The sequence below is a fragment of the Cnephaeus nilssonii genome (assembly GCF_951640355.1).
Source record: "Cnephaeus nilssonii genome assembly, chromosome: 6".
In the NCBI taxonomy this organism is placed as follows: Eukaryota; Metazoa; Chordata; class Mammalia; order Chiroptera; family Vespertilionidae; genus Cnephaeus; species Cnephaeus nilssonii.
Genome location: NC_137077.1, coordinates 49,576,925 through 49,646,194, shown reverse-complemented (window position 1 = coordinate 49,646,194; position 69,270 = coordinate 49,576,925). Strand labels below are relative to the sequence as shown.

At 57.5% G+C, this 69,270-nt stretch overlaps 3 protein-coding genes across 6 annotated transcripts; all 3 read right to left on the bottom strand.

Moving 5' to 3' along the window:
* Positions 1-29,976: 29,976 nt before the first annotated feature.
* SMIM41 (small integral membrane protein 41) lies at positions 29,977-30,225 on the bottom strand (the record flags this gene model as incomplete). Its single annotated transcript, XM_079775246.1, has 1 exon — positions 29,977-30,225. One exon carries the CDS (start codon positions 30,223-30,225, stop codon positions 29,977-29,979), a length of 249 nt encoding a protein of 82 aa, XP_079631372.1.
* Positions 30,226-33,094: 2,869 nt separating this feature from the next.
* Positions 33,095-38,656, bottom strand: ATG101 (autophagy related 101). 2 transcript variants are annotated; one of them, XM_079773625.1, is made up of 4 exons: positions 38,550-38,656; positions 38,160-38,263; positions 34,943-35,269; positions 33,095-33,792 (listed from the first exon to the last, which is right to left on the bottom strand). In XM_079773625.1, the coding sequence occupies exons 3-4, from the start codon at positions 35,192-35,194 to the stop codon at positions 33,388-33,390; spliced, it is 657 nt and encodes a 218-aa protein (XP_079629751.1). In that variant the 5' UTR covers positions 35,195-35,269; positions 38,160-38,263; positions 38,550-38,656; the 3' UTR covers positions 33,095-33,387. The 2 variants fall into 2 exon arrangements, with proteins under 2 accessions (XP_079629751.1, XP_079629750.1); XM_079773624.1 differs by having other exon boundaries at positions 33,096-33,792; positions 38,155-38,263; positions 38,550-38,650.
* An 8,760-nt stretch (positions 38,657-47,416) lies between these two features.
* NR4A1 (nuclear receptor subfamily 4 group A member 1) lies at positions 47,417-61,798 on the bottom strand. Of its 3 annotated transcripts, none has more exons than XM_079775630.1 (7): positions 61,625-61,798; positions 51,615-52,492; positions 50,704-50,833; positions 50,268-50,419; positions 49,738-49,940; positions 49,464-49,642; positions 47,417-48,256 (listed from the first exon to the last, which is right to left on the bottom strand). In XM_079775630.1, the coding sequence occupies exons 2-7, from the start codon at positions 52,488-52,490 to the stop codon at positions 48,000-48,002; spliced, it is 1,797 nt and encodes a 598-aa protein (XP_079631756.1). In that variant the 5' UTR covers positions 52,491-52,492; positions 61,625-61,798; the 3' UTR covers positions 47,417-47,999. The 3 variants fall into 3 exon arrangements, with proteins under 3 accessions (XP_079631756.1, XP_079631754.1, XP_079631755.1); XM_079775629.1 differs by lacking the exon at positions 61,625-61,798 and adding an exon at positions 55,162-55,349 and having other exon boundaries at positions 47,419-48,256; XM_079775628.1 differs by lacking the exon at positions 61,625-61,798 and having other exon boundaries at positions 47,418-48,256; positions 51,615-55,155.
* Between the last annotated feature and the right edge of the window lie 7,472 nt (positions 61,799-69,270).

The window sequence follows — 69,270 nt, the reverse complement described above, 5'->3', positions numbered from 1 at the left end:
GGAAATGAAGGAGGACGGCTCAGCCATTCTCACACGTTTGGCCTTGCTTGTTCACACGCAGAAGTTGCTTTGTCAGCTTCTTGGAAAAACCTCTGCAATTACTGCGCTGGGAGTAGGCAGGCCAGGAGCTCCTGCACCAGAACAGGGGGTGGGAGGTGAGAGGGGCCCAGGGCCTGGCTCCTCCATCAGGCCCGGCTCAGTACCTGGCCCCCGCCCTGTCCTCTCCCGGCTGGGCAATCCAGGTGCACTCACCCAAGCAGAACCCAGCACCCCTCGGGCCCAGGCCCCGACAGATGGGGAGGGAGGGGGAAACACTCAGGCTGCCCGTAGGAAATGGGCAGGACTGGGGGTCGGGAGTCCTGGGCTCTAGGCCCAGCTCAGGGCCTGAGTTCCCACGCTCCACAGCCAGGCGCCGGACTAGATCATGAAGGACACTCCTGGCTCCTATATTTCTAGAACCAACTGGGACAAACACCCCCTTCCTTCACTGTGCCCACAGGGCATCCAGGGCACAGCACAGGCTGTCTCCAGGCCCATCTCTGCCCTACCAGGCTGCCAACCCTCTCTGTTCAGCTCACTCGCCAACGTGTCCTGGTAGAAGGGCTGTGGCAAGGGTCACATGAGATGATGTTTGAAAAACACTTTGAGATGTAGTCAGTGCTTTTATCTCAGGTTGAAATTCCAAGAGGGTGCCTCTGGCACACTCAGAATGACGGCACAGGACAACACACGGCGTGCCCCGGCTGAGGAGCATGGCCAGGGGAAGGCCAGCTTCTCAAGGGAGCACCAGTTGGAAAGGGAAGTGGAGGTGTTCCAGGCAGGGAGACAGGACTGAGGGGGGACCCCCCCCCCCCATTTCTCAGCAGTAGGCAAACTGAGCCAGGCTGCCCCACCTGGAAGGCTGACCAGGAGAACTGGCCTGGAACCCGAGCGGCCTTGGATCAGGGAGGGTGGGCCCTTGCCTAGAGAGCCGGTGAGGCAGGGAGGGAAGCTGCTGGGTTGGAGAAGGGGGCAGGGCTGTGCCTGGGTCTGGCTGCTGTGGCCTGGGCCTGTGAAGTGTCTGGGACACTCGCTGGGGCCTAGGACCCTCAGGTGAGATCACAGCCCCCAGCCCACCCACCCCCTCATTGCACAGAAGAGGAAACTGAGGCTCCGACAGGAGTGCTCACTTAGCCACGAGCACACAGCCACCAGGCTGCCTCTCCAAGCCCTTGCTGCCTCTTCTCCCAGGTGGGGAGAGCCAGGCTCCCCCGTGCCAGGTGCCCCCCGGGGTCTCCACGGGTGAGGATGAGTGAGGCGGGGTGCTGGGCTGGAGGCCAGGCTGGGGTAGCACAGAAGCCACTGTTCTGCCTGGGCGGGGCGGGGCGGGGCGGGGCGGGCGGGCGGCCTGGAGGCAGGGAGGTAGCCTATCCTCTCCGCCTGGCAGAGGCATTTCTTACCTTATAAGGTGCTTTCTCCTCTCCCTCAAACAGCTTCTGACCAAGAACCGGGTGGAGTTGTGGGTGGAGGGGCCAGGCCAGCTCTCAGCCGCACCCAACTCACCCCCCACCTGCGCGAGAGTAACCCTCTCTGGGACGGAGGGTCGAAGCAGCTCTGGTCTATTGGAGACTACAGCCCCCAGGTGGCTTTTGAAGACTCAAGCCCGGCCTGGGAGCCAGGACCCGGGTTCTCCATCCTTGCCCTGTGGGAGGGGCTGTCCACTTCCCTCAGTGTACCCACAAGGGGTCCGGGCAGAGCATGGGCTACCTTCAGGCCTGCCTCTGCCCTACCACGCTGTTCAGCCTCTCCGTTCAACTCACTGCCCGTGTCCGGGTAAAGGACCCAAAGGCCTTCAACCTGCACTGCTTTCACCTGACCCGCTTACAGCAATGCGGCTCCCCTGCACCTCCACACTCTTGTACCACACACACACCCTCACACACACACTCATATACACCCTCACACACACACTCATGTACCACACACACACCCTCACACACACACTCATACACACACTCATGTACCACACACACACTCACACACACACTCATACACACACGCATGTACCACCACACACACTCACACACACACTCACACACACACTCACACACACACTCACACACACACTCATGTACCACCACACACACACCCTCACACACACCCTCACACACACACTCATGTACCACCACACACCCTCACACACACACTCATACACACACGCATGTACCACCACACACACTCACACACACTCATACACACACGCATGTACCACCACACATACTCACACACACCCTCACACACACACTCATGTACCACCACACACCCTCACACACACTCATACACACACGCATGTACCACCACACACACTCACACACACACTCATGTACCACCACACACCCTCACACACCCTCACACACACACTCATGTACACACTCATGTACCACCACACACACACACTCATCTACACACTCATGTACCACCACACACACCCTCACACACACACTCATATACACACTCATGTACCACCACACACCCTCACACACACACTCATGTACCACCACACACCCTCACACACACTCATACACACACGCATGTACCACCACACACACTCACACACACACTCATGTACCACCGCACACCCTCACACACCCTCACACACACACTCATGTACCACCACACACACACTCATACACACACTCATGTACCACCACACACCCTCACACACACACTCATACACACACGCATGTACCACCACACACACTCACACACACACTCATGTACCACTGCACACCCTCACACACCCTCACACACACACTCATGTACCACCACACACACACTCATACACACACTCATGTACCACACACACACACTCATATACACACTCATGTACCACCACACACACACACTCATACACACATTTATGCACCACACACACACACTCACACACACACTCATACACACACTCATCTACCACCACACACCCTCACACACACTCACACACACACTCATGCACCACACACTCACACACACACTCATACACTCACATTCATACACACACTCATGCACCACACACACCCTCACACACACACTCATACACACACACACACATTCATACACACACACACTTACAGATGACATACACACAGCCGCCTGTGTGGAGGGCCTGGTGGTCCTGTGGAAACCCACTTTCTGTCTCCCGGGGGCAGTGAGGCCAGCTGGGCCATCTGTCTCCATCCTCGGGTGTGCGGAAGGGTCTAGTCCCCAGGCCCAGGGACTGAGAGGGGCACAGGGCTGTTCATTTGCCCCGACCCGGTGGGCCCCTGCCTGACTCAGAGAGGGTGGTGTCGAGTGGGTCCGCATGATGGCTGGACTGAAGCAGGGCAGGGGCCAGGCCACTGTCACAACGTTCCCACACCTGGCACAGGCAGGCCAGAGTGAATGCCCAATAAGGAGGGTAAGGCTGGCTGGTCACTACTTAGCTGGTGACTTTGGGCAACTATTAGCTCCCTGAGCCACAGGTCTCTCGTCTGTAAAGTGGGGGGTGATAGTTTGCTCCCCTCAGAGTTGTTTCACGGTCCCCTGGGTTGGCGATTTGGAGGGTGGCACACAGTGGCCTGAAAGTGTCCTTCATTGGGCAGCGGGGGAGGGCCAGTGTGCCCCTCAGGGTCTCTGACTGCATCTCAGGTGCCACCCCAGCAGGAGGGAGCCCCGGGGACACAGGGTCTAGCAGGGCTCAGAGCACCTGGAAAGAGGCACGCTGCTGGTTGTCGGCCTAAGGGAGGGGCTGTCTCTGCTCCACCACCGAGGGGGTCCGACCCGCCCGGGAGGCATAGGGGCACCTGGCTAGGTGTGTCTGCCAGTGACTCAAGCTGGATGCCAAGGCCCTGAGCTGGTGGCTTTGTTCTCCCTCTGGCCGGGCAGGGGACATGCCGCAGCCCTGAGTCACCAGGGTGTGGCCCAGCCAGCCTGGCGGCTCCTCAGACACACACACAACCACATGCGCAGACAGCCACGCATGGGGTTAGCACATGGCGGCCTGGGGGCCGAGGAGCCTGCCTGGTGTGGGTCCTGCCCTCGCTGCCTTTTCCCAGGTGGCTGAGAAACAGGCAGGAGGGCAGGCAGCAAGGGTGGGGGGACTGGACTGAATTCACTGGCAAGGAGGAGCCCCAGGCCCCAGGCTCAGTCCAGTGTGAAACGGGGCCCCTGTTTCGGCTGACATCTAGGCTCAGAGGGTGGAGGAGAGCCTGTCACCACCAGGGGCCAGAGGACCCAGTCTCCCACCAAGGCTGCAAATCTGGGTGCTTCCCTGTGCCCACGCCCTACCCCATCCCAAACCCCAGCTCTGGCCTGCTACTACCCTCAGACCAGACTTTTGCCCAAAATTGCAATGTCAGCCCTACTCCTGCCCCAAACCTACAACATCCCTCCAACCCCACCCTATTCCTAATCCCTAGTCCATGTCCCAGTGGCACCCTACACCCTGCCTCTACCCTCACCACCAAACCGACCCTTAGTGCCCCAAGCTCCCCACAAACCCACTTCTCTCCCACCAGTTGTCCACCATCGGACAATCAGAGATCTCTCCTGGACCAGGCCGTGCTGGGAGCTCCGGCTGGGCGGGACCCAGCACAGTGGGGCAGGTCCCACATCCCCAGACTGGGACTGAAGGTCGAAGGGCAGGGGCTGGGGTCAGGACAGGCCCCCAGGAGAGAACGGCAGGTTCTCAGCCTGCACCACCTGCCCTGCAGCCAAGGCTCCTGGGGACCCCGTGCCAGGACTCATATGAGGGCGCATCTGAGGGGTCATTCAGACTCTGGGCCAGCCCCAGCCTGCCTGTCCTCCCAGCAGGTGGGAGGGCAGCTCAGGGCAGTCCAGGTGCCCACCATGTCTACCAGGTCAGGACCCCACTCCTCTACCCCAAACCCTGGGGCACCTGCGCTTCAGGGAGGGAGGGAACCAAACCCAGGCCCTAGAACTTATGCCAACATTCCCAGGGGAACCCAGCACACCCTCTCAGCACCCCGACCCCCTTCCCTGGACTATAGGCCCAGCAGGAGAAGAGGGAGCAGGGCTGGCTGGTGTTGTCCCCCACTCCCCCCCACCCCGCCCGGCCCGGGCTGCATTCCCAACGAGCCAGGACCTGCCTCCCGGTAAACAAGCACAGCGCCCTCCTCCTCCACCCTCCCAGCTCCAAGGTGCCCACTGCAGCCAGCGCGGCCGATCCTCCCCCACCTCGAGCCTGAGGCCTTCCTGCCGCAGTTTCTGTCACAGGGTCCCCCAGAAATCTCTCAGGCAGGCCCTAGCGCCCCCAACTCCTCAGGCCTGCGTAGCCTCTCTCACCCCCTCTGCCCTCCGCCCGAGCGCCTGCCCCCGCAGTGGCAGGACGACCTGAATGGGTCCTTTCTTTAGCCAGCTGCCACTTTCTTGTGAGAAGGCGGGGACCATGGAGTGGGACAGTCAGAACTGCGGCTGCCCGCCCCACCACCGTGGGCAAGGGCGGCCCAGAGAGGGCACAGCACCGCACATACCACCAGTAGGGTTGGGCACAGACTGCCTTGCCCCACCTCAGGCCTTGGCCAGTCCAGGGCTCCCCCCGAAGCCTGGAAAAGAGTATGGGGCATCTGGAGGCAGTGGGAGCTGAGGAGAGGCAGGGACTCAGGGACAGGTAAGGCAGGGCCAGGCCCCTGGGCCAGGGCTTCCCCAGGCCTGGGCCAGGAAGTTCTTCCCACCATCTATCCTGAGTCCTTACAACACAGGAATCTCCTGGCTCTGCCCTGCTCCTCCGCGCCAGCCCCCACGCTGAGCAGAGGGACCCAGCCCTCCGTGCTCCAGTGGCCAGTCCTCCCCAAGCTCAGCTCTATCCAGGCACACCCCCGCCCCGCATCCCGCCCCCCGACACTGCTCCAAGTCGCCTGCTGCCTATGGATTCACTGCAGGCCTCATCACTAGTAGTCAAGGACCCCCACAATGTGCCAACCCACCCACCCTACCCCCGGCAACCAGACCCCGCTGTCTCCACCCACACCGACCCCCTGACGCTCTCAGAGAGGCTGTGCGGTTTCGGGTTCGGCCTCCTGGTTTGCGGGGCTGCCCAGGCCTGGAGCGCCCTCCCCTCCACTTCCAGGCGGGAAGGAATTCCCACCTGTTCTTCAAGCACCAGCCCAACTGTGGCCCCACCTCCTCCAGAGGTCTTTGTGCCCCCTCCTCCATCAGAGGGGATTTCCCTTCTCTGAAGCCCAGACCGCTGTGCTCTGTCTGTGACGGCCTTTCCCCTCCCTGTCCTGGAGCTCTGTCTTTGCCCCCCAACTCCGGGACCCCCACGTTCTGAGCGTACAGACTATCCGGTGCAGCAGGCAGGAGATGGACTATGATTTCATAGTGGTCTTGTCTGATACCTCCATCCCTCCCCACCGGCTTCAGGCCCCTGGAGGCCGCCAGGGGCTGGGCGCTTCCCACAGGCAGCTCTGGTTCTCACGACAGTCTCCTGGCATTGGTGTGCTTGTCCCCATTTTCCTGACAAGGACACTGAGGCTGACAGGGGAAGTGATTGCCCAAGTGGAGAAGTGGGAATTAGACCTCAGAGCCCACCCTCCAAAACTGAGGGCCCACCCTAATTGGGGATGGAGGTGGGGTTCCCTGGAGAAGGGCCAACGCCCGGACTGTCACCTAAGTCCTTGTGATCCTACTGCAGGGTCCCCAAGCCTGGGGGGTGGGGTCAACCGGGACCCCAGGGCACCTCCACCAAAACCCATAAGGCAGGGGACCAATGCCCACCCAGTCCAGAGCCCCAGCCACACACACCCTCCAAGCCTGTGTGCAAACCCAGCACCCACAGCCTAACACACTACCCACGCACCGCACCCCCTCCCTGCCCCCATGGGCCTCTCACTCCACATCCGGACCAACCGGCCAGACCGGCTGGGACGGCGCAGGCCCAGAGAGGCTCCAGAGGCTCCCGCCCCCACTGGCAGCGCGTGCAGGATTCCATGGGGCAGGAGCGCCCCCAGCCGACCAATGTGGGACAGGCAGGGCATGGGAACCCAATCCAGGCCCCAGGCCAGAAAGAGGGGTCCGGTGTGCCCCAGGACCCCTGCCCGCCTCACCATTTCTTGATCTTCTTGAGCACCCGGGGCAAGTTAGAGAGGTGAACTAGGACCAGGGGAGAGGAAAAGGCAGGCCTGGGACCACAGGAGCACAAATGTGGAGGGAGGAACACAGAGCCGAAGGATTTGACCTTGGACTTGGTGGTGGATTAGGCCAGGGCTGGAAAAGAAAGCATGAAATGGGCTCCCAGAGTTCTGGTCCCGGGCGGATGCCGAGAGCAAGGCTGGAGCCACAGGTGAGACACGTCTGGGAAGGTGGCTGAAGGACTCGTCTTGGACACAGTGGCCTTGAGGGACATGAGCAACATCTGGCGGAGACTCACCCCTAAACGTCTAGAGAGTCTGTGGACAAGGCAGGGAAGCAAGGACATCCATTATAGCGCTGTTCTCCTCTCTGGCCTCTGACCCATCCTTAGACAAGTCCCTTCTCCAAACGGGCTTCATGTGGATAAGTGGCTTCTAAGGGCTCGTCCTGTGCTGTAGTGTCATTACCCTCCCACCCTCTCTCCCCTGGGCCCCAGTCCCCTGGAGAGCCCTCCTGGGAACACACTAAAGACACAGATAATGTTAACTTCCATGTGTTGAGCATATACTAAGTGCGAGGCACTGTGCTAAGGTGGCCTTGCCAGCCTGTGGGTGAAGCCTCTTTGACTTCAGTGCCCAAATCAGAGGGGCTCCTGAGACCCACCTGTGTGTGGCAGGGCCTCATGCTGACCCCTGAGAGTCCCCCAGTTACTTCCAGGGGCCTCCGAGGATGCTGCCTTGCACACGGGCGGGAGCCTGTGACGGCACCATGCCTCAGTGGCCCATTCCTCCGTGAGAACTCTGCTCCGAGGAGCACGCCTGTCCTCATCCATGGCCAGCCGAGTCCTCAGACCTCGGCCTTCCGTGGTCTGACGCAGGGTGCTGAGGAAGAGGCATGGAGGGCGGTGGTTTCCTCTCTAGGCACCCTATTCCCCAGCTCCTGAGACCACACTTTAGGAACAGAATCTTAGAGCCTCCTCCACCTCCTGGTGCCAACCCCCTGAAACTCTCTCTGAAGGGCGCCACGGCAGCCCTCCAGGCTGGTAGGACTGGCATTGAGTCTGCTCCATCTACTACCTTCCTTCCCCATCCCTCCCCAGAAACCTCCTGCACAGACCCCCATCCTCCTACCAAGCCAGACACCAAATATACCCTATCCTATTATTACTCTACCCTATACTCTACACTACATACTATACGCTGTATTATTCCTATGATAAGGAAAACTGAAGAGGAGACTGAGGGTCAGAGAAGTTAACTGACCTGCCCAGATAGGCTGGATCAGAGGCCCTTCCAACCCCAACCACCCGGGGTAATGCCTGGCACAGTATAAGACCCTTTGTGAGCAGGCTCCTCCCAGTCGCCCACCAAGCAGCAGCAGGGCCAGGGCCACACTCTCTTACCCGTAGGCTTGAGCTTGTTTCCATGGGCTGCCCAGGTCCCCCACTGGTCCCCTCCACCCCGCCCACCTTTCCAGATCTGCCTCCAAGGTGCCGCCTCGTGAAGCTTTCCCGGCCACCCCAGCTGGGCGAGGAGCTCCTCTGTGCTGGCCCCCAGTGTGGGGCCTATTCAGTCAGGTAGTAGACACTTACTGAGCCTACTGCGTCCTAAACACTGTGGATACCTCTTAGGCAAGACTCCCCTCTTGCATTCCGTTTGGGGGAGAAGGACAGTAAATAAATACCTATAACCTTGTCAGCACCTCTTCATGGGTGTGAAAGCCATGTAGTCGCCCAGGGCCCCGGACTCAGAAGGTCCCCATACCAGGTTCATTGTTCTATTGTCACTGTCTTAGAATCTATATAATAAAAGCCTAAGCAACTGTTATGGCAGAACAACCAGAACAACTGGTTGCTATGATGCACACTGACCACCAGGGGGCAGATGCTCAATGCAGAAGCTGCACCCTGGTGGTCAGTGCGCTCCCACAGGGGGAGCCGGGCTCACAGCTGGTGAGTGCAGTGGTGGTCCTGCCTCCGCACAGCAAGCTGAGTGGTAAGGAGCAGCGAGCAGGCAGGCAGTAAGGAGCGAGGGGTCCCGGACTGTGAGAGGGATGTCTGACTGCCGGCTTAGGCCTGATCCCCGCACAGAGTGGGCCTAAGCTGGCAGGCAGACATCCCCTGAGGGGGTCCCAGACTTCAAGAGGGCACAGGCCAGGCTGAGGGACACCCCCCATTCGTGCACTGGGCCTCTAGTGTGTAATAATGTTTTAAAAAGGTGTCCACATGTTCATTTGCATTGAGCAAGCAAATTATGTAGTCAGTCCTAAACATAGTATGTTAGATGGTCATTGCTGTGAAGAAAAAGAAAACAGGAAACAGGGATGGGAATGACAAGAAGGAGGGATAATGAATGTAAATAGGGCCCTAGCCAGTGTGTTAAGTGGTTAGAGCATCAGCCTGCACACCAAAGTTTGTGGGTTTGATTTCTGGTCAAGGGCACGTACCTGGGTTGCAGGTTCGATCCCAGGCCCCGCCGGGGTGTGTGTGGGAGGCAACCAATCAATGTGTCTCTCTCACATCCAGGTTTCTCTCTCTCTCTCTCTCTCTCTCTCTCTCTCTCTCTCTCTCCCTTCCTCCCTCCTTTTCACGCTCTCTTACAAAAGAAGAAATATAAATAGGGAGGTCAGGGAAGTTTTCATTAGAAGGTGATGTTTAGTGAAGACCAACCAGGACACAGAGCAGCAGGTGGAGGAGGGCGAGCGCAGAGGCCTGAGGTGGGAGCATGGCCGGTGTGTGCAAAGAAAGGCCGGAGGCCAGTGTGGCCAAGGGAGCCATGGAAAGAGGGCGGGAGGAGGTGAGGCTGGGGGGCCCGAGGGCCCCACAGGCTATGTCAGGACTTGGCTTTACTGCGAAAAAGACAAGAAGATACTGAAGACTCGTGACCAGGAAGCTGATGTGCTCTGACGAGGATTTACCAGGAGCCCTCCTGTTGCCGAATGGAAAAGCGCCTACAGGGGTGGGGGCAGAAGCCGCGGACAGGTTCGAACACTTCGTTGGAATCCCTGTGACATCTCTGTCTTCCTGAGAGACCTGGTGGACTGGGGAGGGGGGTGGGGAGTAGAGGCATCCGGACGACGCCCAGGTGTCCAGTTTGGGTAACCAGGTGGGCGGAGGAGCCATCCACACAAGACAGGGACCACTAGCAGAGGGCAGTGTGGACAGGGCGGTGGGAGATGAGGGGTCCACGGGCTGACCACAGGCCTGGCTTCTGCTCCCCCTTTCTGAGGACAGCCTATCACCCCCGCCCGGCTGCTGGGAAACCCACAGGGCAGTGGGACCATCCCTCGTGCCTGCCAGTTCTGTTTTCCTCCCAATTAAGGGGCCCTAGTCTTCCATTTCATCGTTAAGGATAGCTGCTTCTTTCTTGAAAGAATGTGGGAGGCAAATGTATCAAAGATTAACAGTAAGACCAACACCGAACTAAAATGCTAGGCCCCCAGCCTGGTCAGCATGGCTCAGCGTTGAGCATCAATCACTGTGAACCAGAAGGTCACAGTTCAATTCCCGGTCAAGGCACAGGCCCAGGTTTCAGGCTCCACCCCCAGTAAGGGATGTGTAGGAGACAACCGATCAATGATTCTCTCTCGTCATTCGTGTTTCTATCTCTCTCTCCCTCTCCCTTCCTCTCTGAAATCAATAAAAATATATTTTTAAAAAATAAAAATAAAATGCCAGGCCCACAGAGAGCAGAGATTGTAAAGGCTGACCGCGTGGCAGCAGATGCTGTGATTAAGCCTCAAGGCAGCCGGCGGAAGAGGAAATCTGATCTGTCAGTATCTGCAGGAAGCAGATTATTTTCTCTGTGGGAACAAAGGTCTCCTCTGATGATAAACTCTAATGACAATTGCTCACGTGGGCCTTTATATAAGGAACAAAAGGAACGTGTACCTCATGTGACTGTGACCACCACCACCAAGGGCACCACACCAAGGGAAGGAGGGCCTCCAGGAGAGAGGCAGCGTGGTCCAAGGACAGACTCCCCGGGGCAGGACAGTCCCATCAGGGACAGCTCGGTCCCCAAGGCCACGCCCTCAGCTCGCTCCACCAGCTCTGGATTGTGAGGACTGAGCGCAGGGTCCGGTCCTGTGTCTGTGGCCGGCTCCTGGCTCAGGGCCCTCAACAGCGAGCTGGTTGGAAAAGTGGGCAGGGGGGTGGTTGAAGCCAGTCCCAAGTCCCTTTGCCAGGTGTGGCAGACACGTCCTTCCTCCCCTAATCTCTGCCCTCCCTGCCTGTAGAAGTAATGGAGCCTGAATTTGTAGTTGGCCACAGGCTGTGATTGGAGGTCACGAGTTCAGCCTCGCGTTGGGCACACCCTCTCCCTGCCTGTTCCCTCCGCCGGCTGGAACCCAGACGTGGTGGCAGCAAGTCAGTTGAGATCACACTGGCCCATTAGCCTGTGCAGCAACAAGACAGAAACGCCTGAGACGAGATTCTGCGGAGCTGCTATCCCAGCCCTGGGGTGCTCTGTCCTGATGGGCGTGGGAGAAAACCGAGGCTCCATCTTCTGTAAGCCACCATTACTTTGCGTCTCTGATGCAGTAGGTGAATCGATAGTCCAACTAATATCCCAGTGGACCCAGGAAGTGCGCTGAAACGCCATTGCCTGTCATCCTGGTCCTGGGTTCAACCCCGTGTCTCCCCCTGAGGCTGTTCCATTACCAACAGCTCCAAGCAGAAGGATGGCTCTTTCCACGGGGCCAGTCACTGAGGCTTTTCCCACAGAAATCCTCACAGCAACCCTGCCGGGGTCTTCACACTCTCCTGTTTACAGGTGGGGAAACTGAGGCTCAGAGACAGGACCAAAGCTGCTGAAACACTCAGAGGCAGTATTAGTGGAGCCAGCCTCAAAATTCAGGTCTGCTGCTCAGAGTCTCTGCTTCCCCGACAGAAATGAGAATTGTTGACTCACTCATCCAAATCCAGACCAATTATTCTCATAGCGGGAGAGGCCCGTGTTTGGGGAAATGCCTTAGAAAGCCTCCCAGGGTTGAGTTCAGATCCCCAAGATCTGGGTGACGGGCTGTGACAGGATGTGTGTCAGGAACGGAGCCTGGAGCCTCAGTTGGGAAGACTCCAGTGGCCAGGGGTGACTCGAACCTCTGGGGCTAGAATCGTCACTCACAAATCTGGACCAGGTGATTCAAAAGCTGGCCTTTCCCAGCCACTGTGGCTCAGCGGTTGAGCATTGACCCAGGAACCAATTGGTCACCGGTTCAGTTCCTGGTCAGGGCACATGCCCGGGTTGCAGGGATGCATGCAGGAGGCAGCCAATCAATGATGCTTTTCTCATTGATGTTTCTATCTCTCTATCCCTCTCTCTTCCTCTCTCTCTAACAATCAATAAAAACATATTTAAAAAAAAAAAAAGAATTTTAAAAAGCTGGCCTCAACTGGAGGACCTACAAGGGCCTCTTCATGTGGCTTCTCACAGCATGACAGCTGGGTCCCGAGAGGAAGCACTGGGAGAGGGACATTAGAAGAGCAGAATTCCCAGAGACCAAAGCCAACGCAGGTTTTTTGTGACCTAACCTTAGAAGGAACATGGCTTTGTGTCCACTGTATTCTATTGGTAGAGCAGTAGAATACAGCGGACACAGCCCGCCCACTCTCAGAGGAGGGGACATAGATCCCTTTTCCATGGAAGGACTGTCAAGGACTTTGGACCCATACTTAAAATTGCCATATCCCATAACACCACAAGTGACACCCACTGTGGGTGTCTCCTCAGTCGGCTCACCTTTATGATTTTAGGTGTTCCCATGTCAAAAAATAACTCCTCTTTCCACACCTAATGCTTGAAATTCCCAGGGAGAGCTTTCGCATTTGATCTAGAAAGGATTTTTATTCTAAAACAGGTCTCCCACCTGGAGAGTAAAATGCTAAGTGAAATAAGTCAGTCAGAGAAAAATAAGTATCACATGATCACACTCATATGTGGAATCTATGTAACAAAATAAACTGATGAACAGAGACATAGAAGCATGGAACAGAGTGTGGAACCTCAGAGGGAAGGAGGGTGTAATCAACCAAGGACCTTATATGCATACTAGAGGCACAGGGGGGCGGGGGGAGTCGGCGTTTCTCAGCCCAGCCTGCACCCTCTCCAATCTGGGACCCCTTGAGGGATGTCCCACTGGGATCAGGCCTAAACGGGCAGTTGGACATCCCTCTCACAATCCAGGACTGCTGGCTCCCAACCGCTCACCTGCCTCTGCCTGATTGCCCCTAACCACTTCTGCCTGCCAGCCTGATCAACCCCTAACCACTTCCCTGCCAGCCCAATTGCCCCTAACTGCCCTCCCCTGCTGGCCTGGTCACGCCTAACTGCCCTCCCCTGCCAGTCTGGTCGCGCCTAACTGTCCTCCCCTTCAGGCCTGGTTGCCCCCAACTGCCCTCCCCTGCTGGCCCAGTCACCGCTAACTGCCCTCCCCTGCTGGCCTGGTCACCCCTAACTACCCTCCCTTGCCAGCCTGGTCACCTCTAACTGCCCACCCCTGCAGGCCTGGTCCCCCCCAACTGCCCACCCCTGCAGGCCTCGGTACCCCCCAACTGCCCTCCCCTGCAGGCCTGGTCCCGCCCCCAACTGACCTCCCCTGCAGGCCTGGGTCCCCCGCAACTGCCCTTCCTTGCTGGCCTGGTCTCCCCCAACTGCCCACAACTGCCCTCCCCTGCAGGCAATCTTGTGGTGGCCATCTTGTGTCCACATGGGGGCAACCATCTTTGACCACATGGGGATGGCCATCTTGTATCTTGGAGTGATGGTTAATTTGCTTATTACTCTTTTATTAGATAGGATATGCATGGCCCGTGGACACAGACAATGGGACAGTGAGGGCCTGGGGCAGAGGTTGGGGGTGGGTTGGAGGGGATCAATGGGGGAAAGGGGGACATATCTAATACTTTCAACAATAAATAATTATTAAAAATAAATAAATATAAAACAGGTTCCCCAACCTCAACTGCTCTTGGGATGTGCTATAGGCCTCATTGGGCTCACCAGATTTTTATAAAGAGCATCCATGGATAAGGAAGGAGAAGGGAGCACCTGGGCCATTGTGTTTCACCAAAGGTCCATCCTGATTGGGTGCCTGGGAAAGGGGGGAGGAGGGAAGGGGTGGTATAAGGTCCTGGGGTAAAGGTGAGTGTTGCCTTTAAGTCAGAGGTTGGTCCTCCTTCAATCCTTTGCTTCACCCCATCTGCACTCTCCCTGCCCATATCCCACTGGCTTCTGGAAATCAGGACCCCCATCCAGCCCTGTACCTCTGAGGATTCCTTCCCACTTCCCATCCCCAATCTGGTGTGGTCCTATTTTTTACAGCCAAGGACCCCAAAGATTTGTTTTAGGAGCAGATGCAACATTCTGTTTTCATCCATTTAAACCAGCCTTCTCTGTGTGCCTACTGCACCAGCAGGGCATGAAACAAACCATTTTAGGTTTAAAAAATGGATTCAATACAGGGAATTAGGCACTTATAAAATCACTAGTGACCTGGTGCATGAAATTCATGCACATTAAAAGGGAATTAATTAGAGGAAATATTTTAATATTGCTATTTGCTCTTTCTCTATAATAGAAGTGTCAGAGATGAAAGAAAATTAGTAAAATGTTTATGAAAATCTCCCTCCTGTCAGAGTCTGGGGTGTGCCATGGGAACCAGAGTCAAGTCCCCACCCACCCACATGCACCTCAAAATCACGCGAGACCCACACCCGGCCAGCCCCTCCCACATTGGGCTAGATCCAGACCTGGCCGGCCCCACCCCCGTCAGCCCCACTGGGTGGGGGGCATGGCCTGAGGTCCCCCGGCCTGGCAGCAGGGCAGGGGGCACCACTTGAGGTCCCCTGTCAAGCCCCACCAGGCCAGGGGCGCAGCCTCAGGTCCCCTGCCCCGGCCCAGCGCCATGCAGCCTCAGGTCTCTGATGATTGCTCTTTAAGGCTTGTTATGGGAACTCAGCCTCCGCTGTGGGTACAGCCATCTTGTGTTACGGAATCCCTGCCTCCGCTGTGGGTGCAGCCATCTTGTTATGGCATGACGGTTGGTTTGCATATTCCCTCTTTATTAGATAGGATGGTTGGAAGTGGCAGGTGGCAGCAGCCTGAGAGGCAGGAGGCAGGAAGCTTCCAATGGAACTGTTGAGGTCAAGGACACACCAACATACCACCATATCACCATCCACAGATCAACTCTCTGTTGTTGATGCTCTGATCACCACAATTACTATCCGTCACCCAGGATGATCATGACCAGACACTGGGACACAGAGGACAGACATCACAACCACCTTCCACAACCTTGCTGGTCAGCAGAAGCAGTAGCAGGAAGATGACCCCCTTCACCTTCAAAGTCCTACACAAGAGCCTCTCTTTGAGGGCACCTAATGCACTCTAGCTGCAAGGGAGTCTGAGCAGTGTGGTATATGGCATTCTGGCCTTCATAAAACAGAAGGCACATCAAAGGAGAAGGGAATGGATGACAAGGCAGGAGTTCACTGCCCCCTTCTCTCGGGGGTGGGAGCAGCAGAACTTCCTATTCTCTGGGTAAATCAGAAATTGGGTCTCCTATCTCCCCCAAGTGTCCTATGGTTTATTTTTTCTACCATTGTTTTGCCACCTCTAGAGCCATTGATCACCCCATGGACCTCATGGCCCCAGTAGGCTGACATCCTTTCTGCTGGAAAGTGAGAGATAAGGTGATACTAGTTCCCTTTGACACCATGTCCCTTAAATCTCCCCAAAGACAATTTTACTCCGTATGCAAATTTATTTACTAAAGCATTTGCATAAAGGGAATTACCTTTTCTGAGAGGAAACAGCTAAAGCCCCAAATTATTTGGACTTTCCCTTATGTTTCATGAAGGACTGTACCTAAAGATTTGGGTCTTTCCAGGGAAGGGACTCTCCCGCACAGAGCTTCCCCACTCCCAGCTGCTCTCCTGCCTTCTGGCTGTAACCATACCCCCAGAGCCCTTTCCCCTCCCTCAGACATCTGCTCCTTTCTCAGGAAAATATCTTGCTCCCAGAATCATTTCCCCTTCACCTTCCTTCATAACAGACTAAGGTCTGAGCCTTGCAGCCCTAAATACCATCCCTTCAGTGAGGGGACCCGGGAGGAGGGGGTGAACAGACAATGCCTTACCACCTACCTTTACAAGTGCTGAGGGAGGGGGCTGGCAGGAAGTGGGGTGCAGCCCCACAGTGACAATGACCGGAATCCTCCCATTCGATTCCATTTCAGATTCCCCCTAGAGACAGCTAGAGACCCACCAGTGTCTTCTTGGGTGACTCCAGCCCAGATGAACCCCGAGAGCATCTCCCAGGACAAGAAGTTCAGACAAATGAGATTTCAGGGAAAGCATTTCTGCATTTGCAAGGTGCCTGTCCTGCTCCAGAACTCATCAGTCCCCGTTCCTTCAGTGCTTCCCGGTCCCCCAGGGCTTTGAGCAATCAGGAGAAAAGGACTCTGGACTGGAAAGTGGGGGATATGGTGACACTGGGTCCCTTTGACTCTGAGTGTCCCTATGAAGAAGTGAGGGGTCTTTAAACTCCCCTAGCACACTTTCAGGGTGCCTTGGGAGCTCCTTGGAGGAAGTTAAAGCTGAGACAGGTGGCCCTCCCTCACTCCCACCCGTTGCATAAGTAAGAGTGTGCAGGTGGGGGGACAGCATGTAAGGGAGGGAGGGGGGCTCTGATCAGCTCCCCCGGCATGACCTCCCCAGACTTCTGCATTAAGTAGCTGTGGACGGATGCTGCCCCTCCCTGAGGCTGGGGAGGGTACGAATGGGGTGCCTCTCCCATTTTACCCCTCCTGCTGCCCTCTGTGGTAGAGTTGGTGTACTCAGGTGGTTCTCAGATGCCTCCCTGGCAACCATTCCCCCTGTTCTTATAAACATGCCCACTTTCATTTTATGTCTGCTCATCTCCTCCAAGCAACCCATGTGCTCTGTGTGGAACTGGCTCCTCCACGGGTTTTAGGCTACAAGACCATGCCCATGCCCTGCCAGTTACACAGTCAGGGTGGGAATATGACCACCTGGGCCAAGGAGAGTTTCACTGTGGGCTCCTTGGGAAGTCGCTTCCTCACCCTCCTAGGAGAGCTGCCCAAAGCCGCCCTCCCTCCCAGGACTTGGACCAGGAAGCCACAGCCCTGGACTGAGCTGCTGTACCCCTTGGGGCCACACGGGGGTGCCTGTCTCGGGCAGATGGCGCACCATGCCTGCTTGGGAGAGGCCAGACTCCCCAGGCCTTTACCTGCTGAGCCTAAGTCAAACCAGCCCGGGTGCCCATCCTTCCTCTGCACTGGCCAGCTGGTTGAGCTGATAAAACCCCTTTACTGCTTCACCCAGTCTGAGTGACAAGTGTCCTTGCAAATGAAAGCCTCCTGCCAACTCCGGGTGCTTCTCAAGATTGTGTTCCCCAGTCTCTCCCCACCCACCCCCACCTCCACCCCCATCTCCAACCGCCCCCCCCCCCCACCTCTGGAGCAACCTGCTGGGCTAGGTCTGGGCTATGCAGATGGGCAGGAAGCACAGCAGGACCTCACAGAGAGAGACAGACAAACGATCAACAGAGGGTTAAGCACCACAGTGAGACAGCGCCCACGGTGATGTGCAATGTGCATGTGATGCAGGCAGGTGTGTGGGCCCGGGGTGGGGCGCTACAAAGCCCCACACAAGAGCAGTGTTTGAATTGAGCCTGGGGTTATGCAGGTGAACAACGGGCTCCAGGCTGCAGGACCAGGGGCGCCCAGGCATGAAGACAGGAGAGAATCTGTGGGGAACTGGGATGGCTGGAACGGAGGGTGCGTGTGGGGGCCAGGTGGGAGGTGCAACTGGACAGGTGCATCCAGGTGGGGTGGGGGGTAAAACAGGTTAGGGAGTCTGGCCACATCCAGAGGGAAATGAACAACCAGGGAGGTCTTAGACATTAACATATCACAGAGCAACCCTGCACAGTAGAATCTTCTGCAGTAATGGAAATGCTCTGCATCGGCACGGGCCAATAGAGAAGCCATAGCCCCCTGTGGCTGAGTACTTCAACTGTGGCTACTAAGACTGAAGAACTGAATTTCTACATTTTATATAACTTTAATTAATTTAAACAGCCACAGGTGGTTAGTGGCTAAAGGAGGGACCGGAAGGGAAAAGATTTGGAGGCAGGAACACGAGTTAGGAGGCTGTGGGAAGTGTCCAGGTAAGAGAGGCGAAGGGTCTGAAGACCGTGGCAAGGAAATGGGGAGGAGGGCATGGATGCTAGAGATTGTTAACAACCGGAACTAGGACATATGTCACGGAGATGGCCTGAAGGGAGAGGGAAGGAAGGAGAGCCCCACAGGACTCCCAGGTGTGGGGCTGGGGACTGGGTGCTTGCCATCTCATCGCTGAGGACAGGAACCCAGGAAGAACAGGCTTGGAGGAGATGTCAAGTTCAGTTTTAGACATCTAGACCCTGGGATGCTCTGGGACATCCAGGTGGAAGCATCTGGTAGGCCGTTCTGTATGTGGTCCTGGTGCTCAGGGGAGAATTAAAGCTGGAGATACAGATTTTTCAAGTATCAGTCGTCAAACTGGCAACCCATGGGTTACTTCTTCCAAAAGGGTTACTTTTTTTATTATATTTTTTATTGATTTCAGCGAATAAGGGAGAGAGAGAGAGAGAGAGAGAGAGAGAGAGAGAGAGAGAGAGACATCAGCATCAGCGATGAGAGAGAATCATTGATCAGCTGCCTCCTGCACACACCCCCACTGGGGATGGAGCCTACAACCCGGGCATGTGCTCTGACCGGGAATCGAACCTTGACCTCCTGGTTCATAGGTGGACACTCAACCACTGAGTTACACCGGCCAGGAGGGTTACTTGTTCTTTAATAAGAAAGTAGTTCTGTTAAGAATCTCTTCATTTCCATTATTTTAATCCAGCAACAGAGTCCACGTGACAGCCTCCAGCCATAACCACAGTGGCCTCAGAAATTAAAGTTCAGAATATATAGCAAACAGACCAAGGTGAACTCAGATGAATCTAGTACAACATTGCCAACCTCTTGGCTGTACAGCCAGTTTCCCTGCAGAGCCAGAGTGTCAGGTCTTCGGGCTGCCTTGGCTTGGCCCCCAGCCCCCGCGCCCCAGCCAACAGCCCATGCCACTGACCCCAGTTCATTTTAGGCAATAAATGTGCTGGGCTGTTATAGGGATTGGTCAAACAGGGCAAACGAAATAGCTCTTCGAGGAATGGGCTTTCTCTGTGGCAATCACGCTAAAGGAGACCCAGCCAAGAGCGATTGCGTCACCAGAACCACAGACTACAGTGAACTTTGGGTAAAATAGTTGTGGCAGAATTGAAATTCTGAGATCACATTTGCATCCTGCATAAAATTCATGGACATATTTGGCCATTGGTCCCTGTAGAGGTTTATTTCACATAAGGAGTCATGCCGGAATGTGTTTTTTAAAACACTCTTTGGGGAGTGGAGGATGAATTTAAATTTAGTAATGTGGCATTACAGTCCTTGGAAATAAAATTAATGTTATACTGTTGTTCTGACAAAGTAAGGAAAATGCACTATGATCTAATTTTTCCCAAAATTTTTTCCAAAATGTTTCTTCTCTTCCAAAGGGAAGATTTTAAATGATATTTCCCAAAGTATATTTATTGGAATGTTGGTCTCATGAGATGCTCCTTAAAAAAAAAAAAGTGGGGCCCAGCCAGTGTGGCTCAGTGGTTGAGCGTCGACCTATGAACCAGGAGGTCACAAATTGATTCCCGGTCAGGGCACATGCCCGGGTTGCAGGCTCGATCCCCAGTGTGGGGTGTGCAGGAGGCAGCTGGTCAATGATTCCCTCTCATCAATGATGTTTCTATCTCTCTCCTTCACCCTTCCTCTCTAAAATCAATAAAAATATTTCTTAAGTGGGGAGGGAGAGGAGGAAGAGAAAAAAGAATTCTTAGGTCAAATCTGCTTGGAAATCCTCTATGCCTCTCCTAGATTCATCATAACATTGACATAGCAATGCCTCTTAAAAGAACTGGAATAAAGAACCCCCAAATTTGCCGAAACCGGTTTGGCTCAGTGGATAGAGCGTCGGCCTGCGGACTCAAAGGTCCCGGGTTCGATTCCGGTCAAAGGGCATGTACCTTGGTTGCGGGCACATCCCCGGTGGGGGGTGTGCAGGAGGCAGCTGATGGGTGTTTCTCTCTCATCGATGTTTCTGACTCTCTCTCCCTCTCTCTTCCTCTCTGTAAAAACTCAATGAAATATATTTTAAAAAAAAAAGAATCCCCAAATTTATTAGGCCACAGAGTCTTTTTCCTTAAAATTCCTTGAGTCTGGAGGAGCATGGAACCCACTTTAAGAAACACTGCCTCAGCCGCGGGGGGGAGGGGGGGGCGGGACATCTCACTGCTTCCTGCCAATTGACCTTGAAATGTTCACCTTTTCACCCAAATGACAAAGGACAAAAAATATTATTTCTACTTGTAATCCATCTTGCCTACAGTTCCTGGAACATTTGGTACCTGACGGACATTTTACATAAAAACGTATCTTCAAAATCGGGAGCCAACAGGCAGCTGCCCCGTTCGCTGGCCCCCTGAGGGTTTGAAGCAGCTAGTGCTGAGCGCACCGTGTCCGTCCCCCCGGAACACCTTCCCAAGTGGGAGTGTGCTGTTCCCACCTTCAGCCCGTCACACAGCTCCGCCCTCCCCCAGCTCCCACATGGGGGGGGGGGGGGGGTGCTGGCCTTTTTTCTGCAAACCCATGAAGAGTGATGTCTGACGAACCGACAGTACTGGAAGCATTTGGGGGTTTTCAAAAGGTGAGCATGACAATGTCTGGAAATCTTCCAGCCTTCCCCTTAAAGGCTGCTGCCATTTCTCTAACGCGTCCATTGACGCCAGTAGCAGAGCCTCCGATCCACCCTGACGCGCCTCGGTTAGGTTCCAGCACATTCTGGGGAATCGGCGCATGTTTCACTCAAGAAAGGGAAGTGGTTATAATTCACTCAGTTTTCCCCCTCCCCACCCTGTGATCAGAAAAGTTTAAGGGACCATGTTATTCATTCGCACACATATTTCCTGACAGCCCTCTATGCGCAGGGAACAAAGCAACAGAAACCCCCATCTCAGCGGAGCTGACATTTGAGCAGACAGACGGCTCGGGCAGAAAAGCTGCCCGCGACTACGGTGGCTGTGATCGTGAACACGTCTAACCTTCAGCTGAGTTGCTTTTGTGCAAGGAAGGGGCTCAAAGTCACAAAAAGAGAGGGGTCCACGGGGACTGTCCGCCCGAGGGGAGAGCAGCTGCCCTGGGGCGGAGGCATCTAGACTGAGAGGTGAGGACGGTGGCCAGGGAGATGGAGCACAGCCCCGAGAGGTAGCCTGGACCAAATGTGGCGACGGACTGGCTGGGCAGGGGACGGGAAAGGGGAGCCGAGGACAGCTGTGCGGGAGGAGGAGGCACCTCGTGCTGAGCCAGAAGATGGCAGGAGCGACGATCACGCGCTTGGAACGAGGCGCCCTCACCAGGAGCTCCCGTGCTCTGGCCCAGCCGCCCTCCCTGTCGCCCACTGAACTCCTGCCTCACTAGCCTCCTTCCCCTCCCTCAGAGGCGCCAACCTTATGGCCAGGGCAGGACCTTTTCACCCACCGTCCCCCTGGCAGGAACCTGTGCTCCCTGGCTGGATCCTCCCCGTGGGTCAGCAATGGCCTTACCTGCCACCTCCTGGGAGAGGTTATCCCTGCCCACCTCCCCCTAAGTCTCCCCACGGGTCTCCCTCCATCGCGCTGTTGTATTTTCTTCACTGCACAACCCCCGTGTGCCATTACCTCCTGTGGTTGTTCCCACGTCCATCAATGCCCCCTCCCTCAGAACATGGGGTCTGTGGGCGGGATCCTGTCTCTCCGTGCTCTCCAGCGCCTAGATTATGTCGCTGTGGAGGGAGAGGCATCAACGGGCGCCCGGGAGCCAGGTTAGGCTGCGGCTGCCGAGCTCGGAGCTGGGGCATTCGGATGGCGATTTCAGTCCCTGGAGAGGGGGCAGCACCCGGGCGAGAAGGCAAGGTGAGAGAAAGGCCTACACAGGGTCCCGAGGCACTCCCCACGCAGCGCTGAGAGAAGAGAGAGGGGTGCTGGCCGGGGCCCTCGGAGAGGGGTGGGCCTGCGAGGCAGAGCAAGGCCTCCCCAGGGATCGCAGCACGAGGAAGGCCAGGATTCAGCCCAGGCAGGCATCCAGAGCCCCGGCTCCGCACACCGAAGTCCACATCGCCTCGGGGGGATTCCCAAAGTGGCTATTCCTTCCCCCGTTTTGTCAATGAGGGAAGGATCTCCGTGCCCCGGTAAGTGCCGGTCCCAGGGTGTGGACCCCGGGCTGTTCCAGAACCCATGGTCTCAGCCTCTACTCTCCAAGTCTCCGAGCTTCTCTGGGAGCTGCCACAGGAGCCACGGGGAAGCTGCCACAGGAGCCACGGGGAAGCTGCCACAGGAGCCACGGGGAAGCTGCCCAGGAGCCACGGGGAAGCTGCCCAGGAGCCACGGGGAATCTGCCCAGGAACCACGGGGAAGCTGCCCAGGAGCCACAGGGAAGACACAGGGAAGTCACAGAAGCCACGGGAGAGCTGCCACAGGAGCCACAGGAGAGCTGTGGGAAGGAGGAGGAGCTTGGCAGCAGTGTGAGTGTCCAGGAGGGCAGCTAAGTGCTGAAAAGCGGCTTCAAAGCAACTACCCAGGGGCTGATGACCTTGACCCGCCAGTGTAGACAGAAGCCAAGCAGGAGGTGAGCACGTGGGGTGCAAGTGCGGGTAACTCTTTGGAGATGTTTGGCTGCGAAGACGAGACAGGGTAGTAAGTGGAGAAGCACTGGGTGAGAGGAAGGCTATTTTAAGGTGGAAGAAACCTGAGTGTTCGGACGTTGAAGCCAGCAGGGAAGGAGCTGGTAAGGAAGCATTAAGGAAACTGGGGTGAAGAAGGACAATCAGCACCCAGGAAGGTGGGGTGCGGAGGCGACGCGCATCCTTCCTGCGGGAAGATGCTCCAGAGGAGGCGTGCTTGCAGGTCTGGGGCAGAGAGGAGGGAGAAGTGGGAGGTGAGGTACCTGTGCAGAGTCCAGGGGAGAGGGGAGGCAGGGGTTGAGAGTGGGGCTGATTCGCAGTAACTCAGCATTGGCAGAGAGCGCTGGCTGGAGGGGTGGGGGCAGGCAGGGTCCAGCAGGGCCTGGTCTTGGCGCCATCAGTCGGCCCAGGGCTGGGCTGTTCTTTGGGGGCACTCAGCGCCCAGTGCAGGTTCAAAGAAGAGGGTCACCGCCCTCCAGAGCTGAGGGCCTCCCGGGAGTCTCCTGGGGAGTGAAGTCAGGAAAGGGGCAGGAGTGGGGCTGAGCAAGGCCCCAGGATCCAGGCTGGAGGGTCAGGAGGCGGGGCGGCGGGGCAGCGGGGCAGAGGGCCAGGGAGGAGAGGAAATGGGGACGTGGGCGAGGGGCCATCCTGAGAATGTGTGAGGGAGCAGGCTGATAGAATAGAAGGTCAGCCCATAAAGCCCAGCGCCTGAGACAGGGGCTGAGACAGAGGAGACGGAAACCGCGGCGTGGGGAAGGTGGCCGCAGTCTCAGGCCTCCAACAGGAAGCAACACCCACGAGAGTCTGCTGCTTCGGGAAGGGAGCACAGTAGCCTTGGAGAAGGACAAGCTTCCTTTGTGTGTGTGTTTGGGTTTTTTATTGTTTTACTTTGCCTAGGTGAGACATGTGTGTGGCACAGCATTCATACACCCAAAGGCATCTCTATATATAAAAGCCTATTATGCAAAGTGTCCCCTCAGGAGTTTGACCAACAGGGAGTTCAATCACTTGTTATGACGTGCGCTGACCACCAGGGGGCGGCGTGGAACGAAGGAAGGCCCCAGCCAGCAGCCTGCAGCCACTAGGGATCCTACCCGTGCACGAATTTCGTGCACTGGGCCTCTAGTCTATAATAATAAAAGCGTAATATGCTCATTAGACGGGACATCCTTCTGGATGTCCTTCCGGACGAAGCCGAGGCTGTGAGAGAAGCCCGGGTCCCGGGTGCCAGAGGGAAGCTGGTGCCAGCAGCCAGGGGAAGGAAGGCCTACTCTTGCACGAATTTCGTGCATCGGGCCTCTAGTGTACTATAACAAATAACCCCTTTTCTCATTACAGTGAGTTCGCTGGCCCAGAGGGAGCCATGTTCCTCCTCCCTTCTGTACAGGGCTCCTTTATCCTGAGGCTGGGGGCAGTGGCAGAGGCATCCCAGGTGGGCTGTGGGGTCCACGGAACGGCCTTCCCCACCTACCCCTCCGTCCCAGGTCTCAGGTGTCAGGTCCCCTCTTGGCACACCAGCTGCTGAGGGCACGGACACTCCTGGCCACACCCTCAGTTCCAGAATCCTTCGGTGCCTGCCTCCTGCCTCCCTCACTCCCTAGCGCACCTCCTCCACCTCTTTGCCAGCTCCTCCTCTGCTCAGTCTCCTCCCTTCTTGCCCCAACGACCCCACCGTTTCCACAGCTTCGTTGTCCATCTCTGGCAGATCACGGCCCAGAACTCTCTCCGCTGAGCTGCAGCCCCACATGCTAAATGTCCACCTGGCAGCTCCCCCTGAATGTCCCTGACACACCTCAAACTCAACACAGCCGCCCCGGCCCCCCACCCACAGCAGCCACCCTGCATCTGTTCACCCCAGGACTGACCCAGGCCTCGGTTGGGTGAGGAGACACCCCCCTCCTCTGGGCCCTGAGTAGAGCAGTGACCTAGGCCTAGAACATTCTGTACTTGCAGCTCAGTTCTGTGGGTTAGCACAGAGTGAAAGAGGCCCAGTCACAGCCGAGCCTGGGGTCTGGCCTGAGTGAACTTGGACATGAACCCCCCTGGCCTGATAGATTTGAACTTGAGAGGCCATGAAGCCACCATCTTGCCTCACGCGGGACTAACAGCGAGCACACTCCGCACGCGTGAACCACATGTCATCCCAACCAGAAACACACGAGCGAGGCCCACTTTTCCCCACCCGGAGGGGGGCGAGTGGAGCCCACTTTTCCCCACCCTGGAGGGGAGCACCAGCTCGGGCTGCAGGGCTGGTGAACGTGGTGCCAGCACTCAGGTCCAGCAGTGATTCCAAGCCCTCTCTCCGACCGCAGCACCCCCGGCAGGGAGCGAGGCCCCGCCCTCATCACGGCAGGCCTGAGGCCAACCCTAGGCTTTTCAGCTACAGGGGCCAATAAATCCCCTTCTGCTCGAGCCCCATATCATGTTTGGCGGGTTTCCTATAAAATCGGACCAAAAAGTCCTAACTGATAACACATCGCGTCGGTGGGTGGCAGGCATCACCACCCCCTCCGTTATTCAGGCCACGAGCCGGGACCCTGTCCTCCCTCCTCCTTCCTCCCTCTCCCTCATCCCTCACATCCAACTGCTGACCAAAGCCTGAATCACAAATATTGCTTGGATCTGTCCCCTTCCTTTCCACCCTCGCCCAGGCCACCTTCACGTTTGCCAGTTTTTGACCACTGCCTCCGTGCTGGCTCTGCCTGCAGCCTGCTCCCACCCACACACGGAACCCTAATTCCCTACGATTCAGATCTTACCAGGTCCCACCGTGAGACCTCGCTGCTCCCCACCCCTCCCCAGGCTGCCACCCTGCTGCTCTCACCTCCCTTCACACCCACTCTAACTACCCTGCTTCTAGGGCACCCCGGCCACGCCCCTCTGCCCAGAAAGTCCTTCCTCCCCTTCTTCGCCCCATGAATGCCCATCCGGTACACCGCCTCCTCTACAAGCCAGGCCCTCTGTGCTCCGGATTGTCGACACCGGCGCTTATCATCAGCGTTCGCTTTAGTTTGAGCCCCTCGAGGGCGGACGCTCTGAGCCCCCGGAGGTGTGCCTGGCACGGAGCCCTCACTCAGTGAGTCCTCATGGAAAAGGGAATCAGTGAAGTGGTCCTAAAACACAGTGGGTGACTCTGTCTTCTCTGAGGATGGTTGGGTTTGGGGGGAGGGGGAGGGGCGAAACGGTAACCTTACATGATAATTTCGGAACAGAAAGCCTTTATCTCCAGACAAGCACATTGCCCATTTGATCCTCACAAGGACATTTGCTGCCTTCGTTTTATACGGGAAGAGACTGAGGCTCAGGAAGTTTACTCCCTAGAATTCCCTGAGCATGGTCACAAAACCCACCCTCGTTTGGAGGCACCAGCTGCGGCTGGACTGGGATCAGACGCCAATACACAGGTAGAAAGAATGGGCGTTCTTGCCCACACTGGCCACAGGGGGGCAGCGGAGTGCTGGGTGAGAGTCGCTGTCGCCTCGCCTCCTCCACCTAGAAAGATCTGGACCTGAGACTGGAAAAGCCACCCCTGGGGAGGCCTGGGAGAGGGCCTGGCTGGGGCTGCTATTTCCGATCTGCCAGAAACAGCTCAGACCAGAACCGGGGCAGCGGGACCACTGATGCCAAGAGTCAGGAGCTGGAAACATGGACTGTATACCCCAAACTTGTATGACCAGCATGTTTCGTAACAAGCCAAGGAACTGAGGGGGCATTGCTGGGGCACCCAAGACTTCCAAAGGGGTGACACTGGCCCACAGCTCTCAGCAAGGACAGATTATGGCCACCGCACAGAGACAGGACATGCCCATGTCCTCAGAGGCCAGCAGGCAGGGGCGCACCAGCACCTGCTGCTGAGCATCCAGGGTGTGGCCACTTCAGTGCCCGGGCCCACAGCCGTCGCCGGGGCTCTCCTCCCGACGCGCTGGCCTCGCAGCCCACGCCGCGAGTCCAGGAGGCTGAGTGGAGCCAATCAGAGGCAGCAGCGGAGTGCGCGTGTCTTCGGTGGAGGTCTCACCACAGCCGTGGATGCACAGTCGAGTTCCAGCAGGCGGGGAGCGCTCTCTGGAGAACAGACCATACAAGGCTCAGGAATCTGTAAGAGACAGCTGCCCCATCTTTTTTTCTTTGTTTTAAATATATTTTTATTGATTTCAGAGAGGAAGGGAGAGGGAGAGAGAGATCGAAATATCAATGATGGGAATCATTGATCAGCTGCCTCCTGCACGGCCCACACTGGGGATCAAGCCACAACCGGGCTTGTGCCCTCATCGGGAATTGAACTATGACCTCCTGGTTCATAGGTTGAAGCTCAACCACTGAGCCACACCGGCCAGGCACAGCCCCCATCTTTGCTGGAAAGGGAGATGTGCTCTGTGGAAGCCAAGGAATGAACTGAATAACCCCAACAGCCTGTTCCTGCTCAGGGTGAAACTCAGGGGCTGCAGGAAAGTTAGGGGAAGATCTCCACCCACCTGTTGCCAGTCTTCCCCCTAAGGACAGTGCAGGCTGAGCGAGCTTGCCAGGGACCCAGGTGCCAGCCTCACTCCGTGGCACTCAGACCTGCACCCACTCCCGCCCTCACCCCTAGCTGTAAACTGAGAGACGGGGTGACAGCAGCACCCATTTCCCAATTTTCTAAATTCTTTCCCTTCCCTCAGTCTGGCAGCCTTGACCAGGGTCAGCGCTCCATAGCAAACATCTCAGTATCTCCCCCCAGGAACACAGAGGCCCCAGCTCATGACACCCTGGCTCTCCAAGCCCGGAGCCGAAGGGACAGCAGAGCAGAAGGCTGGATGAAGAAAGCCTTTGCCTACCCCTCTCCTCCTCCCCTCAGCCCTGTGCGTGTCAGCAGACAGGATGCTGCTGGGGCACAGCCCTGCCCTCTACCCATCTATGCCCCTAAAACCACCTAGACGGGAACCCAGAGGCCAGTCCCAAGGCATCACCCTTACTTCTGATCCCTCTGCGCTGACCACTGGGGTTTTTCATGGATGCAAATTCCAGCTGACCCGCTGGGCCCACCCCTCCCTCAGATCACACTGGGGAAGCTGAGCCCAGCTGGCTGGGAGCCGCTGGCTGGCTGGCAACTGCTGCAGCGTCTTGCTGTCCTGGCAGCCAGAAGGCATCTAACAAGGCCCATGGGGAAGTACAACAGGAGTGAGGCAGCAACGGCCGGCTGGGTGGGGGGGGGGGGGGGGCAGGGTTTGAGGGGAGGTTTGGGGGGTTGGTTTCTGGTTTCTTTGAAAATGGGGGAGGGGTCATATTTTGCATCAGCATCCCAAAAAGTAATAGGAAATGGGGGAGGCAGGGACAGAGCAAGAGGGGTGACCCAAGGGGGGACCACTCACTAGGATGCGGCCATCCCTGAGATCAGAATCAGGAGCCCCCGTGTCCCCATCCACCTCTGTCAGTCACTTGGGCACATCGCTTCTTCTCTCTGCGCCTCCCCATTTGTGAAATGAAGGGTTCCCAGTGGACATGGAGACCCCCCGCCCCCCCAGCTGGGGAAGCGGAGCACAGGGAGAGAGCACGGAGAAGCAGCGAAGGGATCGGCTCCATCCAGGACAGATGAACCTGGGCGCAGTAACGAGAGGGGGCTCCCCCGCCAGGACACAGCACAGGGAGAGGGGTGTGTCCCAGGGTCCAGCTGCTTCCCCTGTGCCAGGAGCAAACACGCACCCCTCAGTGCCCCGGGGGGCCCTCTCCAAGGGGCGAGGGTGGCACCTGAGGTGAGACGCCCACAGCTCAGCAAGGCCAGAGGCTCGGCGGCTGGGATTAGCATCAGATCCCAGGCTGCTCTGTGTGCGGATCCCACTGGGCCGCTCCACAGCTGCTGAGCAGCACCCCGCCCACACTGCCCCTGGCCCCGCACCAGCCCCTGCCCACATGCACTTCTGAGAGGGAAGCTGGGACCCTGCCTCTGCAAGCAGGGGAGGGGCTCTCCTGAGGAGCAGCGAGCGGCAGAGCACCCCCAAGGGGCAGCGCCACCACCCACACCTGCCAGGAGCCCCTAGGTGCCAGGCCGAAGGAGAGGGACAGTGAGGGCTTCTCGGCCCAGCCCCCATGGCTCCGCCCCACGTGCCCTTGGCCTGGAATTACCGGCTTTAGGCCACCCAGGCCTTTCCCTCCAGATGGTTCCAGTCCTTGGAGACAGGAGGCAGCGAGCCAGATGGAGCCCGCACAGCTGGGAAGCGTCAGCCCCGGCTTCCTGGAGAAAGTGCTCCTGAGGCCCCCCAGCTGTGAGCTACCCTGCCACCCACCACCCCACAACACACCACAAAGCTCCTAGCTCTGGGACACCCCGGCCACCCCAACTGAGCAAGGGCTGGGAGCCCCTTCCCCCTCCACACCTCCCCACCCTCGGGGGTCATCCCGGCCTCAGGAGGGAGGTCACAGTGAGGAATCTTACTCAGTTTACGCTTCTAGGAGGGGAGGATGAAGTCAAAGGCCTAGGTTGTCTGGGTTTCTGTCCCAGTCTCTCCACCTCCAGTGGAATGGGCGATGCTGGGGCACCTCGGAGCTGGGCTGGCGCAAAGTGGGCGCAGGGAGGAAAGTCTCCCAAGTACACTGTGGTCCTCCCAGACTCCCTCCTCTTCCATCCGCCGACCTCCCCCCTCCCAGGTACAGTAAAAAACTTGTTCTAGAAAAAAAATACCTGGGCAGGGGCACCACTGCAGGAGAGATGATGGGGAAGAGGAGGGGCAGCCCCGTCCCTCAGATCCCAGAACTCGGGGTGGGGTGAGGCAGCTTCAGGCCCGCCCTGGGATTTCCTGAGGCGGAACCAGAGACCTGGAGAGCTGATGTGACTGCCCCCTCGGCCCAGTCTCTCACCTGTGCACCCGCGGCCTCGGTGAAGGAGGAACCGGAGCCACCGGCTCTGCAGCAGTCCTCAGCGCACTCCTGACCGGCACCGGCTCCCTCCCTCGCAGTCATGCGCCCAGCTCAACCGTGCCCAGCTCTAGGGCTGCCTGGACAAGGCAACCCCAAGCGCAGCTGGGTGCCTAGGAGCTGGGGTGCCTAGGAGCTGGGGTGCCTAGGAGCTGGGGTGCCTAGGAGTCTTCGCTGCCGGGCTCAGCCTCTGGGGACGCGTGCTGCCCTTGGGCCAACAGAGCCCTCAGGCCCTGAGCGCGCAGGAGGAGGCTGCCGCCCAGGAAGAGGACCCCGCCGAGCACCAGCAGTGACAGCACGCCCAGCACCGCCGCCTGCACGGGGCGCGGCCCTTCGGGGAGCCCCAGCGGCACCCCCGACTGGTTGCAGCAGCTCAGCCAGGCAGCTCTGGCCGCCTGCGAGGCGTTCATGCTTCCCCTCAGCTGGTCAGCTGTGCCCAGATGTGCGCAGGACCCTCAGTCGTGTGGGAGCCCTGGCGGCAGGCGGAGGACTGCATCTGGGAGGGACCTAAGGGGCGGATCCCAGTCGTCCTACACCCCCACCCCTTGCGCAAAGCACTCAGGCCCTTCCCAGACGAAGGGCTCCCCAGCGTGGACTATGGCCCAGACTTCCAGGCCAGGGGTTACATCTTCTTGCCTCAAAGCCCCCTCACCTACGCATGCGAATCTGGTCTATGCTCCCAACAAGCAAAACCCAGGAACCCTGTCCCCAAGGCCCCCCCCTCCCCTTCGTCAAAGGAAGTTGAGCTAGCACCTTTCTCAGAACCCTGGGAAAGATCTTCCAGACCCCATCCCAGGTGCTGCCTGGGGTGCGGGCAGCTGAGCAGGAGCAAGGGCCATCCCCATTTCTGGGCTGTCTGCTCAGTGCCGCTCGCTGGCCCAGGTGCCCCTGGAACAGGAGATGCTAGTAAATGACAGCCTCTAAGACCTGAGTGATGCCTATCCTTCCTCCCCTTTGGGAGCCGCCAGGGGCTGGACAAGCAGGCCAGTGCCTCCTTGGTCCCACACAGGGAGAGAGGGAGGCTAGGGGGACTTTAAGGCCTACCCCTGTTCCTTTGTGCAGGCCCCAGAGGGCAAGAAGAGATACAGACCAATGGGAAAGCAGATTTGAGTCACCAAAGCTTGGGTTCTGACCTTGAGAAAACCAGCCCCTACCTCTGGGAAATCACAATGCCAAAGGATGGAGGTGTTATTGTCCTGTCCACCTAGGGAGTTTGCTGCCAGCTGGACAGCCCACAGCCAAGCCAGCGTGGGAGAGTGGAGCAGCCTGGCTGCAGGAGTCTGGGGAAGCTGGAATGGAGGGAAGACCCTCCAGCCCAGGCCTCCTGAGAAACCCTGTAGCAACCTTGAGCTCTTTAAAACAAAGTCACTGCTGCCTTAGCCAGTGCTCTCAGTGGTTAGAGCGTTGGTCCACACACCGAAGGGTCAGGGGTTTGATTCCCAGTCAAGGGCATGTACCTGGGCTGCAGGTTCATTCCCTGGCCCCCGTCAGGACACATGTGGGAGGCAACCAATTGATGTGTCTTTCTCACATCAATGTTTCTCTCTCCTCTCTCTCCCCCTCCCTCCCTTCCACTCTCTAAAAATCAATGGAAAAAAGTATCATTAACAAAAAGAATACAATAAAGTCACTGCTAGCAAACACATGTGTCATCCAATTCAGAAGAGATCAGCTGATGGCCAGCTAAGAGATAAAGGTCCCCCAGACTACAGGCCAAGTAGGGCTCACACACCATTAAGGACTTGCTGGGGATGGGCCTTCCCCATCTCCAAACCCCTGGGTTCTCCGATTCCCCAGAGATCAAGGGCAGGACATCACAAAACCTGTCATGAACTATCACATGGCCAAAGCGGCTCAGAATGAGAAAACCGTGCAAACACTTCCTGGCAATCCTGGCTTCCTACCTACCTGCTCCAGGACCATCGGCAAGACCCCTCCTCCACCCAACCATTTCTCCCTTAGCACCCCTCCCTACACACAGTTTATTTAGTCTGATACAACTGGCCCAGATGTAACCAAAAAGCATTGCAAAATATGGAATAAATCAATAAAAAGCACACAGTGGAAGTCACTGATTTTGAGTATGCCTGTGCTGAAACAAGTGTGAGCTACGGCAGTAATGTTCTAACCAGCCAGGCCAGCCCAGTCTGGAAGAAGTGTCACCAGACACCAGTCTCAAGCTGGCCCATCTCTCTCCAGAGAGAAACCCCAAATCAAATCTTTCGGTGCACGCTGGGCCTGTGTGCACTATGAAGACAAAGAAGCCCAGATGGCATGGCTCAGTGGCTGAGCATCGACCTATGAACCAGGAAGTCACAGTTTGATTTCTGGTCAGGGCACATGCCCAGGTTGCAGGCTTGATCCCTGGTGTGGGGCGTGCAGGAGGCAAGCTGATCAAGGACTCTCTCATCATTGATGTTTCTGCCATCATAAAGCAAGACCACCTAATATACAGGCCAGGGATGGTACAGCTTCCTTAGGGAGGAGAAACAGCACTGTCATATCTAAAAGCAACAGAGCCTCCTGGCCAGGTAGCTCAGTTGGTTAGAGCGTCATCCCCATACAAGGTTGAGAGTTCGATCCCTGGTCAGGACACATACAACAATCAACCAATGAATGCATAAGTAAGTGGAACAAATCAATGTTTCTCTCTCTCCCCCTCTGAAATCAATCAATCAACCATCTATATGTATAAAAGCCTAAGTGACCAGCCGACCAATCGACCGGTAGCTATGATGCGCACTGACCACCAGGGGGCAGACGCGCAACGCACAGGCATGGAAACATGCAACAGAATGATGAATCTCAGAGGGAAGAGAAGAGGGGGAGGAGGGAGGGCAGGAAGAGATTAACCAAAGATCTTACATGCATACTAGAGGCCCGGTGCACAGATTCATGCACTGGTAGGGTCCCCTGGCCTGGCCTTCAGGGATCCGGCCGAAACCGGCAGTCCGACATCCCCCAAGGGGTCCCGGATTGCGAGGGCGCAGGCCAGGCCAAGGGACCCCACCAGGCCTCTAGTTTTAAAATAAATAAATAAATAAAAGCAATAGGTCTTGATCTGTGTCTTCATTCAAGGTACTGATCGTGGTCACACCCTGGTGGGTAACATTTTGTGAATGGCCAACAAAGTAGAAAATCAGTCAGCTTTAATCTACCTGTAATCCTATCCACCCATTCCCCTCATCTTGGATTAATGCCCTCAACACTCCTGTGTCCTCACAAGTCTGCCAGAAAGTGTTAATGTTTCAGGACAGAACACAAGGCAAGGGAGACATGGCTTAACCCAAACTCACATTCTCAACTTTATTCACCATCAGTGATGGCCCTTCTATACAGTAGAGAAGGGGGATCCACCAGAGGTGGGACAGTATTGGCCTGACCTGACCGTCAGTGAAGGTTACGAGGCTGACCAGAGACTGGCAACCACAAATCAAGGAAGTCAGGGGATGGCCCTCCCAAGTCTTATCAGGACCCGGAGCAGGTTCCAGAGCCCCAAGGGCCTAACAGTACAATCCCCAGAAGCCAAGGTCTGCAAGCCATCAAGGAGCACCCAAGGCACCCAGCACGGCCTAGAGAGCAAGGGTGTCTTTGATGAGCCTGCGCATGGTGGTGGTGACTGAGGTGCCCAGGGCATCGGTGATTTGGAAGGAGATCTTGTAGAGGTAGGGCTGCACGTCCCGCAAGCCTGTGTCAAACACGTTGTCCACCTCCGACTGCGTGGGCATCTTGGGCAGGTACTCGTGCCGGTTCATCACCTCCACGATGTTGATGACCTTCTCACAGAGCTTCTCACCCACCTTCTCCCGGCAGATCTGCCGCTCCTGCTCCGTGGCCAGGGCCACCACGTGCACCTTGACCGTCCATACTTCCCAGGGGATGCACTCGTCTGAGAAAGGCCAGCGAGACTTCTTCTTCTGGTAGAACTCCAAGGACATCTGCCCTAGCCCATCGCCACCTGAGTTGCGCAGTGCATCCTGGGGAAGAAAGGGTAGCAGATAGCAGGCTAGGACAGGAGTTCTCATCCTGTGAGCACCTGCTTCCTACGCCCCAGGGAATTATGCTCTCCTAGCTCTATTAGTCCTTTAGGGAGGGCAGGGAATGAGAAACAGAGAAGATAAAAGATTTGGGACACAGCAAACTGCCCGCCTAAAATTGAGTGGTTCAGGCAAAACAACAAAACCTGTCTCCTCGCCCAACTCCTCCAGCTTTGTTCAGAATTGATATTTTTTAAGCACTTATTCTGGGCCAGGCACTTTATATACACAATCCCACTCACTCCCCTCAACAACTCTGGGAGGCAGGAATATTGAGGCAAAATGAGGCTCAGATTGAAGTTATTTTGCCAAAAGTCACAGGCCAGTGAATGGCTGCACCGGGGTTTGAATCCAGATTGTCTGATTTCAAAATCCTTGCTTTTCACCTTTACACAAAGGGCCTTCTTATTCCTTCTACAACCACACTCCTTTAGCCCCAAAATGTACTCCAACATCTACTCCCCAGGTAAATCCTATATGCATTCTCCACTATTAATTAAGGACAATCCTTCCACTTCCTTCGCTCAATGACAACCTAAACTCACAATCTTTAAAGAAAAGGAGGGAGGAATATAAAGCCCAGTGATCCTTGATTAGAAAGAAGGAAGCCAAGGAGCCTGGCTGGTGTGGCTCAGTGGTTGAGCATCGCCCTATGAACCAGCAGGTCATGGTTCGATTCCTGGTCAGGGCACATGCCTGGGTTGCAGGCTCAATCCACAATGGGGGGCATGCAGGAGGCAGCCAATCAATTATTCTCTCATCATTAATGTTTTTCTCTCTTTTCCTCTCCCTTCCTCTCTGACATCAATAGAAGTATTTTTTAAATAATAATAACAATAAAATAAAATAAAAAAAGGAAGCCAAGGAACAGAAGAGGGAAGTGAGGCAAAGAACAAATCAGACCTTGCTGCTTCTCCCTCTTCTCATCTGAGCAGCAAATGGGATCATCTGGTCCAATAATTCTGCCCATGCTCCCCCCACTCCCGTCCTCCTAGGGTAGCCAGGACCCTTTCCAACTCAATTATGTAGAACCAACCCAGAGGGTAAGGGTGCCTCCCTCGAGTCCTGACGGGACTGTGCCACACCCTACCTTGAATTCCCCAACAACCTTGCGCAGGGCACGGTCCAGCTCGTCCGAGGAGACTCGCACGTAGGTGAAATCGATGAAGTCACAGTCGACATCCTGGGTGCCCACGGTGCCGATGGAGTAGGTGCCCTCCTTCTTGTAGTGGAACTTGCCTGTGCTGCGATGCAGGAGCACCGTGTGCAGCACAGCCAGCATGGCCTCCTCCACCTGCCGCCCCTCCACCGACACCTCCAGCACCTCCGAGCGACAGTTCATCCTGCAGCCAGTGGCCCACCACAGGGTGGGGGACAGGAGTAGAGACAGGGAGCTCCACCCCACACAGGGGCCGCCCTGCAAGAAGAGCCAGGTCAGAATACTGAAACCTTCTGAACGATCTGCACGTTACCTGTTCACTTCCTTCCAGACCCAGCCCAGCTCCTGCCTCCACAGCCTTCCTCTGCATTCCGGCAGCACCTACTATCAGAGAGCCTTAGGTGCTGGGATCAGAAAGGGGGAGAGCTTCAAAGTTCCCAGGCCACACAACTGGCCAAGGCTTGAATTCCACTAGGGCAGTGGTCGGCAAACCGCGGCTCACGAGCCACATGCAACCGACACCCCCACTTCTTCTAAAGCCACTTCTTCAAAATAGACTCACCCAGGCCAAAAACCGACTTCTGCGCATGGGCCACGAAGTTTCAATCGCACCTTACGTGCGCGCCCGCACGTGGTATTTTGTGGAAGAGCCACACTCAAGGGGCCAAAGCGTTGCATGTGACTCTCGAGTCGCAGTTTGCTGACCACGGCACTAGGGTATTCAGTGCAGGTTACAATACATGCTCACTGTGTAACACCTGTCAGGCACTGACCATTAAAGGCAAACACCTGCCCTTGAGAAGCTGCCAGGGTGGAGGAGAGACAGGCAGGCAAATGTTCCCATACTGGCGAGACTCCCAGGTGGGAGAAGGAAAGTCTGATTTCCTGGGACCTTGAATGACCAGGTTAAGGGTTTGAACTCTGTCCTAAGGGCAGTGGAGAGTCAGTGATCACTGTGCCGAGATCAAATCTGTGCATCAGAAAGTTAGCTCAGCCTCTTCACTATCTGGGTCACAAAATGCTCTGAGACGTCAACAAAAGCTAAGGAGACTCGGCTTTAAAACCTGACTGACCCATGCACATACACACCAAATCTCACTTACTTCCAGGGCCATCCAGACTCCAGAGTGAGAGCTTGCCAATTTACAGCAGAAAGGCTGGCAAGGAGTCCAGTTAGAGGCCCTACAGTAGTGGCAGTTACAGAGGCAGCAAAATGGATGTGGGGGGAATGAAGTGCAGAGTGTGGGGGTTCCATGTCCAGCAGTCCTGGGTTGGAATCCCAGCTCTCCCATATCTTGCAGGGACCTTAGGCAAATCTCGCAACTTCTCCGGGCCTGCTTTCTTATCCGAAAATTTGGATTATTGTGAAGGTTAAATAAAACAACACATGGAAAACACAGAATAGTGGTTGAGAACAACGACTCTAAAGCCAGACAGCCGGGGTTGGAACCCCAGCTCTGCCAGTTGCTCACTGTGTGCTCTTAGGCAAGCTGCTTGGCTCCCATGTGCCTTAGTTTTTCCAATCTATAAAAAGGGGATTTTAACCATCGCTACCTTAAAAGGGTTTTCTGGGGGATTAGATGAGCTGGCATCTCTAAAGCACTTAAAGCAGTACCTGGCAATTAGTAATCACAGCAGGTGTGAGCTGCTATAGTTATTAGGTTGTAATTGCTGCAAGATGATGGCTGCACTGGTGGAGGGAGAGGGAAGAAAACAACAGACTTGAGGACCAGAACTTAGTAGGTAACTGAAGATGCGCCCAGAGGGAGAGGGGACAGTCACGTTTCTTCGCTGAGAGTGTTCAGCTTACAAACCTCCCGACAGGGAATTCAGTGCCTCTCACAGCAGATCATCCCTTCTTTATTTTTTTAAAATATATTTTATTGATTTTTTACAGAGAGGAAGGGAGAAGGATAGAGTCAAAAAAATCGATGAGAGAGAAACACCAATCAGCTGCCTCCTGCACACCTCCCACTGGGGATGTGCCCGCAACCAAGGTACATACCCTTGACCAGAATCGAACCCGGGACCTTTCAGTCCGAAGGCCGACGCTCTATCCACTGAACCAAACCGGCTAGGGCAGATCATCCCATCTTTAGACAGCTCTCCTGAAGGAATCCCTCTTAGTGCTTCAAGCCACTAGTCTTACGTTTTGATATCAGAAGCCACACAGAATACACCTCATCGTTTTCCACAAAGAAGCCTTTCAGCTATTTAAAGGCAACTCTTCCATCACCCCCTCACCCCTTCTACAGGTTAAAGATCTCCATCTCCCAGAAACATGCCGACATCACATCTTATCTACTCGGGGTCCTGACAACTCTTTTCTAAGTTTGTTTTCAGTTTGTCTCTATCCTGCTCAAGCAGTGCTGCTCGCCACTGAACACACAGGGCAGCGGTCAGAAATCAACTGGCTCTGCCTCTTGCTTGGCAATCAGCCCGACCCACCTGTCCCAGCAGTCACCTTTTCACACGTGTTATCCTGTCTTGTCTCTCCCGGGAGGTAGACAGTTCCTCAAGGGCAGGGACTGTCCTATCCATCACCAGAAACTCGGTACCTGGAACCTGGTACAAAGTTACTGCTGGATTCATCCGGACCAGGAATTCCAGGTCCTTCCAAGGGCTGCTGGACTGGTTTCTTCTACGCCCTTAGAGCAAGGATGAGGGGGCTCTCCTGTCCCTTTCTGCCCTCTATCTAGTTTAACTCCATCCAGCAGCTTCCCATCTAGAGACTCCCAGCTCCAGTCCAGCTCCCCTTTCTTCCACAACTTCCCCCTCGGATGGCCCCCACAAACCTTCAAACAGGCCATACAACGCTTCCCTTTTGTCCCAAGCCCAGGCTCGTCCCTCATTCTCGACGCTATTCTAAGGCTCCACGTCTCCAGGAAATCAGTCCTGACCAACTCCAGCCTCCTTCCCAGAGCAGCCACCTCTGGTCTGTGATGAGCTTGTCTGTCCCCTCAACCTCACCCCTGCCTCCCGTGAGCCAGGAGTTCTCCAAAGCTGGGCCTGGGAAGTCTCATCACTCTGGTCCCCCCTCCCCGCCCCCCCCCCCCCCGACGGCACAGGTCTGCAGATCACAGGGGCAGACTGACCGATGCGTTCTCAGGGTCAGGCTGGAGCCCAGGACACCCCATAACCACCTTACGCGCACAGGCCGAAGCGGGGTCACTCAGGCTCGGATCATCCCCTTCCACCTCCTCTTCACACCCGGTAAGATCTCCGCAGGTCCGATCCAGCGCAAGAGAAGGACTAAAAGCAAAACAGACAGCGTTCAGCTACGCATCAAGAACTCGGGCGGGACTCGGGGCGAACTTCCGGCCTGGGTCCCGTTTTCCCACCGTCCCGCCCCCAGAACCTCCACAATTCGGTACCAGGGGTGGAGCGGACTCCGGAGAGGTGGTCTCGGGGGCGGCACTCCACGCCCACCTGGCCGGGCTTGGGAGTTCGGGGCGCGCCTTCCCTCCTGCCGGCTCAGGGAACGCCCACGCCCGCGCCCGCCCAGGAGAAGGGGCAGGGGGTTAGAATGGTGCCCTACCTCCCCGAATCCGCGGCCCGGACCCGCAGCCACGCCACCGTGCTCGCCGCAGCGCCGGACCACCGCCGCGGGAGACGCCGTGCCGGCCCGGAAACCCCCGCCCCGCCCCTTCAAACTGGACGGCTCCACCCGCCTCCGCGGCCACGGGGGGCGCGAGCACGCTGGCCGAGCCTCGACACAAGTGCAGCTGCCCAGACAGTTTTCACACTCACGCGAGAAAGTAGTTATACCCATAGGCTGCTATGTAATTTGCACGTTTCCTTGTTCTTGATTATCTTTCTGATTTTTAAGATTTGATGGTGAGAAGTATCCCTCTCATTTGGACGATACCATTCACTCCCACCACCGAGAATGTTGTTGTGTTTCGGCTGGAACGACTCACTTCCGCCATAGAGACGAGAGGGAAGGAGAGGCCGACGCGCTCTGTGCTGCCTCCCCAGGCGGGGCGGAGTCATCCGCGGCGAGCCAGCCTCTCAGGTGGAGTTGCGGTCCCTAACTCGGGTGCCCTGGAGATGAGCCAGTTTGCTGCATGACGCTGAGTGGATAGCAAAACTTGAGCTTTTCCAGTGCATAATAGTCAGGATCCCTGGCCCCACGTAGAGACTGGAGAAACCTTCCTCTGTGTTATCATCATACAGAAGTGCCACTTGGTGCTTGACTTCACCAATCTGGTGGCAGTCCTTGTAAGGCTGGTAATTCTGCCGCTGCCGCTGTGTGTGCCTCTTGACGTCACTCATCCTTTCTGATTTGCTCCTTTAAACAGGGAGCTGTTGTGAGGCTTACAAGAGATAATCCATACGAAAAACCTTGGTGCGCTGTCAAGTGTTGCATGAATATGAGTGCGTTTTTAGTGCTGTGTAACTTCCTGGGAGCGTGTTTGGTCCTCCAGGCAGATTGTACGCCCAGGGCAGACAGGGGTTTCTCCGTAGCTCTGTGAATGCCCACAGAACCTGGGGATTAAGATGCTCATTTTCCTAACACGCACTTTCTCTTCCAAAGGAATAATACATAACATTTATGGAATGGAATGGAAAGGGCATGATTCTAAGTGGTTTTTATATGTTAATTTAATCGTACGAGACAAATTGACGCTGGGAGAGGTCAAGTAACTTGCCCAAGGTCAAGTCCTGGGGTTCAAATGCAGGACTTCTTACCACTACAGAAGTTCTATTTCTGGTTCCTCCACACCCTGACCCTCCCGTGCACTACCACACTCCAATATGCCACCCCCAACACCTGCTCTCTGATGGAGAAATGCCTTGATTAGTAGCATTTGCCAATTCTCTACTACGGCCAATTTGAAGCTCTAGGGCCATCACTGAATGTGAAGTTCAGAATGAAAGGATTACATGTTGGTCATCAGAGTTACAGTTGGCTCTGAGTACCAGCCAGCTCCAGCATTCCACTGCCCCCTACCTGCCCTTCAGGCTCCCCCTCTCCCACCGTTCTTCCAACCCCCCTACTCAATCCCCTGTTCCGGCTGACCTCCCCACCCACCTATTCCCTACCCACTTCCTGCCTCCTCATAGTTCTGCCCTGTGCAGCCTTGGTCTCTGGTTGTCTCTGTCCCAATTGCAGACACCTCTCCCCAGGCAGCCTAGGAATACCCCCAAAGCCGGGGGAAGGGGGAAGCTGCCTGCCTTACAGACCAGCGACCTTTCCTGGAGCCTGCACTTAACCTCGGAGCGGGGTCTGTGAGGAGCCAAAGGCAGGTTAGAACCCCAGGGGAGGAACCAGGGGCTAACTCCCAGATACAGCAGTGAGTGAGGGGGGTGACTGACCTCTCTCTACCTCTGACACAGTCCGTCTGCCTCCGGGCTCTGTGCGGCCACTACCCAACATCATCATCACCCTACTACCAGCCATGGAGCCTTACTAGGCACCACAGCAACACTTCACATGCACGATTGTGTGGGTTTCTCCAACCACTTTGGAAGGGAAATATCATTTCCCCCCAATTTACACAGAAGGAAGCTAGGGCTTAGGGGTATGTAGTGACTTGCTTCAATGGCTAATTGTATGTGTCAACTTGCCTGGGCCACAGAATGCTCAGATATTTGGTCAAACTTTACTCTGGGTGTGTGTACGGGTGCCTCTGGGTGAGATTAACATTTGAACCCCTAGGCTGAGTAAAGCAGACCACCTTCCCGAACGCGGGTGGGCCTCAGGCAGTCATCCTGAATAGAACAAAAGGCCTGACCCGCACACATGAGGGGAACTCCTCCTGCCCAACAGCTTCCCAGTTGGGCCGTTGGATTGTTCCTGCCTCCCACTTGAACTGAAATATCTGCTCTCCCTCATCTTGAGGCTCCCGGCATCTGGAACTACACCATCAGCTCTCCTGGGTCTCCCGCTCGCTGACTGCAGACCGTGGGACTTGTCAGCCTCCATACTCACGTGAGCCAATTCCTCCTAATAAATGTATAGATCCTATTTGGTTCCGTTTCTCTGGAGAACCCTGAGAAACACTTGCCAAGGCCACACAGCTACTCTTTCCTCATTCCGCCAGTTCTTTTACCCGTTCTTGTCCCTACTCCGAAACTCACCCTGTCCATGGGGCCTTTCTTGCCTGAGGGTGAAGCCGAACCCTCTCATCTGTCTTATCTCAGGCCCAGATGCTAGCCAAGACTTGCCTCCTCTTACCTCCCTGAATCCTTATTGGATGGTTCTCATTGTACCTCAGTTCCTGGTTCCTACACCCTCAAGGGTGGTCCTAACAGCAAAGGAACGTCTTGGTCAAAATAGAGAGACTACATGGAATGAATTCTCCCATCACACTGCCACTACCCTGATGATCAAGATGCAATAATTCATTCATTCATTCATTCATGCAACACACATATAATTTGTCCATATGCTAGACCCTTGTCATACCAAAGTGGACAAGTCACAGCCCTGCCCTCTGGGAGCTCAGAGCCTTGAGCAGAGAAGGACCAGGAGATACTCCCGGGCAAGAGAGCACACGTGGCATGAAAGAATGGCCGCAGGTTTTGCAGGGCCAGATGGGGCCAGCATGGAGGCTACTGCTGTCATTCAAGAGACGCCTGTGGCCTGGATAGAAAGGGACACATTCAGAGTGAGGACGAGTCCCAAGCCATGCTCTCAGCAAGCTGGGAGGTGACCGGGCACCAGAAGAAGCCAGAAGAGCTGCAGAGAACACAGGCTAGCAGCCTGTGGAGGCGGCGGGAAGGGCATTCTGGAAGTCGATTCCAGAAAGAAGTGGGGCTACAGGGAATTATTCTGGGGAGGCTTCCTGGGAAAGAGGAAAGAAAGGGTTGGGGGGAGAGGTCTCACTGAGGACTGAGCATGGAAACTGAGGGTTCGGAGGCAGGAGAGGCAAGGACTTCTCAGCCACAGCCCAGAGCCATGGCCAGGCAGGCACAGGGGCCAGTGCTGAGGCCCTGGGAGCCGGGCCTGCCGCAAAGGTCTGTGGAGGGAGCGTCAAGGCCAACGTGAGACCTTGGGAGTAGGCAGCTGGCTTCGCAGGGAGCGTGTGGCCTCGGCTGGCCCCACCCATCCTGGTGCACGTCCCCGGGGAGAGCTGATCCCTGACGCCGGCCCTGCAGGCCACCCCCAGCCATTCCAGAGCTGACCCCTGTGGCGTCATAGGAACGACTCGAGCCTCAGCAACAACCATCAGTGGGACTGACGTCAGGCTGGGGGCTCCTGACGGTGACCAGCCTGGCTGGGTAGCCAGCACCCTGCCTGCCGCCCCTCTAGTCGGGCTGGGCCTCAAGGGTGAATGGGCCTTCTGACATCTGCCCCCCCCCCCCGCCCCCGGGATCCTGGGCAGGGGCTCCTCTACCTCCCACCCTTTCTGGGATGTCACTCCCAGCCACGCCTCCTCCGAGGCAGAGGAAATGGCTGGGCGGAGGAGAGTGACAGAGAGCGTGAGAAAGAGGCACCTCCCAGCCCCAGCATCATCGGGCAGCCTCTGGACCCGGCTGGGGCCAGGAGGGGGCGTGTCCGCTGCCAGCTCTCCTGGGGGCGTGGGGTGTGTGCTTCCACGGGGGAAGGCCTGTGGGTTTGCTTCTCTGGCCACGCTGGGGTGGGGGTGCGGCTTTATTTTTGTGTTCGTCCCACGGGGGTAAGGAGTCCTGCTACGTCTGCATCTGTTCCTTGGGGAGGCGTGTGTGTCTGTTGTTCTCTGGGTCACACAGCCTGGGTTCCGTGTGACTGTCTGTGCAACAGGAAAGGGCCCTTTACCCACCCTCGTCAGAGAGTCTATCTCCCCTGGCTTCTTGTCGAGCTGGGGACGTCTCCGTCTTACCTTCCGGGTGTCCCAGGGTGGGGGCCCTGCTCTCTGATGTGCCGAGCTCGGAGGGCGGTGGCACTCAGTACCCCATCTGCCTGGCGTGCAGCTGGGCGCTGCTCCCTGCTCACACAGCAGTAGCTGGACAGCCACCCAGCACTCTGCTCCTTGGCCCAGCTGCCACCCCCAGTCCCATGCCTGGGTAGTGGCTGGGCAGTGCCAGCTCCTGAGTCAGACCTCAAGTCAGACCTCAAGGGGCAGGGGCAGGGCCAGCAGGACGCAAAGGGGAGCCAGGGTTGTGGGGAGGATGCCTGGAGCCTGGGCCCAGGGGTGAGAAGCGGGGGCAGGAGGCAGAAGCCAAGGCCAGAGCTCCAGGGCCCCAGGGCCCTCAGGCCAGCTCTGAGTCCCGCCGGGGGCCCTGGGATGTGCCTCCTGCCCTCAGAATGTCCCTGGCTGTGTGGGGGAGGAGACACTGGCGTGGGGGTGAGGGGCTGTTCAGCTCTGCATTACTTCCTGTCCTCACCACCGGGAGCTGGAGGTTTCAAAGTCCCATTAGCCAGCCTGGGCCTTACCCAGACAGCCAAGGCTGAGCCTGCAGGAGCTGAGCCTGGAGCTGGAGACAGAGGTGTGGGGCCAGGCCTGGCTGCTCCCGGTGGGTCCGAGCAGCTGCAGGATGAGCGGTGGGGCTGCAAGGCCAGGCCTGGACAGGGCTGGGAGGCGGATGGACAGTCTCACCCCTTCAGCCTCGCCTTCTGAGAAAGCCCAGTGGCCGGGGTCTCTGCTACAGTCAGGCACTTGGCGGGCCCTAGGCCTTGTCCAGATTTAACCTAAAACTTTCTGGGAATCCCCAGGCCCAGCGTCAAGTGACGAGGACAAACACTGCCCTCAACACACAGCTGCCTCATGACCACGAACAAACATCACTAGCAACCTGCTGACGGTCCGCTCACCACACCCACACCTCCTGCCTCCGACGGCTCTCTCACAGGCTCCCCTCTGGAGCCGGCTGCCACCGCCACGCGCACTGAACACGCATGGCCGACCGCGTGGCACCGGGCAGCTCAAGTGCAGCGTTGAGGCCGGGTTGCCCATGACGTTCGGAAGCTTCTCAACCCCCACCATCTCCCTCCACAACCGGGTGCCGGTAGCGGGAGCCCAGGTGGAGGGCAATGTCCTGCATTCCAGGCACCGCTCCCTGGGGTGCAGAGTGCCCACTCCGACCCTGGACTCAAAGCCACCCCCTCCCTAGTCACAGTGGCACCTTAGGGCGTGGGTGGGCTGGGGGGAGGCAGGGAGGCGGGCTTCCTGGGTCCCCGTGGAGGACAAACAGCAGGCTTTGAGGCCTTGGAAAATCCCGCCTGGGATTCCAGGCTCTGCCAGCGTCACTGCCTTTTGACTATTGTCCCCGTCGGAAATGGGCCCAGCCCCCGGCCGGCCGGGACAGAGCGGCCATTGTGAGGCCCCACCAGGCTCAATGCCCCCTTGTTTGCCCTCTCAGCCCCTAGCAAGACGTGGAGGCCAGTTCTTCCAGTTGCTCAGTGGGAAGAAAGGGCCACCCTCCGGGCCAGCCCTGGGGCGGGGCGGGGCGGGTCTGGAGGAGTCGGCCCAGAGCCCTGGACCCCAGCAGCCAGAGTTCTGAAAAGCAGCCCCACCCCTGGGACTCCTCTCATTTCCGAGGCCCTGGGCAGGGAGGCCCAGTGGTTAGGTAGTGAGACACCAGCTCAGCCACTTTGCAAGCCAGGTGACCTTGGAAAAGTCATTTCCTTTTTTCAGACCTGAGTTCTCTGTTGTGAAAACAATGGCTACTATTATGGGGTGTTTGCTATGTGCTGGGCCCTGTCTGAACCACTTTGCAGGCATTCGTGCCTGTCATCACCATGGCAAGTTGATGAAACAGGCACAGTGATTTTCTTCCTCTGCCGACGAGGATGCTGAGGCACAGAAAAGGCGAAGTCGCTTGCTCCAAATTCCACAACCCGTAAGAGCTGTAGCCGAGACCTGAACCCCGGCAGCCTGGCCCCAGAGTCCTTGTTCTTCACCAGGCTGCTGTGTTGCCCGCCCGTGAGGCGAGGAGAACCACACCTTCCTCAGAGGGTGAGAGTGAGGGCTTGAGATCACAAACATGCAGAGCCTCGTGGGCAGTGGAACGTTACACTGTAAGTGGAACAACAGATGGATGTTTCTCTCTCTCTCTCTCTCTCTCTCTCTCTCTCTCTCTCTCTCTCCCCCTTACTCTCTGTAAAAAAAAAAAAAAAGACTCGGATTGGTGAGTCTGAACCTTTACCAAACACCCACGTGCTTGTGATGCAGGTGGCCTGGGGGCCACTCTTTTGAGAAACATGAATTTAGGTCGACCCCGACCTGAGGCCCCAGGTCGCGGGCCATCGGTTTCCTTCCAAGGAGCTGAAGGCAGGCCGGCACACCTGTTCCTTTCAGCCCACGGTTTCCCGGGGCCAGGACCCACCTCCTGGGCGAGACGCCACCTCCCCGGGGCCACTGGCTCGGCTCAGGAATAGGACAGAGTCAAAGGCCTTCCCCGGTGCTCCAGCCGGTCTGTAGGTCCCCAGGGAGCCCCAACCACAGGCCCTCACGGGGTTCTGGGAAGACAGTCCCGCCCCAGGCCTCCTGAACGTCCACCTGTGGGGAGTGGGGCGCCGGGTGATCTGTGCACGGTGACGGCCGGCAGTGTGGGCCTCCAAGCACGGGGCCCTGGCACCCCCTGCCAGAGCCCTGAGCGCGCTTCTGTCGCAGCACCCGCACCTGGCGAGGCAGGCGGGGCCTGGGGGTGTCAGGGACTCTGTTCTGTCCTCAGCCCTGCCGTCAGCTCCATGCTGCTCTCGAGGAGCCCCTCTTTCTCACCCGGCCTCAGTGTCCCCGTCTGTTCAGTGGGGAGGTAAGTCTGGTGGCAGTGCTCTGATTAGGGGCAGAGGTCCCTGGGGAATCCCCCACCAGCTGGGGCTGGACTGAGTCCCTCCGCCTTTGCGTCTTTCTCCTCCATCTCCTGCCCTTCTCCTGCACAGACAGACGTGGAGCGCAGGACTGCCCAGCATTTCCCGTCTGTTCAGTGGGGAGGCAAAAGAACCACCTGGGTGCTTGAGGAGGGGCCAAGGGGCGGGGGCGGGGCAATGGAGACCTTGGTCCCTACAGATCTCGAAGCCCCCTAGTGATGAGAACAGCTGCCCGTACTATTTATGCTTTCATTGGTTGATTCCTGTAGGTGCCCTGACTGGAACCAACCTGCAACTTCGGGGTATCACGACAAGGCTCTAACCCAGTGGTCAGCAAACTGCGGCTCGCGAGCCACATGCGGCTCTTTGGCCCCTTGAGTGTGGCTCTTCCACAAAATACCACGGCCTGGGTGAGTCTATTTTGAAGAAGTTTAAGTTTAAAAAACTTGGCTCTCAAAAGAAATTTCAGTCGTTGTACTGTTGATATTTGGCTCTGTTGACTAATGAGTTTGCCGACCACTGCTCTCACCCAGTGACCTACCCAGCCAGGGCTGCCCGTCTGAATCTGTGAGGTCGTCTCGAAATCTGCATTTCATTTTTATTTTTTATTTCACTTTTTGTTAATCCTCACCTGAGGATATCGTCCCCATTGCTTTTCAGAGAGAGTGAAAGGGAGGGAGGGAGAGACAGAGAAACATCGATGTGAGAGAGACACATCCCAACTGGGGGTAGGGAGCGAACGCGAAACCCAGGTACATGCTCTTGAGGAATCGAACCTGAGACCCCTCAGTGCCGCGGTTCAACGCTCTAACCACTGAACCCACCGGCCAGGGCTAGGAAAGCTGCCTTTTAATCCAGCTTATGAAGCAGCTGATGAGCTTGGGGGAAGGAACACCTACACAGGGACACTTGGGCACAGGTAGGGACCTCAGAACACTCTTCTTGCCAAGAAGTCAAGGCCTGCCAGCGACCTGGGTCCTGACGCTGGGCTGTGAGGCATGTGGGGAAGAATGCCGAAGAAGAGGATGGAAAAAACGTGTACTAAAAACAGCTGTCACCATCATTCCGGGCTGCCCTGGCCCAGCCCCACACCCACACTCCGGGATTCCAGCAGCAACACGAGGTAGGCTCCGCCCCTCTGTTTTACCGACGCGGAAGCCAAATCAGAGATCATTGCCCCAGGGCAGGACTTGGATGTTATTTCCCTGCCAGCCGGCCTCCACTGCGGCCCCAGATTACCGGAGGCTTTCTAGTTCAGGCTCTGGTCTCAGTGCTTCTGGAGAACAGCCCCAGGAAGCCGATGCCATTATTATCCACCTTGTACAAAAGAGTAAACTGAGGCCTGGTAGGTCAGGCTGGTGATATCCAAGGTTTACCCAGTCACTTGTCTCTTTTTTTTATATATAGATTTTTTTAAATGTTTTATTGATTTTTTTTTTACAGAGAGGAAAGGAGAGGGATAGAGAGTTAGAAACATCGATGAGAGAGAAACATCGATCAGCTGCCTCCTGCACACCCCCTACTGGGATGTGCCCGCAACCAAGGTACATGCCCTTGACGTGAATTGAATCTGGGACCCTTCAGTCCGCAGGCCGACGCTCTATCCACTGAGCCAAACCAGTTAGGGCTCACCTGTCTCTTATGTAATTGGGGGGGGGGGCGCGGGTGTCAGAGATAGACAGAACCCCAGTTTCCTCTACATGTCTATTTTTTATTCAATATATTAAATATATTAATCAGAAAAGTCACATACTATAAATCCAGGAAAATACACAAATATAAATGTCAGAATCTGTCATTTGTCTTCCTCCTCGAGTCAGTTTATGTACATGTGGAAGGAGGTGGCCAGAGAGAGTCAGTAGGAAGAGACTGGGAAAGGCTTGCCCAGGCTGGTGGGTCCCATCCCTCCCTCTCACCCTCCCCCCAACCTCAACCTCTTCCTTCCTGTATTTACAGCAGCATCTGGCTTATTTACAGCACAGCAGTGTGTGTTAAAAACGGTTTATCTTACAAAAACATGAAGGCCAGGGCTGGGATGGGAGGGTAAGACAAATAGTAGGGGTCTCCCCCATGGATGCATCCCCCTCTTCCAGGGGGTGACCTCCCAGAGTATGTGAGGAGGCCAGTCAGTCTGCAGCTCCAGCCCCGGCGGGGGGGCGGTACTCCGGGGGATCCAAGGGCCATGGGCTCAAGGCACGTGGGGCGGCGTCGGAGGTGCACGCGCGGTGCACACGTGTCCCCAGGCTGGGGTCAGAAGGGCAGCGTCTCCATAAAGATCTTGTCGACGATGGGCGGAGGGGGCACCAAGTCCTCCAGCTTGAGGTAGAAGATGCGCTGCAGGCCTTGGGTGCACAGGGTCCGCAGCTCGGGCAGCTTGCCCAGCAGGCGGGACAGGCAGCTGGCCGGCTGGGGCTCGCCCGCCACCGCCGCGATGTGCTCCTTCAGGCAGCCGGCGATGCGGTTCTGCAGCTCCTCCACCCGCCGAGGCTCCTGCAGCCCGTGCCGGTCTGCGAGGAGGGCACAGGATTAACCACCCTGGACTGGACCCCTCCAAGACCTGGCCTCACCCAGGCCCCCAAAACCACTGCCACTAACCGTCCCTCATACTCCTCCAGCACTTTGCACAAGCACGTCCACACACACACAAAGCCACTTTGGAGCCTCATCAGAAGTCTAGGAAGGCGGTAACACTCATTATCCTCATCTTCCCGGGGGAGAAACTGAGGCCCAGAGAGGGTCGATGCCTTGCCCAAGGTCACGAAAAAGAAAGGAAATCCTAGCCAGGTTTTCTGACGAGGCCAGTGTTGTTCCCCAAACTGTTCCAAGAAGCCCTGGAGCTGAGCAGGGGTGCCCTAGAGGCCCGCTCCAGGGACAGCTGGCCTCACACCCACAGAGGCCTCAGATCCTGCGGGGTCCCCTGTGAAATTTAAGTAAAAATGGGATGGGGCAGATTCTGGTGCTTTAAAAAAAATAAAGCATAACCTTGGCTGGTGTTGCTCAGTGGTTACAGTGCTGGCCCACTCAGTGAAGGGTCACGGGTTCAATTCCTGGTCAAGGGCATGTACCTGGGCTGCAGGTTGGATCCCCAGCCCTGGTGGGGGCACATGTGGGAGACAACCAATGGAAGTGTGTCTCTCTCACATGGATGTTTCTCTCTCCCCCCCTCCCTCCCTCCCTTTTACTTTCTCTAAAAATCAATGGAAAAAATATCCTTGGGTGAGGATTGACGAAAATAAATAAATAATAAAAGAGGGAGATCTGAAAACCCCTGCATTGAACACCCAGAGCCCATCCTGCACAATTCTATTTACAGAAAGCACACAAGAGCCACAGGGAACCTGTACTGTCAGAGGTCAGGATGGGGTTACCCCTGGGGGTCGGGGGCACAAGGAGGGCTTTTGGGGGACTGGTCATGCCTGTGTCGTGACCCAGGTGCTGGTTACACGGGTGTGCTTCGTTTGTGAAAATGTATCATCTGTGCAGTTATGCAACGTCATCCAGGTAAGACTTTAAAAATAAAGCACAGCCCTAGGCCACACACAACACCTACACAGTCTGGCTCTTGGGTCGCTTGGGATCCTTCACAGACTGGCCTGGGCTTTGCAGTCACGTGCAGCTGGGACCAAGCCCCGGCTCTGCCTCCTGCCCACAGTGTCAGATGCCAGCCCACCAGGGCCCTCAGGCCCTCCCCAGCCCCCAGGACTGGCCACTCACCTGTGATGAGGACAAGCGCGGAGAGGCACGCAAAGGCAGGGACGTCCACAACCAGGCCGTGCAGGGACCGAGAGAAGGCCAGGATGCTGTCAATCCAGTCGCCGAAGCCCCGGGCGCACTGCAGCCGGTGGAGCACCAGGCCGGAGCAGAAGATGAGCTTCCCCTCGGCTGGCTTAGACCTGGAGGGCGGGGAGGCAGGTGGTGGTCAGGGGGGCTCCCGGGCAGGCAGGGCAGCCGGGGCGGGGCAAGGCCGGGCAGACGGCAGGCAGCTCACCGGTAGGCCAGGCGGAGGATGAAGAGCTCCAGGAAGGCCGACTCCAGCAGCAGGTCCTGGTCGCCGGTGCACAGCTCCGCAAAGCCCGGGATCTTCTCGGCCCACTTGCGGATGACCTCCAGGGACCCCGAGAGCAGGTCGTAGAACTGCTGCACATCCCGGGCGTCCTCCTTCCCAAAGTGGGGCAGCACCAGCTCCTGGAACTAGGGGGCGGTCCAGAGGGGTCAGCATGCCACGTAGGGCCCTGGGCCAGGGCCACCATGCACAGCCACCTCGTGCCTCAGAGGCCGGACCTCGGCGGTGAGAGAGGAACTGAGATCCCGCCCACCGCGCGCCTCCCAATTCTGACATATTCACCCAGGGCAGAGGCTGCTGGGAGGAGCACATGTTTCTAACTGGCCACCCACCCAAGGGGGCACATTTTCCCATCTGGCCAGCCACAGGGGCTGCTCCTCCTTCAACGTGTCCAACAGCTGAAGAGGGGCCTTGGTAACCTGCACGGAGGCACTGGGTGTGGGCTGGGGGCTCACCTTGGAGTAGTCCAGTTTGGCTGTGCTGGGCCCGGAGTCCAGGTGCGCCCGGACCAGGGAAGTGAGGAGATTGGCAGGGGAGGCATCTGGGGGCTGCCTGGGCTTGGAAGGGAGCCGCCCCCGCCGCCCCTTCAGGCTGTCTGTCCGGACCACTGCAGAGAAATGGCAGGGGTGAGGAAGGGAGGGAGAGACCCCCCCGGAAGGGCCTCTCAGCCCAGGACGTGCACAATGCTGGGAAGACCAAGGACCTAGAGCCCCTGAGACCCAGGGGACCCAACGGGGACCGCCCCGGTAAGCAAGGCAGGGGGACCAGAGGTGGGGCAGACACAGGGTCCGGGCGCGCCCTCCCCCGCGGCCCACCGGGACGGACGCCGGGGCCTCCGCCCGCCACACCCGTCAGGCCCAGCGCTGTCCCGTGGCATGTCCCACCACCCACCTTCCTTCACCATGCCCACAGCCAGGCACTTCTGGAAGCGGCAGAACTGGCAGCGGTTTCGCCGCCTCTTGTCCACAGGGCAGTCCTTGTTAGCCAGGCAGATGTACTTGGCATTTTTCTGCACTGTGCGCTGGAGGGGGGGCAACACGGAACAGGCTGTCAGAGCGTGTGGGGAGGGGGAGCCGGGGGGGGGCCTGTCCAGATCCTGCTGCCATCCTAGACAAAAGCACTCTCTGTTCACAGCTATTTTTCTAACATTTGGGTGGCAGGGGAGGGAGAGGTGGAGGGTGGGGGGAGAAGGAAAGTCTTGGGGACACTGGGGGAGGCTTCCACATCAGGAGGAAGACCCCTAGGACCCCAGACTGGGGGCGAGGGGCTCCCTGGCAGCCCAGACACCTGCACTGCTCCTGTGCCTGCATCCGCCTGTCCCTTCCTTGAGGCAGACAAGAGAGGGCCGTGGAGGGGGGGAGGGGGGTGGTGACGGGAAGCTAAGCAGGCACCCAGTGCTGGGACAAACACACAGCCTGTTCCCAAGTCCACCCCCAGCCCTCGAGCACCAAGCCCTCTTCCCAGATCCTTTCATCTCCTGCCAGGAACACGAGCGAGGGAGAGCGAGCGAGCGCCTGGGGCCCCTTCCCACCAGGGCCTTGATTCGCGGAGGATGGGCAGAGGGAAACCAGAGGCTGGCCATTAGCACGTACCCTCTGGAGGACGCCTGCAGCCCACACCCTCTGCCCCTATCTCACCCTCTCTCCATCACACTGCAGTCCCCCTGGCCACTTCCTGGGGACCTTTCCTGAAAAGCAGGACTCGCTGGGAGAACCCACAGGAGGCTCCCACAGACCCACGGGGGTGAGAGGCCAGCCTGTCCCCCCTCCTCATGAAAAGCCACCCCCAGGGCAGCCCAGTACCTTGAAGAAGCCCTTGCAGCCCTCACAGGTGCGGACTCCGTAATGCTGGCACGAAGCATTGTCCCCGCACACGGCACAGCGGCCCTCGCTTCCAGCCGGGGCCCCGCTCCGGGACTTGGCTGAGGTCACGGGCACGCTCAGCATCCCCTGGCCCTCGAGGTGTGGAGAAGCGGGCGCCAGGCCTGGGAAAGCCGTTGGCATGGAGTAGCTCTCTCCCTCCACCAGCTGGTGGGTGGCCTGCGAGGGGAACATCTTCAGGGGGCTCTGGGCCAGGCTGGGGCCGGGGCAAGTGGGGGGGCTGAAGGAAAAGAAGGCCGGCGGCTGGGGGGGCCCCGGAGCCTTGGGCAGCTGCTCTGTCCATGCCCGCAGGCCTTCGTAAGTCTGGTTGGGTGAGAAGGGGCCAAAGGAGCCGTCCCAGGGAGAGAGCTGGGGTGGCTGAAGGCCCGGCGTGGGTGGTGACGGGGCTGAGCAGGGGCTGCCATAGTAGTCGGAGCCGCTGGAGGACAGGGTCTCATCCAGCGGGCCGCTCAGGGTGCCGGGGTAGCAGCCGTACACCTGGAAGTCCTCGAACTTGAAGGAAGCAGAGGCCGGGGAGGTGGCTGAGGACGAGGATGTGGAGGAGGCCGAGGAGGAGGCCGAGGAGGACGGCTGGGCTGTTCCCGGCAGCTGGTAGAGGAAGGTGTCAAACTCCCCCGTGTAGCCGTCCATGAAGGTGCTGAAGCTGGGCAGGGCCGTGGGCGCAGTGGGAGCCGCCTCGGGGCTGGCCAGGTCCATGGTGGGCTTGCTGAGCTCGGGGGTCAAGGGGTCAACTGCCAGGTGGTCACGGGGTCCTGGGCTTGGTGCTGGTGTCCCATATTGGGCTTGGATACAGGGCATCTCTGGAGAGGGAAGACACCGCGGAGGGGCGTCAGTGAGAGAAGCCTGAAGCCTGACTCTAAAGACAGACCCCTGAGCAGCCAGGTGGCAGGAAGGCCAGCCAGACATGAGACCCTGAGGTGTCAGAGCCACTAAGTCAACCCCAGAACCCAGGAGAGTCCTGGCCCCCGGCCACAGCACCATCCCCACTCCTTGTCACAGAAAGCCGCTGAGCAGAGGCCCAGCGAGAGTGGTCTCGGTCGGAAGGCCTGCCACACCCAGTCAGCCTGGGAGCCCTGGGGAAGGCACCCAGCCAGAATCTCTCCGTCAGAACAGGGGGAAGCTGTGTTCCTCCAGCGCCCTGCCCTCCCTCGCCGGGGAAGGCATGGGTGGGGGCTGGGAGAAGGGTGGGTGGGAGAAGCAGCCAGGCTCGGCCTCAGCTCAGTCCCCAGGAACAGATATGCTGTTTCTCCAATCGGGCACTTCTGGGAGTATTCCCAGGCACCGCCTAACCTCTGCAAAACTCCCCCTCTTCCCGGCCCGCCGCCCGGCCCCCCGCCCCGCCCCCCCACCCCATACCTGGGAAGGACACCCTGCACACGGGAGAGGAGCTGGGGGTGAAGGCCCCAGGGCCTCAGAAAGAGGCCTAAGCAGCAATGGGCCTGTCTCGTGTCCCTGCCCCCACACTGCACACGGAGCAAAGGCTGCGGATCCCACACGCACACCGGTCCTGCCATCTGGGGACGGGCACCCTCCCTGCACTTGCCTGGGATGCTCCCAGAGGCAAAGAGGAAGAGAGCCCAGGACTCCTCACCCCGTCCCCAGCTCCCCAGGGGCTGGGTAACCTGGCTCCAGACCTTTAAAGGCCATATGCTGAAGAGAGAGAGGCTGAGAGGAGGCAGGAGGGAGGAGAGAACAGCCCCTTGGATGTCCGGGAGAATGGACAGTCCCTAAGAGGAATTTCTCTGCTACCCCCCCCCCCCCCCAGCATTTTTCTCTGTGATTTTTATAAGAGAGCTCCCAGAGTGCACCAGGAGACGGGAAGTGGCTATGCAGGGAGAAGACATCCTGCCCTGCCCGGGTCCCTCCGTGAAAGGGTGTCTGTGCTCTGAAAACTCAGGAGCTCAGACAATGGGGTTACACCCCACCCCCACCCCAATCCCGTAAGTTCCCAGACTGGTCATAAACGAACAGAGAAGGGCCCCAGGACAGTTTCCCATCCCACCTCCACGCCTGGGGTCTGCACAGCTCTGGCCTCACCAGTCAGGGAGGGACGCTGGGTAAGAAAGCAAGCTGGAACAGAGCACCGTAATCAAGGGGGGCAGCAGGAAGGGGCAAAGAACCCAAAGAGTCCTCGGGCTCTAGCCTTTCTCCCACCTCCGTGGGCCCTAGAGAGGGTAGCACCACCCTGACCTAACACTCCCACAAGCAACCCAGACAACAGAGCCCCAGGAAGCTCTGGCCCCACCCACCCAGCAGCACCTGTCCACAGCACACAGCACCTGCGAGAGATAAGGTGGCCACGTCTGCCTGCACTAGGAAAGCCGGGGCAGGGATGGGTTTGGGGTGGAGGAGAGGCAGCAGCCACGAAGGGCTGGGCGTTCCAGCTTTATTCAAATCCTGTTTCTCCACTTGGACGTCCCACATCCGGATCAACCCCCACCAACCTATACCCACACCCCCCCATGCAGGTACTTAAAGGCACAAGAAACAGACCCACATGGGGGTGGAGACGACAGCAAAGTCCCACAGGGAGGAGGAAGGGGCGGGGTTGAAGGAGGGAGGGGGCGAATCCGGCTCCAGGCAGGTCCTGGCAACAATGTGGCTTGCACCTGTTATGCTGAACCCGCCTGAGGCTGCACCCTACCTGTCTGATCCAACAGTGACTCTGGGGGTAGAAGGATCGGAGTATCCTCCAGATAGCACCACACCAGAGACCCCAACATTGGTAACTGACATCCAGCATCCCCAAGGACCAGGGTTTCCACATATCCCACAGACACACACACACAGGATCCAAGCTACAGCTAAAACACGTTTCCTTGTTCCTCCAGAGACCCTGCTCCTACCCCAAGAAGACTTTCTTATCCCATCATGCAACGGCACCCCCTCCACTGTTCAGCCACCAATGCTGGCCATTTCCTTGGGCAACCCAGGGGTCTGCTAACATAGTTGGGGCAGAAACTTCAGGCTGTATCCTGCGAGCTAAGCCGCAGCCTCCTAATTGTTAAGAAAACTACTAGGAGCATGGGGAGGGGGCTGACAAGCTGGAACGAAGGAGACCCTTTTGGAAATCCAACGGATCCCAGCAGCTGAAGCTCTCTGTACCTCCCCCCCCTCCCCCCCGCTGTACTGAAAACCCCACCAGCACCTCAGTCCAGGGCGCTGGGTGCCCAGTTGAGCACCCTGGGAGACTGAACTACAGACAGCTTCCTACTGGACAAGTCCCGACTCCTGGCGCCAACCCTAACCCCCTGAGGCTTCCACCTTGCACAGACACTACCCTCCGCACCAAGCAGACTCTAGTCCAGTCTGGGTCCTTGCTCCGCTCCAGCTGCTCCCCGACAACTCCAGAGCTGCACCCTACAACATCCTTTCTACCCGCGCGTACACCCATCTCCTTCATGCAACACCCCGAAACACCAAGACAGAGAGCGCTGAGGAGCTGCGCGCTCCCCGCGGGGGTACCTACCCGGCCGGCTCCTGCTTCCCCAGCCCGGGACCAGCACCCCGAGTCGATGCCTGACGCCGAGTGCGCTCCTGCCGGGACCAGCACCCCGAGTCGGTGCCTGACGCCGAGTGCGCTCCTGCCGTCCGCACACTCCCCTAACTTTCGCAGCCGCCACCGCTGGGGCTCCCCGGCGGAGCCGACCCTCCTCTTAAGCGCTCCGTGACGCACGGGGAGGGGCGGGGGCGCCTCTGACGCACGGCCGGCTAGCCCTGGCCATACAAGGGCGCGGGGGGCGGTGCGGTTCCGGCGGGAGGCGGCGCAGGCCGGGGAGCCCGAGGGGGCGGAGCAAGAGGGGGGCCTGGAATGTCTGCGCGGGTGACGCACGCGGGGTTCCATTGACGCAGGGAGCGCGGACTGTTTGATCTATAAATAGTCCCCTCGCGCCCGCCGCGCCGGCTAAAAATAGCAACTCGTGGACTCCCGAGGCTCCCCCGCGGGACCCAGGGCCCGGCCCGGGGTCCCCGGGTCCGAAATAACCGGCTGGAGGGCCAGAACCCAAGGAGAGGGCGCTCTGGAGCCGCGGCCGCAGGGCTTCCCCGACGAGGATCTCCTCACCCTCCAGCCGCTCCCTGGGCCGGCTCCCTGGGCCGGCTCCGCCTGGCACCCTCCCAAGTCCTTCCTGGAGGCCTGGGATTGGGGCGGGCAACTCGGGGACACACCTGAAGAACCTGCGCCCCACCTCAGCCCTGTGCACTTGACCGGTCTCCCCCTGCAGAGAGTCTCCCCGGCGGGGTCTGGGGCTGAGAGGTTGCCCCAAGGATCAGTAAGAGCCTTATTCTCTCCCCCGCAATTTCCTATGCAAAATACCTTCCGGAGGGCAGGGGTTTGCCAGGCGGAAGGTGGACCAATGGGCTCTACCCCACCCGCTGAACTTCATTTCTCACCAGTCCCCACCACAGTCCCTTCCAGGCTGAGTGAACTCTGGTGGGAAATTACCGAATTTCAGAATTGGGTTGAGCCTGAGAAATTTTTTCGAATTTGTGCAGACTCTTCCCCATTTTATAAATAAACAAACTCAGAAATACGGCACTTGTTCAAGGTCACACAGAAAGGTGGTGGCCCACGGGGGTGATCCCCACTGACTGCATTTCTAGGGGATCTTTTCTCGCCTTCCCCTGTCCCGCATGAGGGATTACCCACACTGCCACCTCACCTCCAACACCTGTGCAAAGCTCTGACCAGCCCTGTATCAGGGCTATATCAGGGCACAGGCCGGGCTGCAGCCACCTGGAACCTTCCCTGGTCTGGCTGTCACCCCTCCACCCCCATCCTGCCCCTCGCCTGGGAGCCCTTACCTGCTAGGAAAGAGAGGAAGGAAGGGCTAATATTCATAAGGAGAACACACACACACACTGGGGCCCAACCCAGCCCCCTTCTCCCCTGCAAGTCAACATGGAGTTTCTGCTTCCACTGAGCCGGCACCCCTGGGCCCCACTCTCACCTCATCTGGGCACCCTACAGCAATTCCCTCTACCCTGGAGACACTTTCTGCTCCTCACATCCATCCTCACCTCCGTCTCAGGTTCCCCACACCCTTGTCTTCCAGCCCCCACTTCTGTCCACTCAAAGGTCCAGCCAGCACCTCAAACTTCGTCTGTTCCAAGCAGTGCTTGTCATCTGTGTACTATTCGTTACCCCACTTCTGCTCCTGATGCCCTACATGCAACTTTTCATTTTTTCCTGAAATTCTATTTTGGAACCTCTCTTGGGTCCCCAGTTCCTACTGCCAGCCACAGCCATGCCTCAATGGTACCTGAAGGCAGCAGCAGCAGACCAGCCGAGTGAGGCCAGTGACCTCTGCTTTTCCTTGCCCACACCCATTAAGAAAACTAAAACCACCCCTTAACCAGCTTGTCTCCACTTCCCAAACCCCACTGTGCACCCGGATGGAGCAGTCTTCACGGAACACCAATCCCATTCCGTGATGTGGTCAGGACCTGCCAGAACACCCCTATTACAGCATACAATCTCAGTGTGGACCAGTCTTCAGAGAGCGCTGTCTTCTCCCAAACCATCTTCCAGACACCCTTCAAGGCCACCTGGGTAAAGGGGAAGCACGGGCAGGATAATGCCAACGGGACCATCCAGGATCTCCACCCCACTTAAGCCAAAATTTTTCTTTGTCTTGGGCCTTGGCATAAGATTTTGCTCAGGAAAAAAAAAAAAAAAAAAAAAAGGATTCAGCTTAACAAAAAAAAAGGCTTGACCACTAATATCATTCATGTCCTCCCATTTTGCAGATTAGGACCCAAGGGCTCTCCGAGGATCTGCACCCGGCTCAGGCACACACAGCAAGTCCGGGCTGATGAAACTGGGCTGGCCGCCCAGTCCCCCAGCCCGCCCTGGGACACTTCCTCCCAACCAACACGGCCTTCCTCAAAAAATAAAAATAATTTTAATATGTCAGCAAAAGATGACTCGCCAGATCAGCGTTCTTCCCTCCATCCCCCATCAGCCAAGCAGGTGTGTTAGCTGCATGTGCTCACGCCCAGCCTTAACAGTTCTTTGAGAACTGGGCCAGCCTGGAGCCCTAGCACCTGCCTTTCCTCCCGACCACTGTCCTTTCCCCTGCTCTCGCGGGGAGGCCCACCCAGGAGCCCCAGGGAGCGCGCATGTGCTGAGGAGCTGTCCAGGGCCCTGGCTAAATCTCCACATCTCAGCCCTGGCCTCCGGATCTGTGTCTGCAGCCCAGGCCCCACCTTCCCCGGCTGCTGCAGGTTTGCAGGCTGCAGTATTGCTGCTCCAAAGGCAGAGGGGAGGGGAGGGGAGGCAACTGCATCTGCCACCTGGCCACGCTTGTAGGAGGGGAGGGGAGCTGGGAGGTCTAAACACATTACACTCTGAAAACAGGAGACAAAGGTGGAGTCCCTCTGTGGGAGCACAGCCAGGGCCACCATGGGGCACCCCTGTGGAACACCTAGCTTAAGAGAGAGGGGGAGAGGGGAGGGGCTTGGGGACCTGGGCTCATCCCTGCTGGCCAGATGGCCTCCAGAGGAGGTGGACTCTGAAGGGGGTGGCATCTGGCTAAGGCAGGACTGTGGGGAAAGAAAGGCATATTTGATGCAGACTTTGGGAGACCTAGACCATAAGCTAGTCCCAGGCTGCACAGAGACTCCTAAGGGACCCTCCCCTCTTTCAAGAAGCCCAGCCTTCAAGAGTGAAACAGCTCTGGTGGGGGGTGGGGGGACAGGTAATGATGAAACAGGTAATGATGAGAGATGTATCCAAAACTAGAGGGGAGAACCAGAAGGTAAGGAAGGGCCAGGATAACACAGGAAGGGCAGGGATGGAAGATGTCACATTGGAGATAAGACAGCCACCATGTCAGGCTCCCACTGCAGGCCCAGCCCACCAATGCGCCCTCACAACTCTCCTCCCCTCCCCACTGCCCCCATATAAGGACCTTGGGTTAAACCTTCCCCCCACCACCTGGGCACATTGCTCCTCTTCCTTCTGTTCTAACCCTGCTGATCCTCTAAGGCAGCTCATGTGCCACCCCTGGGTCAGCCTCACGTAATAGTAAGCACCTCCTCACTGGGGGTTGGGGACACGGGGAATACCGATCAAGGGTCAGCCCAGGGCACTTCACATGGATTCTTCCACGAACCCTCTCCTCAGCCGTCCAGGAGAATTCTGACCCACATTTTATAAATGAAGAGATGGAGGCTTGGGAGCAGGACTCACACTCAGGTCCCCTAACTCTCAGTTTTGTGCTGGACCCAGTGCCCCCTTGTTTCTTATAAGGGCACCACAGAACCAGGTACACACAAGCATCGGTAAATCGAAGATAGTGGTGCCAGGAGGGGGTCTTCGGGGGGACTGGAAACCTTCTGGCTCACAATCTGGACATGGCCACCCACTCTGGAAAAGTCATGAAACTATACTCTTAAACTATCACACCTGTCATTTGCATGCTTTGTGGTACATATATTATACTTTCAAAAATAAAAGCGTAACTAAAAAACAGTCACGCCTCAATGAAAACAATATCTATATGTAAATGGTACAGATGCCGCTGGAATTGACTCATTCGAGTGTGTGTCTCTGAAATCACAGAGGAGCAGCGGCTGTTTCTCGTGATGTACTTGTTCTCATGCTACATACTCAGAACACAACTACAGCTGGGAGAGGCCATGGTCTCTGACATTAGAGAGGGGTCCTCACACACATAGTATGTTTTCTGAACAACTCACTAGGCCCTTGCCCCTCCTAGTCACATCTTAGGGGACTTATCGTGTGTTCAGCCACACCCGTCCCCCACCAATGTGTGAACATGAGAGCAAGGCCCTGTCTCCCCCAACTTGGCAGGGGGACCCCTCATGCATCCTCAACAGTAGTAGCCCAGGGCCGTCCCAACTGGGTAGCCAATGTTCCCAGCCCAGAGGGAGGGCGTGGAGTTGAGTGAATAGAGGATGGAGGAAGTGGAACTGCACAGCCCCTTTCCCACGCTGGCCCCTGACCTCAGGGTGCCCCCTCCACTGCTGTGCAGAGGGCAGGAACTTGCCCCCCTTTCACCAAAACCACCCCCACCCACAGGCCTCCACACCCACCCCGGGGTGGGCAGAGAGAGTGAGCTGTGCCTCCTCTCTCTGAGAAGTGGCCAGGGGACCTTCCCCGCCTCAGCCCCAGGACCTATGCCTGCCCTGACCTGGCCACTTCCTCTTCCTGCCCTGACCGTGGGCAGGGGGTTTGTGCTGGGGGTGGGAACACACTGCCTACTGTCCCAGGGGGCTTCCCACGGACATATGTTATCTCCCTGAAAACAGGCTCCCAACGATGTGGGCAGGTTAGCCACTGCCCCCCACCTCTCACCCCAGCCCCTGGCCGGGGCAAAAGACAGAGGAGCTCTCAGAGGCATCTGTGACCAGGAGCCAGCAAACCTGGTGTGCGACCAGGCCCTTGCCCTCTCCGAGACTGTTTCCTCATCTGTCCAATGCAGACAGCATCACAAGTCCCAGCGCTGTGAGAATTCACTCTGCTAAGGGGGCGGGGGGCGGCGAGGTTCAACAGTGAAGTGGAGCACCGTCTAGGGATGGGGGTTCTAGGGACCTGCAGCAGGATCCTAGGCCGCAGGGAAAGGAAACAGACACCAGGGTCCTCAGCTAACCTGGGGAGCCGGCACCCCCCTTCTTTAAGAACCAGAGAAAAACAGGGCTTGAGTGAAAGGAAATGAGAGTGTGCCCAGAGAGGTGGCTCCACCCAGCACCAGAAAATTCCAGACTCTGTATGCAGCAAGTGCTCAATACTCTGAAGAAAGCTAGTTAATGAAGGAGGGCAGGCCTCTGTCCATAGAGGTCATTTTTAGTCCAGTGATTTCTCAACCCCACTTCCCTCTCGGCCAGACGGAATTAACATACAGCACAGAGGAATAAGATTCGACTTCAGGAAGAACAGCCAGAGCTGGGAAACGCAGACAGGATCACGGAGTTCCTTTGGCAAAGGACAGCCCACACCTCCTGTGCACCCTCCTCAAGACCCCTCCTGTGCCCCTCCGTCTGCTCAGCTCCTGGCCAGCCATTCCCTCCTCCTCCCTTGGAGGGTCTCCCATCAGAACAGCAACACCCACCCAATTCTCCTGCCCCTGCCCAGGGTCTCCACCCAGCCACCTTGGGCAAAATTTCAAATTCCAAAATAAAAACCCGCTGATAATGAGCCCCAGCCGGAAAGACTGAGGCATTTTCCTATTGTTAAAGTATTTTTAGTCACAGGCTCTGGATTCGTTTAGAGACTCACGTTCAGAAAGGGAAAAAGGTTCTGTTTTTTTAAGCACCGAGAAGGAGCGCGCAAGAGCCTCCCACGTAAGGAGCTGCCACTGTTCCAGGCCGGGCCGGAGCCGCTGGCCTGGGGCCTGGGGAGCATGTTTGTGGCAAGCTGGCTGGCGGAGCTGCCAGACCTCACTCCAGCTCTGCTTCCCAGGCACCCAAACCAGCTGGGAGCTGGGCAAGGGGAGTGGGGCAGGGGCGGGGAGCTCGGGGAAGCCAAGCCCAGGGGTCTGCCTCCCAGTCCCGGCCAGCTGGGGGTCCAGGGACCCTCCTCGAGAACCAATGCTGAAGTACCCGGGTGGACACCCGGCTCACTCCAGGCCCCCCCCCCCCCCCGCCCCCCGCACCTGAGCACACCAGTGCCTTGTCCAGACCTGGGCGACAGAGAGGAGGCTCAGGACCCCATTGGAGATCTCCGAGGAAGGAGAAAGATGGCATCGCGTCTCCCGGTTCTCAACCACAAAGTGTCCCCAGGTCCAACTCCCATCATCCACCTGCAGGGAAGCCCTTACTCTCCTTCCTCAGGACATCGGCCACCCTGGCTCCCTCCTCCTCCCCCACTCCTCGCAAGGCGAAAGAAACCACAAAGCAGACAGTCTCCATGGGGAAAGATCCAAATAGCCCGGCTCTTGTGCCTCAGTGTCCCCATTCCTAAGACTCACCAGTTTCCTCTTCTCAATCGGCGTTGGCTCATGGTGGGCAGCTGCACCGAGGGAGGAGAATCCCAGGCCGGTCGGGGGCTCTTCCCGGCGGCCTCAGGGAGCCCTGGGGGAAGAGACGTGACTGCCCAGTCAGCTTGTCCTGCGCAGGGGAGGCTGTGCACCAGCTGAGCGGGCTCAGGACGTGGAGCTGTCTCCAAGCCAGCATGTCCTCCTCTGTTTATATAGCAGAAACCAGAGCGGCCTCTGGGGACAGGGGGAGCTGCCTCAGGGCCCTCTTGGCTGAAGCCCGACTTTGGCCCCGGTCAGCAAGAGCCCAAAATAGTCAACTGACGGGAGCCCCGGTGTGAGCGTGACCCTGGGCCCATGCCCAGGCCTGGCAGACAGGTGTCCACGTCACAAGACCAGCAGCTCCTGCACTCACGGGGCCCCGGCTGGCAGCCCCTCAGGGTGGCCTTGGCAGTATATCTGACGTGAGAGATTCATCCGATCACCCAGACAACGAGGTGAACACGGGAAACCCTGTCGTGGGGGCGGCCATGTACCCAGAGGGAAGGCTGGGAGCTCGGGATGCCGGGTTTGAGCTGAGGGTAGAGGTGGGGGCCGAGTGCAGGGAGAGATACCTGGCCCGCTGCTGTCGCCTCCACTCACGTGCTTCCCAAGCCGTGATCTCCGGCTGACCAGGCACACCCGCCTCTCCCACTTACAGTAATTCCTCTCCCTGCCCCCAGCCGGAGGTGGGTGGCACAGCGCCTGCTGCCAGCATGAGGCCAGGTGCACCACCCGGGCAGCCCTGGAAACGGAGGCCCTGCTTCCCGGGGCTTTCCCTTTTCCATCCAGGCTCCAACTGGGCAGCCCGCCCTCCCCAGCCCAGCCATCTCTCTGGGACTCTCTGCACCCTCAACACCAACTCCCCAGGAGGCAGCAGCGTTTGGGGGGCTGGGGGAGATACCGAGCCAGCTCCTGCTTCATCTGAGATCTCCCAAGGCCTGAGGGGGCTGTTGCTCAGAGACGCCCTCTGTTCTCTGTTCCAGGGAAGGAAAAGGGGAATCACAGGATCCCTGTCCAGGGTGCCAGGGTGAACTCCAGCTCCCTCAGGTAAACACGGTAACCAGGACTATGGTGCCCTTGGCCCCATCCCAGTATCCCCGGTCCCCAGAGAAAGGGCTGATGGAAATGCCATTCCTATTACCACCACCACCACCACCACCACCACCACCACCACCACCACCCACCCCCCGCAGATCGGCTTGTGCCTTGTCTGGAAGCATGCTCAGACAAGAAGGTGTGTCCTCACAGCAGATCAGGCCTCTGGGCTTGCCTGGAATCCAGGAGCCTGGATTCTAAGCTTGGCTCTACATGTCCTCACCATAGGACCTTGAAAAGTCACATCTCCCCTCTGCAACTCAGTCCCTCATCCAAGGATCCCTCTGGCCGTGTCCACAAGACTGAGATTTTCCCCCTCAGGAATGCTGGATCAATAGTGGGGGGGGGATCTCCCCCAGTCCTTGGTTAGCAAGATCCTTCCCATTTACAGAGGCACCTCCCCCTACCAGACCTCACAGGACCTTCAGGACAGCCATAGTAGGCAGGGGGTGGTCAGTACCCTTTCAGGGAGGAATGGGGTAATCCTGCCTTCCCTTCATGCCCTCCCCTGGGGCAGTGCCTGCACCCCAGAAACAAGCCAGCTTCCCATCCCCCATGTCTGCCCCACTATACTCCCAGCCTGGCCCTGAACTACCCAACTCCACCCCATCAGCTTCCTGGAACGGGGCACATGCTTGCCTTGAGAGTAGCTGTCATCCCCCACCCCCACCATCACCCCATGTCACAGGGCCCAGAGTGCCCCCTCCACCTATCCTGCTAAGAAAATGAGGCTTCCCCCTTCCCCACCCCCACATTACCCCCACCACTGAAAATCAGATCTCCCCATGCTGAGCAGCACCTCGCCTACCACCTCTGCAGGGCTTCCCCCTCAACCCCCCAAACCACATCCACTTCAGGCGGCTCCACACCCACCTCTGCCCCCTAACCCCACCTGCTCAGGGGCCCCAGGGGTAGACAAAGAACAACAGCAGAGCACTTACCACTCTGGATGGAAGGCCAGACCTTGGGCAATACTCAAACCATCCTCCAGATCTCCAGGGCCTGGCGAAAGGAGCCGGACATCAGGCAGGGGCTGGAGCTGGCCTCTGTCCATGGTTGAGGCCTACAGAGGGGGAGTCAGTGTGACGGAGAAGAAACCAGCCAGCAGGGACATTCCCTGGAGACAGCACAGACCAGTACACACAGCTGTGGGGACAGGGGCAGGACCCAGGCTACCAGGGGAGCAAGCCAGCCCAAGGCTGGGCATCAGAGCGTGGGGCCTATGCCCTAGGCAAACAGCTCTTGGGGTTGTGGCCAGGAGATGCTAACAGCATCTGGGGCCTCTCCAAGCCATGGCGACGCATGGCAGTACCCAGCCCCTCAGCCTTACAGCCTACTCTGGGGTGAGGGTGCCTCAATCCAGCTCTCAGCCCCCTGATATGCACAAAAGGGCATTTGTAAGCAGAGAAAAGAGAACGATTGTGAGGACAGAGCAGAATACCTTCTCTCCCCAGGGGCTGCCCAGTAGCCCCCAATGCCTCAGAGGCCCTCAGGGCAGGAGCTCTGTGACCCCATCTCCAGGCAGCCCAGCCTTGTAACCAGAGCAACGAGGACTCTAAGGAATATTCTGTGAAGGGATGCCAGTCCCCAAAGGGGAAGGCCCAGGTTAGAGTAGAGTAGTTAAGAGCAGGATGCTAGATCTCAGGCTGCCTACGTTCACATCCGGGCTTCATCACTTGTAACCTTAGGCAAGTTACATAACCTCTTTGTGCCGCATGTTCCTGCTCCGTAAAAATGACAATCTGTAATTGACATGTCTAAAATTAACAACCATAGGGTTATCATCAGGCTTAAAAGGAGCTATATGTACAGGACTTAGAACAGTGCTAGACACATATGTGATATCAATTTGAAGAGAAATTCCATGTGGACACATCAAAGCTAACCTCAGACCCTGGTTCCAAGCCACTCGGGGCATCTCCTAGCCTCTCCTTCTGGGGCCAACTGTGTGCACCACCTCTCTAGCCTTTTCAGGCTCTTCCCACTGACGGCACTGGTGCCAGAGCCCCCTTTAGCCAGTGCACCCAAGACCCCCACAGCTCTCCTCCCCTGTTCCCACCCTTCTTCAACCCTCTCCTCTCCCAACTGGGCCCCAGAGGGCAGGACCAGCCAGGGCTTGGCCTTCTCTGGTTATCAGGCTGCCCTGCAGGCCACGATGAGGTCTGGGAAAAGAGAAGTAGATGTTTCCATGATGGGAGGCAGAGGAAGTAGGATGGAGAGGGCCCCAGAGGGTGGGCGGTGGGATTCCTCGCCCTCCTGACTTCTGCCCCAGGGTCCTCCAGCAAAGGGAGCTCTCTGGCCCAGGGCACTCAGACTCCTCTTACAGAGCTACCAGCACCCCCCTGTTCCCATGGGTGTGGTGGGAGCATGGAGTGAAGGCCGCAGGAAAGGAGGGGAGCGCAGCCTGGAACATCTGGAGAGCTTCCAACCCCAAACAGAAGGCAAAATCAGGCTTCGAACCTGCCCCGGCCCATAGGCTACACCTGCTTCCCAGAATGACGTCGTCATCTCCTATACTCCAGAAAAGGTCGGCGGGCAGGCCTAGGCCGCCTTCCTCCTCTCCCTCCCAGCCCACAGCTGAGGAGGAGGGTCAGGAGGGACAAACACTTCCTACCAGTCAGGCCCAGTCTGAGTGCCCAGGTCATCCCGCCTGTGTCTGAGAACAGGGGCCAGAGTCAGGGCCCAGCGGTGCCTAGGAAGTGATTCCTAACATCTCAGAGCAAGGTCCTGACCCTAGCTCCTATCCCCAGATCAATATCCTCCCCTCCACAGTCACTGCATACACATTTCCTGGGAGCCCAGCAGTGAGCCACGAACAGTGGGAGGCCCAGGAAGGAACAAACCGAGATCCCTGGGCCACAGGAGGTTACAATGGGGGAATGAGTCAAGGTCAATTACAATCAGCACTGAGCAGAGGGCAAACCAAGGACTGAGTGGGCTTGGAGGAAGAAAAAGTGACACCCGCCAAATGTGGTGGGCGCATCAGGCCAGACATCAAGCACCCAGCTGTGCTCTAGCCAAACGGGCTTCCTTTCCTCACTCAGGGCCTTTGCACTGTCTGCTCCCCTGCCAGGAAAGCATTGCCCTGGATGTCTGTCCGGCTACCTCCTCCTCATCCATCAGCTTCCACTCCCATTTTCTGGCAGAGCCTCCACCCTCATCCTACCACTTTAACCTACGTTTGTTATCTCCATAGGACTAATGCTGTTCACTTGTCTCTCTCAAGCCCTGCATTCTTCAGTCTCTACAACAGAGTTCAGCCCAGCTGGTGTGGCTCAGTGGTTGAGCATCGACCTATGAACCAACGAGGTCATGGTTTGATTCCCGGTCAGGGCACATGCCCAGGCTGCGAGCTCAATCCCCAGTCAGGGGTGTGCAGGAGGCAGCCAATCAATGATTCTCTCTGATCACTAATATCTCTCTTCCCCCCACACACACACTTCCTCTCTGAAATCAATAACAATATATTTAAAATAAGTAAAACAGAGTTCAGCACTAGCAGGTGCTCTCGTAAGTATCTGTGGAATTCTGGGAGAGGAGGGCTCACACATGCCTGCAGTGGAACTGGGCGGGGAGGGGGTCAGCCCGTCGCCTGGAAGGAGGTGGGAAGGACATTGCAGCCAAAGAGTGGTCCCTTCCACGGGGGCGGGGGGGGGGGGGGGCCTGTGACTCACTATGCTGGGTCACAGCCCTGACTCCAAGGCCCTCGGCGCTGGGTCTCTGCTCTGACTGGGCCCACCGGAAACGTCCTTCCTTCTCTTCCCACAGCATTTGGGTCTTTTCTTAACTACACTCCCCCTTGCAACAGGACACGGCTGACAGACCCTCTGCAGCCCTGGTGGCTCCTAGGCTGTGCACTGGCCAATGTTCCACCCAGAAATGGGCATATTACTTTAACACACAGTAACAGCAGCAGCTGATCTATGTTGAAAACCATGTGCCAGATACATTACTAAGCACTTTATGTATATGTTCTCATTTCAGCCTCACACCACTGTGTGGAAGGGATGATTATTACGAACATTCATCCAATGAGGGCACTAAGGCACAGAACCGTTCAGCACCTTGCCCAAGGTCACACAGCTAGGAAGAGGCAAAGCTGGGCTTAGGACCCAGGGAGCCCAGGGACAGGCATTCCACTCCCCCCTGGGGCCTGTGTAGTGGGTAGCGGTCTCTGATTGCAGAGCAGTTTGACAGCCAACACCAGACAGCAAGAGGGAAGCTCCAGGGCCTGGGTGGCTGGGCCTCTGAACCAGGCTCTAGGCCTGAATTCCTGACCTGATGTTCCTAACTCCAGCACAGGTCTCAACATTTACAATCAGTCACGTTCATCTCGTTAGTCTTGGTCCACCCTTCGGCGGGATTGCCATCGTTTGGATTCCTGATTTTATCCTACCTGCTGTACGACTTGCCATTCCTCTCAGCTCTTGGTCTCTCAAAGAAACAACTGGCCCCCCTTTTCGGTCTCCCTCTAAGGCCCTGAACTAAGCATTCACTTGGAGTGGGTCTAGGACAAAGCCAGCCGGGTGGCCACCACTAGGGTCCCTGTCCAGGCTGTCGTCAGCCCCCTAATCCACGAGCACCCTTTGGGCAGAAATGATGTGAACCCACCTATCTCTGCCCAGCCTTCGTCTTCCCAGCATTCCCCGAACACGAGCCCCAAACCCAAATGAATACTTCACTGTAAATGCCACCAAGGAGCATTTCCAGTCCCGGGTCCGCTTCTGACTCCAGGAGGCCCTCTCCGGCCTCGGTTTCTCCACCGGCCCCACGAAGAAGTTGCATGTGGCAATCCTGGTCCCTCCCGGCGGCATCCTGGCAGCCGAGCTCCCGAACTCCTGGAACCCGTCCCCTGCAGCCGGCGGGAAATGGAAGGAATGTCTCTGGCCTGGCCGCCTCCAGCGCCCCTCGCGGGCCAAACCCCACCCTTGGCGGGCCGGGGAGAGAAAGAGCTGGCCGCCGCGCTTGGGGGCTGAGTCGGAGCTAGCAGGTTCCGCTGGGAATCCAGTGCCTCCCCCCACGCCGCCCGGCGTCCCAGCAGGACTCGCCGCGTGGCCCCAGCTCACCCCAGTACATCTGCAAGACCCTCTTCTTCCCGGGTCACTCCGGGACCACAGCGCCCCCGCCCCGCCCGGCCCCCTCACCTGGCCTGGGGAGCTCCGCTCGCCTCTCCACCCCCGCCTTCCGGGCTTGCACGGCACCCGGCGGCGGGGGAGCGCCGCCCCGCAGGGGCGCCCATGCCCGGGGGTCGCGGACGCCGCGCGGGGCCCCCACGAGCTCCGCCGCCTTCTCGCGCTGCAGCCGCCGCGCCCCCCCGCCCCCGGGGAGCCCCCCGCCCCGCAGTTCCGGCCTCGGCCGCGCCCCCCGCCCCCGCGACCCGCGGCCGCCCGCGCCGCTGTCCCAGCCCGGGGCGCGCCTCCCCCGGCGGGCGGGCAGGGACCGTGACGCGCGCCCATTGACGTCTCCGGAATCCCGGCTGCGGCAGCCGACGCAGCCTCATCAATGGGGCTAAAAATAGCGGCGCCCGGAATAGCCGCGAGCGCCCCGCCCCGCGTCCCCCCATCCCCAGCACACGCGCTGAGCACCCGGTTACATAATCCGCCCCGCCGCAGACCGGCCTGGGGGTGCTGCTGTTTCTCAGGCGAGGGTTCTGTGGCCTTGCTAACACCTTCCCAAGCAGCACGCTTGAAGCTAAGTTATAAATAAGTTTACCTGGGGCTTCCCCCGAGGAAGCGGTGGAAAAAGTGAGGCCCAGAGAGGCTTGGCAGCAGCCCAAAGTCACACAGCAATTAGGCTGGCTTGAGAGGACAAAGAACTGTCCCTCTGAGCCTTGGGCACCCTCATCTGCATTGCTTGGCCTGCATGCCAACCCAAAGACAACGAACCCAACTGGGGGGGGGGGGGGGGTTGAGGGGGAAGGTGGTTAAGCCCCCAAACCCAGGGCCATCAGCCAGAGGCAGCTTACTTATTAGTAGAGAAGAGGACTTCTTGGGAGGGTGAAATTTCTCCTAAAGAGAAGCATTTCCAGAGGCGGGAGTGAAGGCAGGGGCAAGGCACTGGGGGGATCCACTGATCTGGCTACTCCCATAATACTGTACGACCTAGGGCAAGTCACTTCACCACTCTGAACCTGTTTCCTTACCTTAAAATGGGGATATTTTTTAAAATATATTTTATTGATTTTTTACAGAGAAGAAGGGAGAGGGATAGAGAGTTAGAAACATTGATGAGAGAGAAACATCCATCAGCTGCCTCCTGCAAACCTCCTACTGGGGATGTGCCCTCAACCAAGGTAAATGCCCTTGACCGGAATCGAACCTGGGACCTTTCAGTCCGCAGGCCCACGCTCTATCCACTGAGCCAAATGGGTTAGGGCTAAAATGGGGATATTAATATGATCCACCTTTTCTGGTTTTCCGGAGAATCGAACAGCTGTGGAGGTGACTTGTACACATACGCTCCTCCTTGCTCCCCTTTTGGAGTCTGACTTCCCCAAATGGCAG

Coding starts and splice junctions, on each gene's coding strand:
- ATG101 (XM_079773625.1), bottom strand. CDS start 35,194: ATGAACTGTCGCTCGGAGGTGCTGGAGGTGTCGGTGGAGGGGCGGCAG. Junction 33,793..34,942: donor AGGTTGTTGGGGAATTCAAG/GTAGGGTGTGGC, acceptor TTTCTTCCCCAG/GATGCACTGCGCAACTCAGG.
- NR4A1 (XM_079775628.1), bottom strand. CDS start 52,673: ATGGTGCTGTGGCCGGGGGCCAGGACTCTCCTGGGTTCTGGGGTTGAC. Junction 49,643..49,737: donor ATCCTCCGCCTGGCCTACCG/GTGAGCTGCCTG, acceptor CCCGCCCTCCAG/GTCTAAGCCAGCCGAGGGGA. Junction 48,257..49,463: donor CGCGCTTGTCCTCATCACAG/GTGAGTGGCCAG, acceptor CCCTCCTCGCAG/ACCGGCACGGGCTGCAGGAG.